Genomic DNA, 72,089 nt, shown 5'->3' with positions numbered 1-72,089 from the left:
ATATAGATAATTAAACCTACAAAAACCTAGTAAAAGGTCTAGTAATCTGAAAATGCCTTTTTGTCTCCCTAGAATTTATCTAGACACATTTGACTTTTCTTGTTCAATTTTCAATTTCATTTTTTTAATTTAGGTCAGATAGCAGACCTTTGAGAAATCAGGTATTAGCTGCATATTTCAGAGGGCTCTTTTATCGAGTGCCAGAGGCCATGTGGCCTAGAGATAAAAACTTGAAAACAGGCTCTGGTATCAAATCCAGGCTCTGCTATTTTCTGCCTGAGCAAGCCTGGTTGATTTACTTGACCTCTCTGAACATCGGTTCTCTTGTCTGTAAAATGGAGTAAATAATACTTAGTTCTCAGAGTGCTGCTCAGTGGTAAAGCACATAGCACAGTATTTAATAAATGAAAGCCATGATTATTACTATGTGCTTGAGAAATTCTTTCAACTTCTGGATCTGAACACTGTTCACTTCGAGTTGGAACTGAAGTAATTTTATTTTTGTCTGAACTGACTTAAATGGGAAACAAAAGAACATGTTTTAGCTACTTTCGTAATAACCACCTAAAGACCTCAGGGAGGCCTCTCAATTTTAGGCTTGAGAACTGGCATGAAAAATAACTTTTTTTTTTTTAATAATAGAAATTACATGAAAAGTTCCCCCTTCATGCAATCTCACAGGCTTTGGCAGACACTGCAATCCTGGGAATGAACACAAGCTAGCACCTGCAATTTTGCATTTGGATCCAGCCACCCTCCATCTCTCACTATCACAAAGGCTGGGGAGAATCCTGTAAGGTCATAATAAGATATACATGAGTGTCTCTTGGATACCGTATTTCCTTTGGATGGGACATTAAACATTGGAGTTTAGTATTCTTCTCATTGGAGACGTTGGAATGCTTTCGCAGGTGAAGATTTTAAATAATCATCTGTACAACTTTTGGTGAGAAAGCTGGGCAGATCTCTTTTTTGATTGATTTGAATATGGTCCCCTGACAAAGATACAGTAAAGACTCAGTTACTGTTTGTTGTCTTTTTCAAATATATTCCCCATGATTGTTATTCTATGATATTTCTGGGGTGTTTTGTGTTCCCTTAGACCCCATCCATATGTTCTCCTCCCAGGCTTTTACCTTAGAGGGCTGAGTGTATTTGACGTCCCCTCCTTCATGGTGCCTCTAATCATAAAATAATCGTGGAACAGGAACCAGCAGAATAGACTAGAAGAACGCTGGAAATCTTGGGGACTATTTAAAACACTGACTCATGACATACACCAATCTTGCAGTAAGTAAGTTGCCTTTAAGGTTGCATATAATCAAGGCATTATGGTAAGTTAGAGGGTTATAATGAGGAGCAAAATATTGATCTAGCACCTAAAGAGCAGTGAACACAGATTGTGTGCACAAGACTGGAGCACTATGTGCACAAGACTCTCACATGTAATTAGTGCAACACTTTGTTCTAATGACCCAATTCTTCATAACTGTGATAAACTATGGGAAATGACAAGAATGACAGTCCTAGGTTACCTGCCTCTGAAAGTGGAACAAAATTTTTTCAGAGTATTCATATTTCCATGGGGAAAAAAAAACTATTTTAAAAATAAAAAATTTCTGATCACCATGGATTCTGATTTATATAATCAGATACCTCCAGATTTGGTTTTTAAAAAAGCACCATTTTCCATTTCACTATAGAAAAATGGGGGATTTTTGCTCGACATTTATCAAAAATCTTCTTTAATAATTTTTACACTCTTACCTTAAAAAGCTTTCGGTAAACAAAACAAATAAAAAACAGAATTAGTGATTCCACTGGCTTTCTTCCCAGACTAAGTACTCAAAGCAAAATGAGATTTTTATATTTCTAAACATCTGCATTTCATTCACATCGTCTCCCAAGCAGAAAACTTGAGACAGGATAAAGGACCAACTCTTCATCTACGGGAAAAGGGTATCTTGGCTTGAATAAGCCGAATGTCTCAGAAAGCCCATCCAGTAAGAGAAGCACCCTTAAACCGTACCCCATTCTTGTGAATAAGTCCTATATGCTTCCTCTTACCCAGCAGATTATCCTGGGTAACTGCTTAAATTCTTTAGATTTGGTAATAAACAGTTGCCATTTTGACCATTTCCTTTTGTACACCCACCAACTACAGAATCCCTGAATAGCTCCTTTCCTTTGATGGCCTTGCCCAAGGGCTGTTTTAGCACCCCATAAATCCTGTAATTGTATAGGATCATCTGGCAGTGTGTGGGTTTTTCTGCTAAATCACAGTGAGAAGAAGATCAGGGGGAACCTGAAAAATAAAGCATTCTAGTGGCATTAGAAGATTTATAGTGGGAGCGAATAGCACTGGCAAAAACCCAGCCCGGCCTTTCTTACTGGAAAGAAGGCATGGCTGAGCATTAAGTATCTCTTGTATTAGCTGAGAAGAGAACTGAGTGTCAGATCCAGTTCTTTCTTCTCCTACATATTTCTGGTTTCAGAAATTCCAAAGGAGGCTTAGCTGTCAAGGATATCCACTGAGCAAGTTGATGTCCTTTTATTTAGATGTCCTGTAAATGGACTTATTACATGGGAGTGGGAAAAGACAGGCATGGGAAACAGACAAGTTTTAACTATTTGTGTATGTGTTGTTGTTGTTTTTGCTTTGTGTGTGTGTGTGTGTGCGTTCTTCAGTGGGTCTCTGTCAAATAAATATGGGTAAAAGCCTTGTAGGATTCTGCCAATTGGAGGGAGGGGGTACTCAAGACTGAACCCAGGGTCTCACATAAGCTGATCATGCATTCTCTCTCTGTGAGCTACACCTCCAACCCCCAAATGACTATCATTTCATCGTGACCTATGATCCTTTTCCATCCCCTCTCTCTTGGTGCTGGGTGCCAATTTTTTTTCTAAAGTGCGTTTTCAGGCCTTAACAAGAAGTCAGTACAATTGAAAAGGCTGGGGTTTAGCAGGCCATACCATACCAGCTGTGAGAGAGAGACTGGTAGTGGATTGGAAAGCCAAATTGTACCTCATTAAATAAAATCGGTGCTATTCCCTGGATAAGAAACCTTAGCTGCTATGTTTATAAATACTTTGAGAACAGAGAAGTATAAAAAGACATATGAAGATTTCCCCTAATGGTATCAAATTTAAACATTTTCTAACGAGTTGAAACCAGTATAAAGCTTCAGTAATTAACAGACTAAAATCTATTGACAGACTCTTCACATCAGAAATTAAAAGGAAAATTACAGGTCTCTTAAGAAGTTAAGGCTTCTCATAAAGCAAGGAATGACTGCACACCTTAACGGAATTTTTTTTTTTTTTGGCAAAATAAGCAGTACTAAATTATATAGAATGTGCAATTCTTTTGAACACTCTGAGACTGAGAATCCTATAAAGTAGAAGTTTCAGGTTTTTAAAAGTGATTTCTAAAGCAAAAGAAACATATTGGAAATAACTGATAATGAATGTCAATTGTATTGAAACCCAGAGCTTGGTTCAGTGAGCACCATCTCCTCTCAGTCTAGGATTCCTCCACAGATGACCTCAAACACCTTCTAATATTGTGTATGCTGCAGCAAATCAAAAATGCAATGTCCCACCTTTGAGTCTTTACCTGGGCTCCAAACTGATGAGCTCAGTTGCAAGCCTGATTTCTAAAGTTTAACTTATCATATATCTCAAAGTGAACATGTCCAAAAGACATATTTTGACTTCAAACTTCACTACACACACAAAAAAAATCAAAATAAAACAAAACTGTGACTTTCTTGGTCTTCCTCATCTTGCTAAATAGCATCGCTTTCCTTCCACTTATTCAGAGCAAACCTAGGAACTTCCAGTAATACTGTTTATCTCTGACTGCCCATTATAATTCTTCAGCAAAATCCATTTCTTTTACCTCTAAATATATGCCAAGTACTTCCATATCTCTTTTGCCTTTCATTTTGAATTCCCCGAAACTTGATATATCTCCCAGATCTGAAAAATTATGATTGCTTCAGCAAACTATGCCTTGCATCTAGATCATACCTACCACATGCAAGACACAGAGTAAAGCCCCTTGAGTAGTACATGATACATGACAGAGCCACTGTCCTCAGACCAGCCACAGTTTTCCAGAATAGCAACATAGATTAGAAAAGAGTCACACTTTTGTATCAGAAGTGAAAACACCATAGTTTTAGTGTGCATATTTAATTACAGTTTGGACTTTGAATGTTCTGCAAAGGCCTATGTGTTATAATCTTGGTCACCAGCCTATGGCATTACTGGGAGTGGGGTGGAACTTTTAAGAGGTAGAGCCTAGTGGAAGGAAAGTAGGTCACTGGGTACCCTTAAAGGAGATATTGAAACTCAGATCCCATCCTCTCTCTCTCTCTGCTTTTTAGCTGCCATGAGGTGAACAGACATCTTCTGCCACATGCCCCTGCCATAATGTACTGTGCCATCATGGACCAAAAACAACAGGGCCAAGCAACCATACTGTTAGCCAAAAAAAACCTTTTCCCTAATTAAGTTGGTTATCTCAGGTATTTTGTAACAGTGACAGCCAACACAAGACCTCACCTACTCAAATGGAGAACGCTGAAAAGAACCACCTAGGAAAAGAGGGTTCAGAGTAACAGTGTCCTGGAGTCCACAAACCACCTTTCCCCAAGTTTTGCATAACAGAAGCAAAGAAGCAGGTGCTTAAAATCATTCTATGTAGTCTTATCAATAGTGTTAGCATGGACTCATAAGGCAAGGCCTAATGTTTATGATACATTTACCTTGGTTATATCACTGTATTAGTTTTCTGTATCTGCTGTAACTGAGTTTGGTTTTGTGGATGTTCTCTGTTTTGTCTCTGCAGGGCTGAGGATTGAACCCAGGACCTCATGAATGCTAAGCAGGTGCTCTTACCCCTAGGCTGGTTGCTATAATATATTACTACAACTTGAAGTCTTTAAACAATGGAATACAAGTCTTTCACAGTTTTGGAGACCAGAAATACAAATTTCAGTGTTAGCAGGGAGGGCTACCCAGTCCACAAAATTACTATCCAGTACCTTTGTATTCAAAAGTAGTATCCAAAAGTACTCTGGAAGTTCCAGAGGTTCTTTGGCTTTCAATTTCAAACGTCTCTGCCTCTTCATATGATCTTCAGTTCTTCTGTATCTTCTCCTCTTCTTCTAAGGACACCTGTCATTGGAATTAAGCCAGGATGATCTCACCTGCAGATCTTTAACTGTATGACATTTGCAAAGACCTTCAAAGTCATAGAACTGGAGTATAGGGTATAGATAAGATGGTGGGAGCTGCTATTCAAAGAATGGAGCTAGTATTCATGAACGAAGGAGCCTATTTAGGGTCCTTGCTCTCCAAACCATTCCCAATACTTTGCTTCTCAGAGACAAAAACACGGAAGAGGGAGGCAAATTGGGGGAACCTCTCTGAATGTTCTGCATTAGGAAAGATTGCTAAAACCTTCATCTGGCTCTACCAGTATGGAAGAGTATCCCAGTAGTGAACAATATATAAATTCTTGTCAGTACATATTTAAAAGTAAGAGTGTATACCTTTTACCTGGGAGTGTGGAATAAAATTCATACCCACAAGTGCAGAGGACTAAAACCTAAGGCTAGGTCATTTTTCACTACTCCCTGAGAAACCAGGTAAGGATTTAAGGATCAAAATTCACCCTGTTTCCCAGGCAGACGAAACAGCTGAATGCTTTTGCCAATCTCAGTAAAGTAGCCTTTCTAGAATAATGGACGAAACCATTTAAGCTCGGGAGGAGTCTCAACTTCCTGAAGAACATGGAAGCTTAAATTAATTAAGCAAAAGACCTCTGGTCTGACAGACCAGGCCCTTGTTGTCCAGGTGGACTTTGCTCCATGACCTGAATAAATTTTTTAGCTTTTAGGGCCTCAGTTTGTCCGTCAATAAAGTATGATGGTTAGAATAAATAACCCTAAGAGTTTATAATCTGTTTTAAATTTTTTTTTACACAGAAAAGTTTTCATTCTTTGTCAAGCCTACTACTAAGCAATAAAATCTTGAAGAAAAACCCATTTTATTTAAATATTCATTTTTCCATTGTTATACCATCAGTCCACTTCATTTTTAACAATAGACTTCAAGAAGAAATTTCCTCTAGAAATCATCTGAAAACAAACTTGAGACTGATTTTTGGTTATGTTGGTTTTACTCTGCATTGAAAGTTCACCAGAGAATTTTCCTTATAAATTAATGATTTTAATATCTGCTGGGAAGCTTCAACCCTACTTTATCTCCTAAAATCACAATATAATTGGTAACTGTACCAATAAATTTGCTTTCACGGATAGCAACTCCCATTTCTGGGAAGTCTGGCTGTGTCATTGGTAATACAGTTGTAAGTTGCTAAATTATTTGCATGAGAAATTGCAGAGGATTTCTGGAACTATTTTAATGCATTCACATTCCCTCCATTTTGACCCAAGTTTTATATATATATATATATATATACACACACACACACACATAATATTTATATTTTAGGAGAGGACACACCTTGAATGGATCTGTATGCATATATCAACTTTTCATATCCAGGACTATAAATAATGATTTCACTGAAGCCAGGTGACTGGCTTTAGGAAATGGTTCCCATTCCTTTCCAATACTACTAGAAAGAGATGCTTAATAACATGGTCATGTTTCACAGATGAACTTCAAAACCACCACCATATTGGAGGCACCCGTAACATAGAGAATCAACAAAAATGGTCATTAAAGCAGAAAACGCAAAACACACTCAATCTACAAGTGTCATATTGGGACTAAAATTTCCCCCTTCCTCCATTTTCTCAATGTGTTCAGAACCTCGAAACAGCCTGAGAAAAACAAGAAAGTACAGGTCAGCAAGAGCTTGGAATACTTTCAATCCCAGAAAACACTTTGAGCAAGCCCCTTCCTTATTAATGTGAGGGGTCTGCCCAGCTGAGTCTGCTGCGAACATTCAAGTTGCTCAGTTAATCAACAAAATTCACCAAAATAAAAATAACTTCTTATTTCCCGGGAATCGATTTCCCTACTTATACCACCGGCAGTATTCGTAATTTTTCCACCCTCGTTTCCAATTTTTAATACTTTATTTGCTAAGGGTCTCACCCAGATCATCCTATGAACTAACTTCATGTTAAATTCACCTCCTATAACCTCACACCATCCCCAAAGCTCCATTACCTCTCCCAAAAGAAGGTGGTGAAACTTTAACTGTTCATTTCTATACTACCTTTGCTGTCTAGCTCTATCATTCCTACTTATATCTGGAAGAAGAAGAAGAAAAAAAAATGTCGTGTTATCATAAGTTATGGATTGGATCCATAATAAAACCCCTACGCACTGATACTTTTTCCTTTACAGAATATACATCCCCTGGGGTGAGATTTAGCTTTTTATATCTGAAGCAAAATCATGAAAAGAGATAGTGAGAAATTATGCTGTAACTCATGGCTTTGTACAGCTATACTTTGAAATGTAGTTCCCTGACTCTGAGAACTTACACTCTCACTGAGGGAGCACATGCCTCCATGCACCACAGATGTGCAATAGTAATGAAAGGAAGTGGAGTTGGGGGAAGAGAGTAGGTTGGGTCAGGAAGGGCACCCTGTAGAAAAGAAGCCCAGAAGAGTACCTGGAGCAAGTGAGACTTCCCAGGCATGGGAGAACAGGGCTGTCTACTTTCTGACACTTTCTTTGTGGTTTTTGCTAGATAATCACAATTCTGTTTCTTCATCTATAACTTAGACATCTATAACTTAGAGTTAACAAGGCCATTACCATTGTATTAAATTCCTATAGTATCACTTGGTCTTTTTGTGCCTTTTGGCATATTTTTAGATGATAACTCCTTCTTGTAAATATTTTTCCCCTTTGACTTTTGAAATTCCAATAATTTCATGGTTGCATCTTGATTTTAAGATAGTCCTTCCTCTTTTCTTTCACGATTGGGCTTCTCTGCAATTCTCTCTTTAACTATCCTTCCTTCTTATTCCCAGGACAATCTTATTCTTACAAATGTGTTTAAATAATATCTCTATAGTAAAGTTCCCAAATTCAGAGCTGTGGTTTATCCCTCTCTCCTCCATACCATGTTTACATGTACTTCTTACTGGATATCTCCGCTTCAATGCTTAGGAATAAGCACCTCAACTCAATATGTTCAAGACCCAATTCATCTTTTCCTCCAAATCCATTTTTTTCATCTATTCATTAATCCACAAATGACATCATCATTATCCAATTGGTTATTGGTGTTTGGGGATCCCCAAGGCTTCATCCTCAGTTTGAATGATTCTCTAGAAGGATTTAGACAATTCAGAAAAGCTGTTGTGTAACATCATATTTATTGTAGTGACAGGAAACAAGTTGAAATCAGCAAAGGTAAAAGAAACATGAGGCAGAGAACACATGAGAACAGACACAAGCTTCTAGTTGGTACTCTCCCAGTGATTTATTTTTATTTTTATTTTTTTAGTTGTAGATGGACACAATGCCTTTATTTTGTTCATTTATTTTATGTGGTGCTAAGGATCAAACCCAGTGCCTCACACATGCTAGGCCAGGGCTCTACCACTGAGCCACAATGCCAGCCCCATCTCCCATTGATTCTTAGAGATAGTGCATAACTCTCTTAATAACGATATATGACAGCACACACAAGGATTGCCAACCAGGGAGGTCCCCAAGTCTTGGAGTCAAGGGGTTTTATTGGGAGTTGGTCACATAGGCCTGGCTGGTTGCTCACGTGGCTGACATTAGTTATTTAATGTCCAGTCTGTCCAGAGTTCAATCTGATACTGCATGACCTAAGGGCCCCACCATAAATCACATTGTTATCATAGACTACCTGGCACAACCCAAGACCTAGGATAAACAAAGTCCATTTTAACAAGCAGGATAATCCCAGGGATCAGGGGTTATATCCCAGAAAGTGGGCAAGGGTCAAATTTTTCTTTGGCATTTGAAGACTTTAGAAAAATTCAGATCTACTGAGTTAAGCCTTCACTGAATACAATTCAAGTCTAAAATGTAATGGTTATAATAATAAAATCTTCTCTGCCCTTCAGTACCCACATCCAATTGTTTATTCTGATCTCTCCGTATAATCATACATTAATCTTCATCCACGATTCTTCTTTTCCCAAATTCAAACTAACCTGTCATGAGGACTTGTTCACTTCTGCATAAAGGTCACTCAGTTAACTTTTTCTTTTTCATTTCTGCTGCTTCAATTTTGATCCACATGATGTCTTACATTGCCTCTGCTCCACACCCTGCCATTTATCCTCCATTGCTTCCAAAGTGATTCTTATAAAATAGAAATTTGGACATATCACAGACACAGAGCCTATAAAGGACGTATGTATACTTGGCTTGGTTCAAACTCCTTAGAACAGTTCTAAGAACCTCTCCAGCCTCATCCCTAATTGCATTCCAGACTAGCCAAACTACATCTTCCTTTCCATGCCTTTGCATAACCTCTTCCTCTACCTGGATATCCTTTTCCTCTAATAATCACCCACATTCCCCAATAATTTCTGAGGCTAACTTCCACTTGTCTACATAAGTCAACTCAGATGACAGTTCCTTATGATTGTCTTATTACTTTCAAAGTTGGGTCCCATTCCCTTCTCTCTACTTTGTAAACATACTGTATATGACTCTCTCATTGCATGTCTTCCCCTTTTCCATGTGTCTATATACTTCGTTATGTCTTCCACTGGACTAAACGGCAGTGTCTGTGAATTGCACAATACCATTCCCAAGACACAGTGGAGTGGACAGCAGTCACAATGCATGAAAGGACATATCACTAACCCAGGACTGGCACAGCAGCACACCTGGTCTTAACAAAAGATGGCAGGTCCTTCTTTTCCCAATTAAAGTGGAGCCACACATAGCAATGAAATATTTACCAGCCACTCCACCTGCCCTTCTTTGTAAATATATAAGATTTTAATAAATTCCGAACTTGGGAAAGTTTGCATACATTCAATTTTTCCATGAAGTGAAATTTTAATGTATGATCATGTCCTTTCAATAGTATATAAATTCACAAGTGTGGTGTCCATGTCCCGTGCCTTATTTAGAGAAGGTACTTAGTGTGCATCTCTTTTCTAACCAGTCCCTCTATGGCTATTCTTACATATTTCTTCATGTTTATCACCAGAGTCATCATCATTAATATTTCCTAAGATCTTCAGAAAATGAAAGCCATATCTTTTCTTTCCTCTTTTCCAAATTGTTACACTTTTCCAAAAATATGCATGCAGAAATATGGCTAAAATGCTATAAATTTCACATTAACATGAACGAGGGTATTTATCTCACATTTATTCTGTATGGTATAGTGTGGAATAATCATTAGAAACCAAGCTTTTAAATTCCATCATGAGCCTAGTCTATCTAATATCAGAGATAATACCAAATATTATCTTCATTAGTGAATTCACATTGTTAAGTAATCAAATCCAGGTAAAATAGTATCTAAAAAAGAAGATTTAAAGAGTTTTCCAATTCCTACTGCTATTTGCATTTTTACTGGTTGTGGGGGTCTCCAGTTGTTGCAAAGTGTTTTAGTGATGGTAGTAATTTTGCAAATAATAATAAACTTTTATCATCAAGAATCTAAAAATGTATAGATCTCTTTACTCTAGGCATGAAATTTTTATTTGCCTTATACTCTCTTAAAAAGCACAAAGGATTCTGTTTTACTTTTATTGGCTGTCTGGCAGAGCAGCAATATAAAAATTGGAAAAAAGAAAAGGGGTTGCTTTTTTCTTTTTTCTTTTTTTTTTTTTAAGCATATAGATTAGTATTAATTACCATGTAATGAGCTGAAAATTCCTGCCAAGAAGCTGGGGTCTGTAGATCCTTTAATGAGTATTTTCTTCCTACTGGGTGAAATAAAAACTTAAAAGTGTTAGGGATTTGCACTTGGAAAACATCTCTAAGCTATTTATACAAGCAAGTCAATAGAAAAAGCACATTTTTTTTCCATTTATAGCCTTTGTAGTACATTTCTGGACCTGACATTTCGGGCAGGGTGCTCCTGCCAGTGTCCATTCCAAGTTGTGGCAGCGAGCAGGAGTGAAGCCAGTGTTCTCTGCCATCCACACTTGGGCTTCCCCAACCTGCCTTGTCTGACATCACCCCGTGTCTGTTGAGATTTCTCAGTTCCTCTTGACCATCCCAAACTGGGAGAAACCACTTAGGGGAAGTCACCCCCATGAAATGTGCATGGACCAGATCGGCACTGAAGCCATTGAGTGGGAAGATATGGTGTCTGAGAACTCACAGCAGCGCTGCTGTTGGTGAGATGGCCCAAAACAATGTGAACTCCCACCTAGCTCTGCCAAACAGTCCTGCAACACTGGAGATGGGCGTGATGCACTAAGAGCCAAACAGCCTGCCCACCCCCCACCTATATCTTGTTTTTTGTGAAGAAACAAGTAGGAGGCAAGACTCCTCCCACATTAAAACCTGACACCACCAACCCATCCCCTTTGATCTGTACCACTATAAATGAAGAAAGCACAGGCTCCATCTTTGTTAGAAGCTGCACCTCCCTGGTCAGCATGGTCCATCGCTGCCCCCACTCCGAAACTATATTTCTGTGTCCTGTGGTTATCTCTAGTACTATTTTCTTTACTTTTATTTATCAGCCCATCCCTCTGGAGGGGAACCCTTTCCCTGGCTCACACAGGATGTGTGAGAACCACTGAAGTGTGCCTTCTTGCTCTCACCTCTAGAATGGAAGCAGCCTAGAACAGGCACCTGAAGCATGAAGGAACAATTGTGACCAGAGGCACCAGGAACATAGTGCTTGGTTTTGTCCCAGTGGAAGTGTCTCGCACAATTTGTTCTCACCGCCATCTCTAAGAATATTTCTTTATTTATTTTTACTTTAATTAAAAGATTAGTTTCACATGACAGCAGAACACACTTTGATTCATTGTGCACAAATGTCTGAGAATATTTTTAAAAAGGGGAAATCAGAACACAACCAGACAGGAACAATATTGGGCTGCTAGGGAGGCCATGGAAATGCATTGGAACTCCTTGTCTTGCCATGAGACTGGGGCTGATGAATGGCCCCAGTTCCTGTGTTCTGAATCCACTATTGCGCTTGCTGCTAAGACTGGGACCCACAGCAGGTGCATGCCAGCAGGGAGACCTATGCCCAGCTTCCCAGCCAAAACCTTCATAAAAACTATACTCACACTGAGACTCTGCCTGTCTCACCCATCTTCTTTCCCTCTCTCCTTCCCAACACTCTCCTCACCTCCTCTGGGCTCCCTCCCCTTTTCTTTTCACCGTTTTTCCTCCTTATAAATCTCTTTCCTCCTTATAAATCTCATGTCTAATCCTGTCTTGATGTTTGTTTCCATGACAACTCAAACTAGTGCAACTATGGTACCAGTTGGGATTATGTTACCTTGAACATACAGAAAACCCACACTAACACTGTCCCAATGAATTCCATTTTTCTCTCAAGCACAGAGATAGAACATCCAGAACTGGTGTAACTAAGAAGTCCTATTTTTGCTCCCATCTTTTGTCCTCAAGGTCACCTCATGATATAAAATGGCTGCTAGAGCTTCTACTATCTCATCTGTCCCAGGCAGCAGGAAGAAGTAAGGGCAGAGAACCAAATGGTGTTCTTCCTGATGATCAAGCTTTCTCTTAGCTCCTAACCTTCCTGGAAGTCTCACACAACCTCCTCAGTTGTTTTGAAGACTAAATCATAATCATGTAGGCATACCTAGCTGCAAGGGGGTTATTAAAGAAGTATTTTCAATGGGAACACTGATATTCAGAATAGTATTAGGGTTCTATTACTAAAAAAAAATAAACTAAAACTTGGGCTAATGGGTGGCAGTTTCAGGGAGCTCACCTGCCAAAAGGTTCCGCAACACTGGAGATGAGCATGATACACTAAGAGCCAAACAGCCTGCCCACCCCACCTATATGTCTTATAGACATCTCTTATAGACATATTATAGATATGCTCTCCTACATCTCTTATAGACACCAAGGAACAGGATAATGCCTTGCTCTCTGAAAGAGAGGGAGCCCTGACTATGAGCCAATCACCTTTGCCTAGGAGTGTGAGCACCACCCTCTGATCCCTTCCTTACTTTTACAAAGGCTTCAACTCAGGATTTCAGGATGCACATGAAAATATTTAGTTATCCTGACCAAACAGACACAAGTATAGATTGTGGATATCTTCAAACTACCCTCAGTGTTAAAAACAACTGGTCCTGGGTGTCAGGAAGAACAAGAACCAAATCCCAGCTCTTTTCTTCAAAGAACAAAGTGAACTGGAAACCAAAAAATTTAAACTCTTTGCTCAACAAATGTTAAATTGGTTAACTATTTTCACGTGACATAAGAACTGAACCCTTTAAAAATGGAAACAGAGCATTAAAACATGACCTTGGAATTTTAATAGCTCATCCTAAACACTATAACCCCAAACATCAATTTTTTTTCTTTTTCTTAAGATGTCTTTTATTTTTCCAAAAACTGTTTTGAGTATTTCCAGTTTTGTCTCCTTTTTCTAGGTCTATTTTATCCCTCTTTCCTAGTGTTTTGTTTCTCTGAGCCTCTTTTTCTTTTAATAGGGGGGGGAGGGAGGAGAGAGAGAGAATTTCAATATTTATTTTTCAGTTTTCGGCAGACAGAACATCTCTGTTTGTATGTGGTGCTGAGGATCGAACCCGGGCCGCACGCATGCCAGGCGAGCGCACTACCGCTTGAGCCACATCTCCAGCCCTCTGAGCCTCTTTTCTGCCCTGTTTTTTTTTTTGTTTTGTTTTTTTTTTGCTTTCCAAGATTCCCTGACCTCAGCTGTTCCCAGGCCTCCTTTCTAACCTCCACTAATCTCACCATTTCTTTTGGATTCTCCTGGCAATCCCCACCTGGCACCCTAATATTGTAGCACAGACTCACAGGCCTGCAGACCTCTCTGCCATCTACAGGTTTATTATTTCCATCAAATGGTTATCAGTAAGCATCTATCCCCAGCATCTTTTTACATTCTGAGACCACAATGCGTATTTTCAGCCAATTTATTCAGATGATGTAAGCATACTGCAGTGCTTAGCTTACCTGAACTCCATTCTAGATCAGATAATGAAGAGATTAGAAGATCTCCTTATCTAAGCAGCAAAGGCTTTTGGAAACTCACTTAGGATAATCTTAATAATCTCTAAGTCTATAGATGAAATGTTGAGTCACACTGCACACTATCACGAAATGCCATCACTCAAAATAGTGTGCTCATTTCATGTCTATGTATAAAATATTTTTTTAATTTCTTATTTATAAATACCTATTTTATCTTCCTCTGTTGCTAAATGCTGCTGATATTCTCTTTCCCACATGCCAGAGTGTATCAAGTGTATCAAGGCAGAGAGGCACTATTTTTTTTATTTCTCCTCTTCCTCCTCCTCCTCCTCCTCCTCTTCCTCTTCCTCCTTCTTCTTCTCCTTATTCTTCTTCTTCTCTTTAGATCATTCATAAAAAAATTAACAATAAAGTATTATGACTTTTGCCTACCCACAAATTTGATATCCTTTCTTACCTAGAGATAGGTGGTCCTACACTTCCTATCTATGTAACCCACAAAAAAATTTGCTTACTTTTCTACAACTCAGTTACCTAGGTTGTCAGAAAGAGTTAATAGTACCCACATGGCAGAACTGTTGCAAAGAACTAATGGTTGAGGGCAGTGGGTGTGAAGCATCTAGCCCAGTGCTCCGATTGATAGGCACCCAGGGCAAGGGGACAATCTGGTGGTGATGGTGATGATGGCCACCATGGAGCAATGACCTTGATGAAGGCAATGGTGATGGTGACTTCAGGGAGGATATGAAGGTGGAGGAGAGGCAGGTGCAGCTACAGGGTACATACCTTGTCCTGTTACTACATTGACAAATTATGAGATCAGTTATTTGTGGTCTCTGTTTCTTTCCTTTGACTCTCACAAAGCCTACATTGTTTTTCTTCTGTAGGACCCAGCATACAGCACATTCCTTTCCTTTCCAAGCTTCTAAAGGCTCGCAGCATCCCTTGGCTCATGCCTTCCTTCTTCCATCTTCAAAGCCAACAATGGTGTGTCAGGTCCTTCTGGGACTTTGGATGTCTCCTTGTCTTCTTCCATCTCATCTTTCTGACTTACTGCTCTGCCCTTCTCTTCTACTCTTCAAGACTCATGTATTTATACTTTTCCTATAAATCTTCCTATATTAAGGTCCAAAATCTGAATTCCATCTGTAAAATTCATTTTATCATATAAAATATCATTCTCAAGTCTCATGGGAAAAGGCCATCTTTGGTGTCCATTATTTTGTTTACACAGAGGGAGAGGAAAACACAGTCATGATGGGAATAATTCATACATTTGGGCATAACTTCTAAAGAATTCAGCCTTTCTCAGGGTTCAATAAGAAATAAAAGCTGTATGATTGTCTTAATCCATTTTGTTGCTAGAAAAAAATACCTGGGGTTAGACACTTTTAAAAAAAGAGGTTTGTTTAGTTCTGGAAGTCCAAGAACATGGCATGAGCATCTGCTTGGCTCTGTTGAGGGTCAGATGGCATTGCATGGGAGGAACATGTGAAAGAGAGGATTGGTGGGGATAAAGAGAGATCACATGGTAAGTAAAGAACCAAGAGAGTAACCTGAGGAATATGAGCTCATAACCACCCATTCATATGGGAGACCTGACCCACTCCCAAAGAAACAGCATCATCACCCTCATGAGGGTGATGTGTTTACTTCTTCTAGAACCCCATCTCTTAAGAGGTTCCACCCTCTAAACACCCCCATACCAGAAATCAATTTTCCAGCACATGAACCATAAGGGAGAAACTATATCCAAATCAACTTGTTGTAGTAGAAAGATCACTGAGCTCAGTGCCATCTCTTTAACCTTGAGTCAGGAATGAAATGTCCGCAGATCTCTGGTTGCTCATCTATAAAACGAGGAAGTCTGTTTAGTGACATAAAAAGTTGTTTCCAGCTACAAAATCCTATCATGCAGCCAGAATACATTTAATAGCCACCATCTCCTGAATCCTTTCATGAATTAGAATGACATTGCTTCACCAAAATTAAAGACAAGCTTGAGATTGCACCTTATGGTCCATGACTCATGTGGAGAATTATAATGAGAATGAAGCCCTGGTTTATTTTTTAATGAATTAGAATCCCATTGAAAGATAAGCGGGTGTTGTCAGTTTCTCAGCATGGAATTCTCCTGCTGTGAGCAGTCTCCTCATGGAAAGAACAGAAAAGTCAAGCAAAGAGCTAAACCTGAGAAAATGAGAGCCATTATATGCACAAATCTATTACTTCTAGAAACAGGAAAGCATTGACATCTGTAAAAATATGAATACTATTCCCATTAAGCAGTCCCTGCATTTAAACATGTCCCATTTGGAAAATGAATTTTTAAATTCTATCTACTCTTTTATAACTTTCTATCCTCTATTTCTATCTTAGATATTTCTAAATTTTTCAGTAGGAGTTCCCAACAGTATATTCAGAACAAAGATAATAATTTGTTTACAACATGCAACAGCCAGTTTTCAATCAACTGGTTTTCTTTATGGCATTTTTTTAAATAATAATATTTATCAACTAATTCAGAGTGATTTCCATTCATTTCTGTGACCCTTGCCATCATGAGAATGTAACCCATCTTGACGTTTGCCACATAACAGAGATGGTTCCATTCACCATCTTTAAATAGACATATCCTTACTTAAGATTCTGCCAACACTTATGGATCATGTAATCTATGCTCCGCACTAGACTAGAAACTAGAAATACAAAGATGACAGGTGTGAAAATTTTCTTTTCAAGAATCTTAGGAAGAGACAAGTAAAACCATATTTGCATAATAATTATTATTATAATTCAAGAGGTAGCTGGCATCATAACAACATACACTCAGTGCAGAGATGGTGCAATAAATAAGAGCTGGGGACCTGGAGAGGTGTCAGGAAGCTTCAAGAAAGTAGTCATATATAAACTGGGTTTTATTTTGCCAGCTGCATAAAGTAAGGAAGAGAATTTTACGCAAAATTAACAGTGTGTGCACAAAGGAAAAAAAGAGCGTGCATGTGTTTTAAAAAAAATCCTTCTCCATGAAATACCAATGTACATTAATCTACTTTACATTTTTGACATTCACCAACAATTCTGATCCAGTACATGCAATTTGCCAAAATGGATGCATATCAACTGGTGATAATTCCGAAAAGAAGCAATCGATATTTGAAAAATGACAAATTATATTGTAGAGGAGCAGAGATTCTATATTAAAACCTAAGGATCTATAAAAGTAAAAAAAAAAAAAGTTAAAACATTGATATTTAACTCCAATAGCTAATGAGGTAAAGACAGAGTTGTGGAAGGCAAGTTGACCAAGGCAAAGCCCAGAAAGAGTGAAAGTTGTCCAAGGAACAGACAGTGGAGGATGTGGGAATATATGTGAACAACTCCATAATAATAAAACATTATGCTATCATCTAGGAAAAGGACTATGCCCAGGGAAAAATATGTCTTAATATATGTATGACTAGCAAAAGAAAAAATTTATAAGGATCTCTACAAAGTTGCGGAAAAGAATTTTTCAGTTACTCACTTCGACAGCACATACTCTACAATTGGAACAAGGCACACATTAGCATGGCTCCTGGACAAGGATGACATGCAAATTTGTGAAGCCGTCCATATTTTGTGCAGTTCTTAGAAGGTTATTTCACAATTGTACATTCTAAAAGGACAGTCTCAAAGTACAATAGATAATATCTAGTATTGAAATTGTAACTTTCATACAAAAAAAAAGAAAAAAATTGTTCAAAGTTTCTAATGAAGAAAGTATAACTGGAGCTGAGTCTATCGTTGCTTAAATTATATCTTTGATAGTATTTTTATTTAAACTTTTGTCTTTATAATAGTAAATATTGTTGGTAAGCACAGCTCAGTTACTGTTGCTATTCAATTGATTTGATTATTTATTCAAAGGAAACTGCCAGTTTCTCCTTTGCTTCTTTGCCTCTTCTTTCACACTTGAGGACCCTCATGGCTATGCTGATTTGAATAGAGTGGATCAGGATCACTGATGGCCTCATAGAGTTCATTTCTTCAAAACCTGTGGGGGTGCAGGTAGGTAAGCAAATCTTAATAAAATCCAAGGAACATTAAAAAGAAAGAGTTTTATACCGTGTTTGATTTTTTGTTTGGGTTTTTTGTGGGGGGTTTTGTTTGTTTTTTGTTTTTGCTTTGTTTTGTTTTGGTTTAGTTTTTGGTGATTTCATAGGTGAGACTCCTTTGAAGTGGATTTTTAAGGTCTTAAATAAGGTTTGGTCACAAAAATGGAAACTAGGAACCCCAAAGTAAAGCCCATTGTTTTAGTCAGCTTTTGTATTGCTGTTACCCAAATACTCAACAAGAGTAACATAGAGGAGAAAAAGTTAACTTGACTCACAGTCCTAGAAGTCTCAGTCTTTCATATTTCTCTGGGCCCAAAGTGAGACAGCATATCATGAATGAAGGGCCCAGCAGAGGAAAACTTCTCAACTCATGGTGTGATTAGGAAGCAGAGACAGAGTGAGGGAAGGAAAGATGCATCCTTGCAGGGCACAGCCCCAGTGACCCACCTGCCCCAGCGACCCACCTGCCCCAGCCTCCACACACCTGCCAACAGTCACCACCCAATCCATTCAAAGTAGAATGGCCAGAGTAGGTTACAGCTTGTATAATTTAATCATTTCACCTCTGAATATTGCGCATTAAGAGAAGATCTAGGGGGACACCTCATTTCCAAACCATAATACCCACCATAAATATTAAATAAATATATGCCCATAGTTTGGAGAAGAGCTGGTTTTGCACAGCATGTAATCAACTGGAGAACTTTTAATATACTATGCCAGAGAAGTGACTGTACATGAGGGTATATTTTTTTATACCCTGTACTCTTAGGAGCTCAAGAGTTAAACCCCACTGCACTGTGCATGTTAACTAGACCTAAAAGGATAGCTCTGGTCAACAAGAATGAATCACACCAAGTCAGACCAAGTTTACATCAGCAATACTGCAAGAAATGAGACCCTGAAACAAGATTTGGATGTAGCTGGGTTATTGGCTCACTATGTCTACTGGAAGGGAAGGAAATAGAACAGAAAAGGGACAGAAATGTGACACAATTTCAAAAAGGCCTAAGCCAAATCTGTAAAAAGCCCTGGAGCTGAGGGGACTCTTCAGAATTGTCCCTGGAAGGCAGACAGAGACCTTCCCTTCAGTGGATATGGGCTGTTGGGGAGAGTTAGATAGCAGAGAGGAAGGGCAAAACCCTGGTATGAGACCTCAGCTTAGGTGGCTCTTGGTGATCTAGGGCAAGTCCCACAGAGGGACTTAGGTGAGAATCCTCAGCCTCCAATGCTCCCATTAGCTACAGAAATAAGGGGCACCATCCTAGAAGGTAATGGAACAGTGCCCCCACAACAGCCACTACAAACAACTACCAAAGACCTGAACCTCATGAGAATATCCTCTAGCTCTTGGAGTAGGTCAGCAAGAAAAAAAATTAATTACATGATATAATTGAGGAAGGACACATTTTTAAATTTCATTTCCAACAAATACATGAAAGTGTGAATATGCAAGTAGTGATCTATGAAATTACTTACTGATTGCTTTCTATAGTTCTACTAAGGCTGAAACGTTAAAAGAATTTTCTGTAATTTTAAAATATCTCTCTCCAGATCCTGAGACATTGACCATAAACCATGACTTTTTTGTGGGGGCAGGGGTGTACCAGGGATTGAACTGAGGGGAACTAGGCCATTGAGCCACATCCCCAGCCCCATTTTGCATTTCATTTACAGACAGGGTCTCACTGAGTTGCTTAGTGCCTCACTTTTTTGCTGAGACTGGCTTTGAATTCATGATCTTCCCACATCAGCCTCCCAAAAGACTTTTTTAAGTTCTATGTGATTCTTTCTTTCTTTCTTTCTTTCTTTCTTTCTTTCTTTCGTACTGGGGATTGAATTCAGGGGCAGTCAACCACTGAGCCACATCTCCAACCCTATTTTGTATTTTATTTAGAGACAGGGTCTCACTGAGTTGCTTAGCACCTCACCATTGCTGAGGCTGGCTTTGAACTCAAGATCCTCCTGCCTCAGCCTCCTAAGCCACTGGGATTACAGGTGTGCACCACCACCCCCAGCTGTGATTCTTTTAAACAGGGCTTGAGATGGAAGCAGGGCCTCCCAGATGCTGAGTACTCTACCACTGGGCTACACCCCCAGGTTCTATGTGATTTTTTTTCTTCTATACACTGGCTCTATGCCTTCTCTCTACTATTTCTTTCCTTTTCAATGTCAGTTGAGATTCAGTTACCGTTCTCTGTCTCAGTTCTAACCAAAACTTATGGCTGGGAAGGCTGACAATGAAATGTTGTCAATAAAATAAAAAAGAAGACTGATAGGCAGGGTAATTTGTGAAATCCTGACTCATCTTATATGGCATCTCTTACCACAGATCCCACCAATGCTCTTTCCTCTGTTTTGGAGAAGCTAACAGGTATGGGCATGCACAGTGGTCACCTCAAATCTCAGGTGGATATTGACACTAAGTCACACTACCTTAACATGCAGCAGAATGGGAGATCGTGGCATGTACCCACATAAAGTTCTTCCTTTACTCCCCAGTCACCAGTACAAGTCATTTATGGTAACAATAGCCAAAACTATCAACAGAAGCATGACTGCATAGGCATCAGAGAGAATTTATAAAATAGAGCTAAGTAGCTCCTTGTTTTCCTCCACATTTGGAAATCATGGAATAAATGAGTGTTCTGTTGCATTTTGTACCATATATAGTCCTCAGAAGGTACTCTGCTTCTCCTAGAATCGCTATGGCTTTGTGCTCAACTAGGAAAATGAATCCTCAATTCAAAACTAGGAAAACACTTCAAATTCAAATTTTTTAATACAAAGCATAATTCTAACCAGGCTTTTTTTAATAAACAAAAAATATGCCCTAAAAAAGCATGCTGAACCAAATGAATTTATAAATGTAAATGCTGCAATATATTGAACACATTTAATCAGTTAAACTAATTCTGAGGAAAAGATACAGTACCTGATTTTGATGGTCAACATATGTCCAGATATTTTTATGATCATACTTTCATGAAGCAAATATGAATTACTAATCTTTTGCCTTGGAGCTGAATGGATGAATAGTTGCGTAAGTTATTTGACTTGACAGGGATCTGGACTAAGCATTCTATCAGATTAAGAACAAGATGGAAATAATTCCACATTGGAAGATCTGCTTTGTATTGGGTAGTGACATGAATTCTTTCTCTGCTTTATAAATCAGTTTCTTAATTACCATGCTCAAAACCTGGCAACCCAAGCCATTTTGTCTTTTTTTAGATTATCTAAAGCAAGAGCTATACTATGATATTTTACCTTTTTTTTTTTATGAACTATAACAGTGTGATTGAATGAAGTTAATCTGACCAGCCCATTTTTTTCTAGAATGTCCCTCTTCTTACTGACATCTTTTTGATAATCAAGTATCTGTTGAAGATTAAAATCCATCTTTCTAAAAGTTAAGCAATTAATGTTACTTTAGTCACATACACACACACACACACACACACACACACAAAGTCTTTAGGTATTTGAATTCAGAAGTATTTCATTTTGCTAATTGGATCAGTGTTTATAACATAAAATCTGCTCTAGTGACCATGAAAAAGGACAGACAAGTTAAGAATCATATCAATATTGACTAACAAAATGGGTCTTCCACTGTGATGGCCAACACATAACTTTATTTACTAAAAGAATGGATATCAAATGGGTAAAATATTTAGTCTTCTGTGAGAGAAAAAAAATGTTGTCTTTGTAAAATGACTTTTCATTTAAAGAATTAAAGAAAATAACACTTTCAAAAGTCACAGTTTATTGAGAGATCAATGCTGCCCTTAAAACTGGACAAGAGAATCCAGAGTGTTTTAGAGCGTTCTGCATATCAGCAACACATTCACAAAGAAATATATGAAAAGGAAGGCAGACATCTCAGTCATCAGAATTCAATACACAATGCAATCCCTGCTAGTGATATGCTATTCAAGAGGATGAGGAGGGACCCTCTTTGTAGTATGTACAGAGTATAAAAACTCCCACTATGCTGATTCAAACCTCCCAATGTGATGTTAGGATATCACAGCTGGAGGCTATTCCCTATCTCTTGCTCATCATCCACTAAACAAAAGGTGACTGTATCTAAACGCCATGAGGTTTTCAGTGTTAGATTTCTGACAATGTCAGAAACAGACCTGCTCCTAAGTCTGAGGAAGATTTGATCAGTAGAAACTTTAAGATAAATGACAGAATTAATTTGTCAATTCCTTCTAAAATAGCTCAAATGCAGTAGATTCTTGAATAAGTAAATTTCATAGTTTGAGCAGAAATAACATAAATGAGTAATTTTTCAAGATGAAAAGAAAAAGCAAACTTTGAGGGATATAATTATAATAATTTGTGAATTGTATATGTATTTATTTGATCACTCATTCGAACATGACTGGCCTATCAACAGAACATTTATGCAAGCACAAGAATAAATCCAATTATCTTTGCTATCTTGCCATACTTCAGTCATTTTAATAATATGATTTTGCACATGGGAAATTTTTTATGTTGGGAAATATTGTGGAAATATGTGATTATGCATTTGAATTGTTAAGGCAAGTTTAATTTTACCACAATTACTTAAATCATGTTTATTGACTATAAATGCAGCCATTTACATTGAGAACATATTAATTACTGGAACCAGATTAAGGACTTTGAAGACAATGAGAAATACTTGACATTTCCTTGAGAAATGCTGAATTTCCAACTGTTCCCTCTGGAAAAACATTTAACTCAAAACCTGTGAAATTTTGTAAGTGAACCTATGACTAAATCAGGGTTCTGCTGTATAACTCAAATCAAATAATCAAACTTTCCTGAGTCTACAATGTCCAATTGGAATTAAACTCAACACTATACAATAAGCTAATATCCCAGGGCTCATGATCAAGAGAAGGCTGCTTAATAAGAAGGTCTTTGCATAAAAACAGAAGAGATATCCATCCCACCAGCTGTGAAAATCTCAACATGTAAACATTTTAAAAAATGAAAAAAGGCAACATGACATCTCCTAGACTTCATAACTCTCTAATAATCGATTTCAAAGCTAGCAGTGTATGAAGTGCTAGTTGAAGAATTCAAAGGAATAATTGTTGAAAAGATTAATGAATTGCAAGAGGATACAATTAACCAGATAAATAAATTAAGGGAGACAATTCTGGATGTTAAAAAGCAATTAAATAAAGAGATAGAGATTCTGAAAAAGAATCAAATAGAAGTCTTGGAAATGATAGCTCAATAAGTCAGATCTATTTTAAGATCTGGGGCTGGGGATGTGGCTCAAGCGGTAGCGCGCTCACCTGGCATGTGTGCGGCCCGGGTTCGATCCTCAGCACCACATACAAACAAAGATGTTGTGTCCGCCGAAAACTGAAAAAAATAAATAAATATTTAAAAGATCTATTGGTGAAAGTCTCGCCAAAAAGAAAAAAAATGAAGAAGATTAAATAGAAGACAGAAGATCTCAGGGACATTATTAAAACACCAAACATAAGGATAAGTGGTTTAAATAAGGGTGGAGAGATGCAGGCTAAGGGAATAGAATATCTATTCAGAGAATAATAGCAGAAAATTTTTCCAAATCTCGAGAAAGTTATGAATACCCAGTTATAGGAGGCATTTAGAAGAACCTCAAATAAGCATGATCAGAAAAGACATTTCTCTGATATATTGCAATTAAACTTCCAAAAGTACACACATCAAAAAATATTAAGAATGAGAGCAAAGTGCCAAATTATTTAAAGACAAACCCATCAAAAGAACAGCATATTTCTCAACAGACACTCTAAAGGACAGAAGAACATGGAATGATGTATGTAAAGCCCTGAAAGACTGTAACTGCCAACCTAGGTTACTAAGTCCAGCAAAGTTATCCTTCAGAATCAGAACAGAAGCAAGGACTTCCAACTGAGAGAATTCATGACCACTAAACCAGTATTACAAAAGTTACTAAAAAAAAAAAAAAAAATCCTACATCCAGAGAGGAGGATAAACATGAGAACATGGGGAAAAAAAAAATTTCACTAGAAGAGTAGATAAGCAAATGAGAATTAGTAAAGAATCAACCATAATTAAAATAGAGTAAACCATCAAAACTCTAAGATGTATGAAAGAAGAAGAAATAGAATGTTCAAAACAACTAGAAGAAAAAACAACAAAACGACAGGAAAGTGTGTACCTCTCAATAATAATAAAAACCATGAATTAAGTGGTCTTAATTCTCTAATTAAATGACTCAGACTGGCTGCTTGAATTAAGAAAAAAAATTGCTCAACAATATGCTGCCTGCAAGAAACTCACCTCACCAGTAAAAACTTATGAAGACAAAGGAAAAGGATGGAAAGTGATATTCTATGCAAATGGAATCTGAAAACAAGCAAGAGAAACTATGTTTATATCTGACCACAAAAAAAGACTTTGAGCCAAAAATCAGAAAAAAAAACGGAAGAATGTCACTATACATTGATCAAGGGAACAATTACTCATGGAGAAATAACAATTATAAATACATATATACTTAATGTCAAAGCACCCAATTATATAAAACAAACATAACTGGACATTAAGGGAGAGAAATGTTCCAGTACAATAATAGTGATGACATCAGTGTCTCACTCTCCCCTATACATAGATCATCCAGACAAAACATAACAAGAATCACCACATTTGAAGTACACTAGAGATCAGATGGACTTAACAAACATCTATAGATTATTCTAACAGCTGCAAATTCACATTCTTTTCATCAGCACATCCAATTTTTTTCCAAATAGATCATATATTAGAGTGTAAAGCAAATCTTAACAAAACAATTCAAATATTTTTTCATTTTATCAGATTACAATGTAGTGAAACTAGAAATTCACAGCATGAGAAACTACAGAAACTATACAAACACTTGCACATTGAAAAATACTCTATTGAACAAATGCTGGGTGATTAAAGAAATCACAGGGAAAATAAAATTCCTGGATTAAAAAAAAAAAACTGGAAATAACATATCCAACTATGGGTAATACAGCTAAAGTGGAATAAAAAGGAAATTTAGAGCAATGGGCACATACATTAAAATAACAGAGATCTCAAAAAATAACCCAGTGATGCATCTAAAGGTCTTAGAAAAACAAGAACAAATTAAACCCATAATCAGTAGGAAGAAGAAAATAATAAAGATCAGAGCAGAAATAAATGAAATCAAGACTAAGAGAACAATACAAAAGATCAATGAAACAGAGTAGGTTCTTTGAAAAGATAAACAAAATTGACAATCCTTTCGCTATACTAACCAAAAGAAAGAGAAAGAACATTCAAATAAATAAAATTACACACGAAAAAGAGGATATTACAAGAGATGCCACTGGGATTCATGGGATCATTAGAGAATATTTGTAAAAAATATATAGATCAATAAATTGGAAACGGACAAATTTCTGCAAACATATGACCTACTAAAATTGAACCAAGTATATATAAAAAACTATGTTGGTCAATAACAAATAATGAGATTGAAGCAATAATAAAAAATCTTCTAACACAGAAAAGTCCAAGATGAGATGAATTTACTGGTAAATTTTACCAGATTTTAAAGGAGAACTAATACTAGTGCTCCTCGAACTATTCCATAAAATAAGAAAGGATGCAACCCTTCCAAACTCATTCTACAAAGCCAGCATTACTTTGTTACCAAAACCTAATAAGGACACAACAAAAAAGAAAAGCTACAGACTAATATCCTTGATGAACACAGATGCAAAAATCATCAATAAAATACATGTGAATCAAATGCAAAAGCGTATTAAAACATATACAACATAATTCAGTTGGTTTCATCTCAGGGATCCAAATATGTTTTAACCTATATAACTCAATAAATGAAATAGAGCACATAAATAGAATCATGGATAAAAATCACATGATCATACCAATAAATTTAGAAAAAGCCTTTAATAAGTTTCAATATCCCTGCCTGCCCTGGTTGCTCACACCTGTAATCCCAGTTCCCCGTTGCAGGGTGTAGGGGGCAGGGGAAATGAGCCAGGAGGATCACAAGTTTGAAGCCAGCTTGGGCAACTTAATGAGGCCCTGCTGGCAGCTGGAAGTTTGCTGGGGCCCCACAGCCAAAGGGGCCCCAGCAAACTTCCAGCTGCCAGCAAGGCCCGACTTGAAATAAAATTTAAAGTCTAGGAATATAGTTCAGTGTTAGAGTGCATGAGGGGATTGCATTCAATCCCCAGTATCTCAATAAAATAAACAAACATACCTTCATGATAAAACCCTGAATAAATTAGGTAGAAGGATCATACCTCAATATACTTGTTAAGGTTTGGGTGTGAGGAGACCCCCAAAAGCTCACACATGAGACAATGCAAAGAAGGTTCAGAGGAGAATTATTGGGTTGTGAGAAGTCTTAACCCAATCAGTGACTTCATCCCCTGATAGGGATTTAAGGGAGTGCTAACTGAAGTGGTAGGGAGGAGGTGGGAATTGGGGGTGTGGCTTTGGGGTATATATTTGTATCTGGCAAGAGGAGTCTCTCTCTCTCTGCTTTCTGATTGTCATGTGAGCCCTTTCCCCACCACCACCACCACGTTCATGTTCGGCCATGATGTCATGCCTCATCTGGAACCCTGAGGAATGGAGTCTGCTGTCTATGGGTTGAGACCTTAGAAACCATGAACCCTCACCCTCAAACTTTTCCTCCTTTACAGTTGTTCTGGTCAAATCTTTAAGTCACAGCAGTGAAATGGATGACTAAAACAATAATAAAGGCTGCTCATTACAAAGAGATAGACAATATCATGCTGAATGGGGAAAAACTGAAGACATTTCCTCCAAAATCAGGAACCAAGCCTGGAATGGTGACGTACAGCTGTGAACTCAGCTACTCAAGAGGCAGACTAAGAAGCATCACAAGTCCAAGGCCAGCCTGAGCATCTAAGCAAGACCCTTCCCCAAAATTTCAAAAAACTAAAAGGGCCAGGGATATAGCTTAGCAGTGGAGCATCTCCGGGGTTCAATCCTAAGTACCAAAAAATAAAATAAGGAACAAGTCAAGGTGGCCACTCCTTATCACTCTTATTCAACATAGCACTTGAAACTTCAGCTATAAAAACTAGACAAAAGGAAAAAAATAAAAGAGATACAAATGCAAAAGGAGGAAGTCGAATTATTCCTGTTTAAAAATGATATGATTCTATATTTAGAAAACCCAAAGGACTCTTAGAGCTTTCAATAAATTCAGCAAAGTAGCAGGATACAAAACCAGCCTACAAAAATCAATAGTCTTTCTATATACCAATAATGAACTTACTGAGAAAAAAAAAATCAGGAAAGCAATCCATTCATGATAGCTTCTCTAAATAAAGGAACATACTGTGGAACTTAGTAACAAAAGCAGCATGGTGTTGGACTAAAACCAGACACATAAACCAAAGGAATAGAATAAAGTACCCTGAAATAAATCCATGCAGCCAATTGATTCTTGACAAAGTTGTCAAAAAACATACGCTGAAAAAATGACAGCTGGGAAAACTGGGTATTCGCCTACTGACTCTAGACCCCTATCTTCTCATCCTGAGCAAAAATCAACTCAAAATGTGTCAGAAACTTTAATATAAGAGCTGAAACACTGAAATTATTGGAAGAGAACATAGAATAAACATTCCAAGATATTGACATAGCAATGATTTTTCTGCATAAACAAAAGCAAAAAAATGACAAATGGGATTACATAAAATAAAAAAACCTTCTCCACAGTGGAGAAAACAGCAGAGGGAAGACACAACCTACAGAATTGGGAAAAGTCTTTGCCAGCTATTCATCTAAGAAGGATTAACATCCAGAACATGTGAAGAACTCAAAAACAACCAAAGAACAAATAATGTAGTCAAATAACAGCAAATTATCTAAATGGACATTTCTCAAAAGCAATACAAATAGTCAACAAATATATGAGAAAATGCTCAATATTTTTAGACTTCATGGAAATGCAAATCAAAACTACATTGAGATGTTGTCTCTTCCCAGTCAGATTGGCAAATATGTGGCGAAAAAGGAACATTTGTATACCCTTGGTGGGAATGTAAATTAGTACAACCACTATGGAAGTTCCTCAAAAATTAGAAATAGATCCACCATATGACCAGCTATACTCTTCCTGGATATTTATCTAAAGGAAATAAAGTCAGCATGCAAACAAGATACCTGCATACCCATGTTTATTGTGGCACTATTCACAATAGCTAATATATGGAAATCAGCCTGGGTGCCCATCAACCGATAAGTAAACTATGATATGTATACACAGTGGAGTACTATTTATCCATAAGGAAGAATGAAATTATGTCGTTTGCAGGAATAATGGCTGGAACTGGAGAACATCATGTTGAGTGATACAAGCCAGGGGCAGAAAAACAAGTATCACATGTTTTCTCTCATATGTGAAACAAACAAAAGAAAGATGACTTGAAAGTAGAAGAGGGGCCATTAGCAAAGGGGAAGGAGACTGCAGGGAAGGGAGAGAGGGGAGAATACAAGAGGATTAAAAGGAGGGTTGGCATGACCAAAGTATAATATATGCATGCATGGAAATATCACAGTGAAAACCCTTTATTTGTTCAATTAACATGCCCTAATAGTTAGAGTTAAAAATATAACATCTTCCATCTTAGATATCTCATCTGAAAACGGAAAATAAGGCTTCTACATATCCACACTGTGGGTTTGTGAGGTGACATACTGTAGCATTACCATAGGCTGGACCTTCACTAAATGTTGCCTTCTTTTCTCTGATATAGTTTCTATGGCAATTACCTAGCACATTCTTCATAATCTAATATTGCTCTTTAATTAGATGTTGATCCATGGAAGACAGGAAATATGCCTCCTTCATTTTTAAATCTCTAACCCTGAAGATTAGAGTCTGGTACATTTTCCAGTGTTCTGCAATATCTATACTTTAAACATAAATCTGTTATGCTGTGTTTGTATTGCAGAAACCTAACACAGCAAGGCATGTGTAGGCAGTGTTAAGTGCTTACTTATGTGATGTGATGTGATTTGAATAGTCCAGGAAGTCTTATATTAAAAAAAGAAAATCCCAGTTACATAGCACCTCATGTTCTATCATCAGAATCTAATTACTTTGAGATTTCCTTTCTTGTTTTTTTTTTAAGAAAACAAAAGCAAACATCAAATCTAATTTTAAAAAACATCAAAACTTGTCTGCAAGAATAATGGAGGAGATTAACTCTTGAAAAAGCGTTCAACATTTTGGAAATGTTGGAGAAAAAAATGCATTGAGCTTAAGAAGTTGTAAATGCTTTGAAATCAACTCATCTCAAGGGTGGAAGAATCCTTGGGCCATTTCTTAATATTAGAACTTATGCAGGCTTCTCTTTTGAGTATCTTGTGCATTTTAAAGAGGCAATTGTACAAAGTCTCCTATTTTCTACACAGAATCAATTATTTGTTTCAACCAACTCTCAATAGAGGGGCAATGAGAACAACCCCATCTCCCCAGACAAAAAAGCATTAGAGTATTCGACTTTATTGACTTATATATCTCTTCATAAGTCTTTTTTCATTGATTTCTATAGTAGTCACATCTTTTTTCCACATAGCCCAGGATCATATTTAAATGTTATCATAAGCATGTAACCTGCCTCAAAACACCAATCATTTCTTATCTTCATGTAAATTTGCTCATCCAGGCTGAGGCTAATGAGATCTAGGGGCTCCTCTATGGTATTGGTAGTTTGTTGCTAGTCCATGTCATCCCCCATATTTCTCACCCTGAGGCCTTTCCCCTGGTTGTTTTTAAATAGGCAATAATTCTAAGAAATTTTTTTTAAAGAAATCAATCCCAAGCTGCTTGGAAAACTGAGGCAGGAGGTTCGTGAGTTCAAAGCCACCCACAGCAAGTTGCCGAGGGCCTGAGCAACTCAGCAGTATCATGTCTCTAAATAAAATATAAAAAAGGTTGGGGATGTGGCTCAGTAGTTAAGCACTCCTGGGTTCAATCTCCAGTAAAGAAGAAGAAGGAGGAGGAGGAGGAAATGGAAAATGGAAATATCTTATAATAGGACCATGGTGCTCATTTTCTCTGGGAAATCAGAGACAATAGAACCAAAGGCTGGTAGAGAACTAAAACTGAGTCAAAGGGGACTTTTTGCCAACATTTTGCCAAAACTCATTCTTGGTATTTGCACTTAATGATTATGAGTTACTAACTTTCACAGTTAGTAACTCTGGAATTTTAAAAGACAGATATGCTTTTAGAAGTTATAGTATTTTCCAGCATCTCAAACCAAAATGAGCACTCTATTTTTGTTCCCACACTGCAACCACTATATGCTGCTCTGTTCTTCCAGAGTTATAAAAACAAGTCGAAGGAAATAGCTCTCACTCATCACTCTGTCATTCTGTATAAAACTACACATCAACCAGGGAGAGGAAAAATGCAAGGTGCAGAATATCTGCCAGAGTCTGGAGAATCTCAAAAGTTCTGTAGAAGCAGGATATGGTCATGCCCACAATCCCACGTTCTTGAGAGGCAGAGGCAGGAGGATCCCAAGTCTAAGGCCAACCTCAGCTACTTAGCAAAACCCTGTCAAAATTTAAAAAATAAAAAGGAATGGATGAGGATGTAGCTCAGTAGAATGTCCGAGTTCAATTCCTAGTTCCAGAAAGGGGGAAAAAAAACAGGTAGAAAATGATAGAATAAATGAGGTTAATTTGAGGTACTGTCATGGTGGAGAATATGTGGGTGGATTGGGAATCCAGGTGGAGCTGGAAAAGGCTGTCTACTAGACACATTACAGAAAAGATAAAAATGTTTAAAATCAATTACTTGAAACCCGTATATTAAATTGTGTTTGACTCTCTATTTCTTAAGTAACTACTGATGTTGTTTATTAAGTAGTTCAGGCAAAGTCAATAGAGACAGCTGTAAGTGTGCTCTACACAATGGATGACAGTGTTTTGGCCAGGAATGGGCTCATTAATGCGACTGGGAGTGGAAATATCTTATAATAGGATCATATTAAGTGCTCAGAATGGAGCTGTCCTCTCATATGAAATAAGGTGTTGGCTGAATGGACTGTGACTGGCCTGTGCACACAGCCTAAGTGTCATTTTAGTGTCTGCACAGGGAACTCTTCCCCTCACTCTGCTTCCCTGGGACAGCCTAGATTAAGAAGATGGTTTCAAGCACTTAGGCAGAGAAAGTTTTTTGAAAGTCCCTCATTGGGGGCAACAAAGAACACAAATGTGAAATTTGGTCTAAGACTCAGTTGTTTTTTTTTTTGTTGTTGTTGTTGTTGTTGTTTGTTTGTTTTTTTCCTTCAGAAGAGCAAGAGCATCTAGAAGACCAGGGGCTAGGAAATCTTTGAGGTATCACTGTTGCTTAGCGTAAAAATCTAGGTAAAGGCACAACTGACGTAGCATCTTTGTGATTTTCAGTGCATTTGCCTGGACACTGCCCCATTCAGCAATCACAACAACCCTGTAAGTATCAAGACATGTTCCAGGGCTGGGGCTGTAGCTGAGTGGTAGAGTGTGTGCTTAGCACACATGAGGTCTGGGTTCCATCTCCCACACTGAAAGCTAGAGAGAGTCCATCTTGAGAAGAAAAGAATGGAACTCTGAAGAAATGAATTGGCTAAAGTTATTCAACTAATATCTTTCAAACCAGTTTCTGTTTTTCTAAATCTGAATTCTTTTCACCTTACCAGATGTTGTGTAGAAATTGTAGATTGTCCTTTAACTTAGGCTCTCTTAGGAACTTTATTTCTTGAACTTCCTTTTTCCTTTTAAAAATCAATTTTAGACCCTAAATTTTACTGTTTCAATAGTTTTACATCTTTTAATTTCCCTGTTTCTTTTTCCCTTTTCTCCCCCTTCTCCTCCCCCTCCTCCCCCCCCCCCACGCTCCACCTCTCCTCCCCCTTCCCTCTCCCCCTCCTTCTTTTTATTCGTTTTGTTTTGTTGCTTGGTGTGCTTCATTTAAATTCTTCATCTAAAATAGTTGTCACCATATGTGATAGCTAAACATTTTGTGTTGCTGTGACTGAACTTAGGGATGCCCAGATAACTGGTAAACATTATTTCTGGATGTATCTGTAAGCGTGTTTCTAGAAAAGATTACATTTGAATCAGTGGACTGAATTAAGAGGCTCTGCCTGCATCTCTGTGGACATCATGCAATCCTCCGAAGGCCTAAACAGAACAAAGAAACAGAACTAGGAAACTCTACTTAACCTGGAATATCCATCTTCCCCTGCCTGCAGACACTGGAGCTCCTGGGTTTAGGGATTGTACCACTAGCTTCCCTGGTTTTCCTGCCTAGATGGCATATTGTGGAACTTCTCACCCTTTTTAATGATGTGTGCTAATTGCCATAATAAATGTCCTCAGATATCTGTGTGTGTCTGTGTGTGTTTTCATTTTGAATATATTCTTCATTTCCTGAGGAGACCAGGAAAGCAACAGTTATAAGCATTCCCAAACAGACCTGTATGGCCCAGTATGTACACAGAGGGAGTGTGGCCAGGCTTTTCAATCTGCAGAAGGCATTCCCAGTCCTACAGATTTAGGAACAGTGCTTCTTTCACTCTAAAAACTGCCCTGATTTAGTCAATAAATTGTTCTCTCAGAACCAAGAAAGCAAATCTCCTTTCTGCATTGGGAGAGGATAAGGAAAGGAGTCCTTTCTCCCTTTACAAAACCCTCAGAGAACTCACCTCCACAGGGCTTTGCTGGCTTCCTTATCATAAGAAGCCTTACAAGTTGTTCTGAAGTGGCAGCTCTGATATTCTGAAATATATTTATGACAATTTAATTAATTGTGGCCCAGAAGGGAAAGGGGTGCCCATAAACTAAAATGGCATGTTTTTCAAAGTTCATTCATGAGCAATTTTGAAATGTATCTTATTATTCTGTATTTATCTTGCTATTTTCATACTGTTTTTCTTTGGCAAGAATATACCAGATGCTAGTCCACAAAATTTCAGAGTCTCATAACATATTAATAGCTGTTCTTTGAAAGTTCTTTCTTTATTAAGTTTGAACAACCCCATGGTGAACAGGTTTTCTAAACAAATACTTTAAAAAGTATTTGATATTTTAATGGGTGTTATGTATTTTGAGGGTTGGAGAAGTAGAGTATATGAATGTTTACCAAATTGACTTGACTATGGAGCTTAGTTTGAAAAACAGTGGCTTAGGTTAAGGTTTTAGCTAACATAAAATGATTTTGAGAGTTTTTCACATTATATTTATTAACAAACATTTAAATTTCCCAACTGCAAACTAGCCTAGTGATGAATGATTTTAAAAAATATAGGTTGAGTAAGAGAGTGTTATTGTTGTTGTTTTCTTTTTTTGTTTTGGTTTGGTTTGGGTACTAGGGATTGAACCCAAGGGCACTTAACCACTGAGCCACATCCCCAACCCTTTTTATTTTTTACTTTGAGACAGGGTCTCCATAAGTTACTTAGGGCCTCACTAAATTGCTGAGGCTGGCTTTGAACTTGGAATCCTCCTGACTCAGGCTTCAAAGCAGCTTGGATTACAGGCGTGCACTACCAGACCTAGCAAGTGTTTTGAACTAAAGTGGAAAATCTAACCTAGTAAATTCACCTAGGAAATCTTTCTAAGAAGAGAGTTAACTTGAAGTTTCCACATGAAGATGAGTTGTTCAGCTTTTTATTCAAAGGCATACTCATCATTAATTATTCTGCTAATATTTACTGCTCTGTGTAAGACAACCATTGATTAAAATGATTGTGAGGTAAATTCCTATTTCCTTACCTTCAGAGTTGCAAATGCAGTTTCCAAACCATTATATTCTATTTGTACATATATGCACATTTATCTGTGCACATATATGTGTGGTAACACTTCATACACACAGTAATTCTTTTGTACTTACCAACTTTGTTGTAATTGGCTGTTGTTGTTAGGGTTGTTATTTCCAACAAATCTAGAGTAGATTATGTATTTTCTTCATTTTGGCATTCTTCAAAACCTACAACACTGTCTTCCACAAAAGTATATGTATATATATATATATATATATATATATATATATATATATATATATATATATCATGTGCATATGCCAAGAATCTCAAAAGAATTTTTAGGAAAATCAAGGCCACTGGTCATTTTTGTTTGTTGGTTTGCTTGCTTACACTTAAAAAAATAGTTCTGTCTGGTCACAGTAGAAGATAGTATAAATTGATAATACATGTACAACTAAGATCTTGTTGGGTCTGTTTGTAAAGAAAACCTATCTCATAAATATTTATCACATTGAGTCACTTATCTCAGGATCATGGCTCTCATGTACCATAGAGAGGGGTATTTTGGTGCTTCAATAACTGAATTTCCTTGGGACCCAGAAGAACAGTCTTGTTCTAAGTTACACACTATAGTTACAAAGTTAAGAGAGCTTCATGAAGACAAATATTCCCTCAATTTATGTTTTATTTTTTCCATTAAGTAATAATATATTTCATCCCAAGTGAATTAAAACTCTTCATACATTTTTAATATATTTTTCCTATACCACCTCTTGTTTTTTATAGCAAATTATTTCTATTTTCATCAGTTATTAAGTTTAACTAGCCAAGCTTTAATCTTCTAATTACCACCTGGCATTATTTTTAGAATGAGGCTAAACATAAATAGATATATAAATAAACAGAAGAAAAGGTAAATATTCTTAAATATTTTTCCTGTTAAAACATTTTCTACCCAATTGTACAACTGACTTCACTCTCTCTGTCCCAGTTACAGGATAGTATCTTGTCAAACATTCTCTAGACATCCATAAAAGTACAATGACAAATATAAGAAAAAAATCTACCTGTGAAACATATTTATTTTGGGTTCATTCCAGATATTTTATCAGAAAAAAATGTGACTGGCTTATGTTCAGTTTAGCTTAAAGAGATTAATTTGAGCATTGATTCTCTATTTAATAATTTTCCCTTTTAATTTTCTGCTTACTTAAAATAATAACAATAAATTGTGAAAACAGCATCAATTATATTATTTTTGTGCTGATTGCATTGCATATATTCTCTCAGAATTCTCAAAAAAAGGCTACAAGATAATTATTTTCATATTATACATAAGAAACATGAAGCTCTGAGAATTCACATACTGTCCCAAAGTTAACTGACTTGAAAATTATAGGACTAGAATTTGAATTTCCAGCTCCAGAGCATATAAGCATAATCCTAACAAATAATATTTTGATATTTATTTGGGTACCAATGGTTACACTTTTAAAATAATCTGTTAAAGGAGGATTTGTTGGGTTTAAATTTTACTAGTTCAAAAACTGGATTCTTGTCTCCTAATTAAAAAGGCATTTAATACCTATAAATTGTGAGAGAAACATTTGTTTTAATTATTGAGGTCTTTTTACTAAAAAGAGGAACCAATGTCAAATCTTTTTCCCTAATAAAAAAGTAATTAAATTGAAAAATTATCCTTCTATAAAAGATTAAGAATAAAACAGCTCATAAGAACTTTATTAATGCACAGTTAAATTGGTTGCTATCAAGACTTTTTTTAAATTTAGCTGAGAACAATTTAATTTTCCATCCAACATTAGTGCTGGCTGGGGTTGGATTTCTTCCCTCTGGTGAGGGAATTAGATTAATGTGTTAGAATTCTATGATTTGGCAGTAGGTTGATACAATTTGAGGTTTACACACTATGTCCTTTAATTTCATTTAGGAAAAACAAAACACAACAGAAAACAAGGCACTATGATCTGGAAAACTCTTGCAAATAGAGCTTAGCAAAGTAAACATATTCACATGAAAAGAAGATCCTCTATAATTAAAAGATTATATTTTAAATTCTCAAAGTTACCATTGTATCAAACCTATGGTCTTCTGTCTCCAAATGGACAGAATGCCATATACAGAAAACAGTTTCCCAATTTATTTTTGCGTTTGGAATATAATATAATATTTTTGGATTTAGGAAGAAAATGAAAGAAATGAAAATTTATCAGACAATAGAATTTAACAAATCCACATTCTTATCAATATTTCTTTTGAGTTACTAGAATTTTGAAGCATGGTGGCAAAGTTGGGAGCCGAGTGAGGGGATGAGTGGAGAGTCACTGTATCATATAATTTTTACTAGCGTTTCATTAATGAAACTCTCTCATAATTTCTAGCTGGAACATAAACTCTCCCCACTCTAAAGAAACTTAGAGTCATCATCTCTAACCCCCTGTACTTATGAGAAAACTTAACTTCCAGTATTTCTCTCAATTGGCCCAAATTTAAACAGTTAGGAAACGACAAAATCAGGATTAATTTCATTGCCAATATTTCTACTTTGCAGTCTTCCTGATTACTCTGCCTCTGTTTCCATGGCTGGCTTCTTTTCATCTTTGTAATGCCCACCTGAAACTAGCCTGAAAATTTGGTTTTCAAGTCTTTTCTTCAAAGATGATTAGATATAACATAGAGATAGTCTGGATCTTGAATCCATCAAGTGTTGGATTCACTCCAAGTCTGTACTTCTCCTCCCTTTTCATACCTGACTTATACTTCACATGAGTGGTATATATCTCTCTTAGTCTGTTTTGTGTTGCTATTACAGAATACCACTAATAGGGTAATATACAATGGCATGATATTTATTTCTTACAGTTTGGGATGCCGTGTAGACCAAGACAGAGAGGCTGACATCTGATAGAGGCTTCTTGCTGCATCATCCCATGGTGGAATGCAGCAGGACAAAGATAGGGTAAAAGAGAGCTGGAGGGGCCAAATTTGACCTTCTATAATATATACATTCCAATAATAGTGGCATTAAATCATTCATGAAGGTACTGCCTTCATAATCCAAACAGCTTTCATTAGGCTTCATCTTCCAACACTGCCACATTGGGGACCAAGTTTCCAACCCAAGAACCTAGGAGGAAACATTTAAATCATAGCTATGTCAGTACACAGAAACTAACATGTGAAAAACTCAAAACATAATGAGATATGTTACTTATAAATCAGCATTCTTTCCTACCACTTTTTTTTTTACTGCTAATTTTATCAATATTTCCTTAGTCTCTTAAATTCATAACTTGGAGCTCTTAAAAAGGAATGCTATTTAGGGAATCATAGCATGAGTTAAGTTTTCAATAGCAGCAGTTTATTCTTCAAAATGTTTTGCTATAGATAATTGTGCAGCAATAAAATTGAAATTGGTTTCCCACACACCACAAAATAAATCCATAATAAATTCTTTCCAAAAAATTTTCCATAATGTCACTCAGATTCAACACTTTCTTTCCACTCCCACAGTTACTGTCCTTCCTTGCTTTTCCAGATTTTCATACTAGCTTTGGACAAAAGTTAGTTGGTCTTTTATTTAGACTAATGTCTAATTGATAAAAAAGTGTTAAGGACAATCATCTTATTACATCACTCCTTCATTCAAGAACTTCCCCTAGGGTTGAGGGTGCAACTCTGTGATAGAACACTAGCCTAGCATGCATAAGGCCCTAGGTTCAATCCCCAGCTCTCGGAACAGGGACAGAGTGGTGTGAGACTTCCCCTGCCTATGAAATAAAATCAGATTTTTTTCGAGCCTCCAACACATAACTGTCCTTTCATTTCTTATGCAACCATTTTTTTTTTCATTTCTCTGTAATACAATCCCTCTGGGACAGAAATAACTTAAAAAGAAAGACTTCTGGGTGAGTATGAGCAAAGGGAGGTGAACTTAATTGCAGAGTAAAAACAACACAGCATACTAGAAAGAGCATACAGTTTAGAGGTGGACAGACCTAGATCTCCAATTATGTCATTTATGTGTATGTGTAATTGTGTGTGTGTGTGTGTGTGTGTAAGCACACACCCTCTGTACAATACAGATAATGATATTCACTGCACAGGGTTGTTCTGAGAATTTTAATATGTACCAGGCACACAGTAGGCGTTTCATGATAACTACTGGCACAAACATTGAAAACATTTTCTTTGTAGCAAATACTATGCTAAGTGTGTTAAGTATATTAGCTCAATTAATAAAACAATCATCCAAATTAGTATAGCAGACACAATTCATTGTTCCCTTGCAGTTATTGTCCCTTACTGTATTTGGTAAAAATTCTCCTACCTAAGATTTACATAAGCACATCAATGCCCAGGTTCAGAACATGTTTCTCAGCCTCCCTGCTGCTAGATATGGGCATGCAACAGAATTCCAGCCACTGGGACTTCAGGGGAAGTGACATGTGCAGCTCCCTGGTCATATCCTCTATAAAGAAATACTCTATTTCCTCTCCTCTTACCTCCAGTGACCTGGAGTATGACATGGTCATGGTTGGTTAAATGAAAACAACAATCATGACAATGGCAAAGCAATAAGAAACAAGAAACCTGGTTCCCTGGGATGATGTTGGAGAACAGAGCTGCCTGCCCCTCCTGGATGACCTCCTACCTCTATCCTGAGAAATATGAAAGAAGTAAACATTATCGTGTTGGATTCTGAGTGGTCTCTGTTATAGCAGCTTAGCCTGTGACTTCACTAATCAAACCAAGTACTATTATTATCTGTATTTTACAAGTAAGAAATCTGAAACCAATACAAGGAACTTTGGGATAGAAAAAGACAAAATGAAGTACATCCTGGTCTCAGAAGAACACTCATGGATTTGTGAGTAGGAAGAACACAGAGTTTGCCCAAGAAGGTTGGGAGGGTCAAGTCATTGCTCAGATACTTAAAAAGTTAACAAAAGGACAATTTAGTAAGGAAGGAAAACTGAGAACTACCTTTGGGTGCAAGACTCTCTCAGTGAATTGCCTACTACATAAAGCACAAGCTTCTAGACATGTCCATATTAAGCTTCCAGGTTGGTTTGAGTTTCTGAAGCTGACACTGTACTGTGGTTTGGTTATCAGGTGTTCCTTAAAGGCTCCTGTGTTAATGCAGAAATGTAAGAGGTAAAATGATTGGGTTGTGAGAGTTGTAACCCAATCGTCCATCCTAGTTTGAACAGACTAACTAGGTAGGTAACTGTGTGGGGCATGGCTGGAGTAAGTGGGTCACCAGAGCCATGCCCTGGAAGGGTGCATCTTCCCTGTGGCCCCTTCCTTACCTCCTCTCTCTGCCTCTTGGACAGCCAGGAAGGGAGCAGGATACTTCCACCAGACCCTTCTGCCATAATGTTCTCCCTTATCTCTGTCCCAGAACTATGGCATCATCCAATCATGGACTGAACCTCTGATACCATGAGCCAAAATAAATTTTCCCCCTTCTAAATTGTTCTTATCAGGTATTTTGGTCACCGCAAAGCAAAGCTGACTAAAATTCATGGTGAGATTCAATAGGAGAATTGAATATCACTTTTTATCTGGTAGCCAAATTCTTTCCTCACCTAGTTTTTGGTTTTGCTTTTTTCTCTTATGCTCTATTGAATTTGTTTCACCAACCTGGGTCTCCAGGCTCACCTGTTCCAGCAAGCCAGATTCGCTTACATTCTGTGCCATCATCAGGAGATTTGCTTTGATGGAGATATCAGCAAATATTATGATAAAACCTTAGAAAATTGTCGTGCAAAGGTTTCTAATAGAAAATGGACTTTACTATTCCAAACAGGCCTTCCAGGCTACTCGTTGTGTGCCTGACAAACCTTTATTGACTGGCCATATCAAAGCATGATTGAGAGCAGAGACTCAAATAAAGCTGCATCTTTAGCTAAATCAGGTGGGACAGTAATTTAACCCCCTTGCTAAGTTTCCTCACCTATTTGAGGAGTATATTTACAGTTATAATTGAGGAGTATATTTACAGTTATAGGATATATGCAAGGACTGAATTAAAGCACTTAAAACAGTGCATAGCACATATGAAGCCCTTTGTGAATGTTAGCTGCTGCTTTTATTTATTTATTGTTTGCCTGACTCCACAGCTCTGGGCCCAAGGTGAGGCAGAACATGGCAAAGGAAAGCAGTTCAGGACATGATAACTATGAAACAGACAGAGTCTGTTCACCATGCACAAAATATAAGCCCCTAAGGCACATCCCACTGACCTATTTACTCCAGCTACACCCTATCTGTGGTTATCACCCAGTTAATCCCTATAAGTGAATTAATCCACCGATTAGTTTACAGTTCTCATAATCTCATCATTTCATATCTGAAAATGCTTGCACTATCTCACACATGAGCTTTTGAAGGACACCTCATATCTAAACCATAATAACCTTTAACCCACAATGACTGTATTTAAAGACAGAGTTCTTAAGAGGTAATTAAGGTAAAATGAAATATCGGATAGAAGTAGTGTTCTCATGAGAATAGACACAAGAGAGCTTGCTCTTCCTCTAAAGGCTCTCAGAGGAAGGGTCATGTGAGGACAAAGTATCTGCCATCTACAGGTCAAGAGGAACCATGAGAAACCATATCAAATAGAACCTTCATCTTTTACTTTCCAGCTTCCAGAACTGTGGAAAAAAAAATCATTTCTATTGTGTAAACCACCTGACCCAAAACATTTTGTTGTAGCAGCCCTGGTAGACTAATACACCTGATAGTATTCAAAATTACCAGGAGATATGCTTGTTACCAGGACAGTGTGCGACATTCTTAACCATGATGGTCTCATTGGCTATAGCATTACTCCAGTATATGGTGGTCTCTGGAGTAGGACAATTGGAAAGAAGTCAATAATAGAAAAACCAGGCATTATTAAGGATGTGGAAGCTAGAATACATCTAGTTATCCAAGAATTAAGAACAAGAGACAAAGTTATCTCCAGTGTTCAGGAGTCAAGAAGTGAATAGTCAGCAGGCCTAAGCAGCAAAAACCATCATATGCTTGGAGTGAATGAGGGTGGAGTACAGGTCCCAGCAGGAGTGATGTGAACCTGGAAAGGGCTGTTTTATTGGTCTTCCATGCTCTCTGCCAGAGAATGGAGAGTATGAGAGGAAAGCGTAAAATCGGGCAGAAGTCGCCATTTATAAAAGTTGGAGAAGAGTGCTTAAAGGTAGATCCAAATATTTCATGAAGAGAAGAGAGTGACCTAAAACTATGAGCAGATAAGTTCCAACCCATAATTTGCAGTTTTGAAAGTAGAGGAATGTGCCATTATATACACAACACTGTGTTTGTTTGTGACACACTGAGCATGACTTTAGCATGCCTGCATGCTCTCATTAAGCATGACCTTTTCTGTGATAGAGCCCCCTGGGGTGTGAGTAATGACACCTCAGAGCAATTTGAAATATGTTTACTCACATACGTTGGGACAGGAAAGGAACATTAAAATAGCATCCCCTTGGTTACCAAGAGGAGCCATATGACCTTTTTCTGGGGAGCTCTTCAAATACAGAGTTCCAGCTGCTCCACGAGTCAGGTGTGGTCCTGTGGGGATGGCTTTTTAGTTTCCTCTCTTGCTCCTAAAATTATATGCATATATTACATTCTCTGGAAGTGATTTGCATAACATCTGTTCTCTTCATGTTTTTTCCCCCTCTTCTGCAGGACACTATCTAATTAGAAAATAAAATAAAGAATTAAAACAGTCCTGTTTATGTTGACCACTCAAGTCCCCTGGAAGGAAATTTTTCTCTCAATTTTCAAGAGACTCCAGGTGAACATTGAAACCTCTGGATAAATACCTCAATTTAACACTTCCCTTTATACGTATTATCAGAATATGAGATACAAGAAAGAGAAAAATCTTCCACAAAATCATGGTTTTATACAAGGAGAGAACATCCGTCTTCCTAAAGTGGTCATCTGTGGAATGCACGCGAAAATAAAATGGTAGTTTTACATCGTGAAAAGTTGAACATCGAGTCTGGGAATGTTTCCCAGCAAATATTAGCATTCTCCAATCTAGGTGGTATGTGTTTCCTATTGCTCTGATCACAAAATACCACATACTTAGTGGTTTGAAACAACAAAAAAGTATATATTATTATTTAACCATTCTGAAGGCGAGAGGTCCCACACAGCTTTCCCTGGGCTGAACTCAAAGTGTTGGCAAGCCTCCTTTCTCTCCTCCTGAAGGCTCCAGGGAAGAATCCGTTTCCTTGCCTGTTTTAACCTCTAGCGCTCACCCACATAGCTTGGCTTTGGCCCCTCGTCCAGCTTCAAGCTAGCAACAAACAACAGATTGAGTTATTCCCACAGCCCATCACTGTGATGTTCTTTTGTAGTCACTTTGGCCTCTTCCTGTCTCCTCTTCTCTCTTCCTCTTCCATTTGCAATGACTCTTCTTATATCCACTGGGCTCACCCAGGTAATCCAGAGTAATCTCCCTATTTTATGGTCAATTGAATAATAAATCCCCTTTGCCATCTAACCTAACACAGCCACAGCATCTGGGATTAAGATAGGGATATTTTGGAGGGATAGGGTGTGGGCATTAGTTTGCCTATCACTCCTTCCACCGTGGGAACTAAAAACACCTTCTTTTCCTCGGATGGTGTTCCTACATAGAGATCAAAGATTGTCTGGTTTTGAGATGGGTGCCATCTCCTAACCACAGATCTAGTAGAGGACAAAAACTGAAACCCCTAACCCAAGTGTGAGCAAAGACTCACAGGTCCTGTTGAGTTAGAAAGAGTGTAAGGGAGGGAGAAGCTGACCCCTGAAGGATGATAGGTGGTTCCACCTGTTATGTAAGGGATTGGTAGAAACAGCCCCGAGAATATGAGCAGAAGCACTGTCTTAATTTCTGCTGTTCTTCAGATGTGGCCTGACTGTGTCGCCTAGAAGTGCATGTGCTGGAAACTGGGTTCCCAGGGTGGTGATGTTGAAAGTGGTGTTACCTGGAAGAGGTGGGACCTAGTAGAAGGTGATTAGGTCATTGGGGACACTGCCTTCAAAAAGGACTAATAGAATTCTCCAAGCACCTTGGTTAGTTCCTGATAGAACAAGTTGTTATAAAAAGGCAAAGCCCAGCCCCTGAATCCCTCTGGCTTTTGTCTTCCCATACAGTCATTGTTACATGCATTCCCACCATGTTGTGATGTCTCCAGAAGGTCCTCCACAGGACCAATCACTAGGGCCACCTGACCTTGAACTTTCAGCCTCCAAACCTAGAAGCTGAGTAAGCCTCTTTTCTCCTTAAAAAAGATAACGCTAAGTGAAGTTACCAATCCTGAAAAACCAAATGCCAAATGTTTTCTTTGATATAAGGAGGCTGATTCATAGTGGAATAGGGAGTGGGAGCATGGGAGGAATAGATGAACTCTAGATAGGGCAGAGGGTGGGAGGGGAAGGGAGGGGGCATGGGGTCATTAATGATGGTGGAATGGGATAATCATTATTATCCAAAGTACAGGTATGAAGACACAATTGATGTGAATATACTTTGTATACAACCAGAGATATGAAAAATTGTGCTCTATATGTGTAATAAGAATTGTAATGCATTCCACTGTCATATATAAACAAAAATAAATAAAGTAAAATAAAATAAATACCCAGTATCATTTATTTTGTTGTAGCAACAGAAAACAAACTAAGACATTTTCTCAAACTTTTCACCTGAGCCATGGTTTTGATGTTGATGGGAGGTTCCTCATATCCAGGAAAGGGGATGGGCTGCCCATTCACAAGCAGCTACTATACCTTTAAAATTATATACATAAAATCCAGTCTCATCTTTGAGTTAAAAATATATTTGAGTCTAAATTTAAACTTCCTATAGCTTACATGCTTAAAGCCCAGTGTCTTCTAATACTTTAGATATAGTTTGATAGCAAATAAAGAAACTTCTGTGATGATATTTATTTGGAGGGTATAATCCCAAAGAGGAATTTTTTTCTTTGGATCATTTCTAAATGCCTTCCAAATGAAACCTTATAATTTGAATAAAAGGAAATAATCAGACATATCATTAGTTTTATACACATCTCTTATAATCAAAATACAACTGAAATGGGTAATCCCCGCCATTCAGGAAGCTGAGCCGGGGTGGGGGTGGGGGACAAGTTGAGGCCAGCCCGGCAACTTAGCAAGACCCTGTCTCAAATTTTTAAAAAATAAAATAAAAAATGCTGGGGATGTAGATCAGTGGAAAAGTTCAATCCCAAGTATTGCAAGGGAAAAGAGAAAGAGAGAGAGAGGGGGAGGGAGGGAGGGAGGGAAGGAGAGAGGGGAGGGAGGGAGAGGGGAAGAAGAAGGAGGAGGAAGAGGAGGAAAGAGAGGAGGGGAAGGGGGAGGGGAGGGGGATGGGGAAGAGGAGGTGGAGGGGAAAGAGGAGGAGGAGAAGAAGGAGAAGAAAGAAAGGAGAAAAAAGAAAATTAAGCAATTTAATATATTTTTGGTCACTGTGATTACTAATATGTTCAATTACAAATGTGTCAGATTTTTATGTTTTCTTTTTATTCTCACTTGTCCTTTATTCCCTGTAATTAACTATGTGTTTCCCTTGTCTTCTGAAATTTTTCTCTAGTGAACTAGTATGTACACCTACCTCTTTTTTTTTTTTTTTTTTTTTTTTACATTTCATTAACTACTAGCAGTGTGTAGCAGTGTGGTTTTGGAATCCACATATTAATTATGTTTCTCGATTTTATATTCAATACCAGGTTGAAGGCACAAGAGGGAACAAAACAAAATTCTTCTGGAAGGAACTTTCTAGAAGAGATACACACATATCTTTCTAGGAAAGGACGTACACCTCAGAAACAAGGGGGAAAGTAAACAAGAGGCTCACTGTACTCACTGTCATGGGCACTAAACAGCCACAAGCCTAGAGGGTGAGCAGGGGAAGTCCTGTCGTGATGCTTGCCAAAAGAAGTCCTCTTGGAAAAGGGGACTTTCAAACTGGGAACCAAAAAATTTAAAAAATTCCAGGGGACAAGAGTATTTCATGTAGGAAAATGACCCAGAAGACAAAAGTCTCAGTATATATATTTAAAAAAAAATCAGAAAGGGTAAAAGATGAGGCTAAAAATGATGCATGATGAGGTTTTGGAGAAGACAGGAGCCATATCATAGGTTGGCCATATAATTTATCAACCAAACAGGGGATGCGTTGGATCAAAATGGGGAGATGCTGAGAATTTCACTGGGACCACAGGCACAAACCAGCACTACCCTGGGCAGTTGGGATATAGGTCACCCTACTCATATGCCAGGATAAATGGTTTGGATATTTCAGTGTGTTATGAGAAGGTACCAAAGACCATGAAGTAAAATGTCTCATGTTTTAAAAGTTTTCCTTGCTGAGCTTGGAATGTAGGTGATCAGTAGGGTGCTTGTCTAGCATGGGCAAGGCCCTGGGTTCTGTTCCTAGTACCACACACAAAAAAAAATAATAATAAATAAATAGATAAAATCTTTTTTCCTTGCTGTGTGGAATGGGAAGGGTCAAGAATGAAAAAGGAGGGCCAGATTTGAGACATGCAGGCAGGTGATGATAGTAGCTTTGATTAAATGTTGACAGTGAACTTGGAAAGGAAGAGAGGATTTTCAATATGGCAGATTCAAGGGAAAAGAGAGGAGGGTGAAACCTCCGTTTGGACCTGGGCATTAGAAGCATAGTGGTGCCATTGGTTACTACGAAGACTACTGGACAAGGAGGCAGCAAGGCTAGATTAAACATTTACCCTCAACACCCCACGAGACACTCCAGTGGGGTCAGCCGTCTTCATAAGTCATCAGACCTTAATCCAGGGCAAAAGTCTACATACACCACATGGAGAGAACTTGGGAAGCATCAGAATATTAGGTGGCATTTAATGCCTGAAATCATCTAGGGAGATAAAACAGAAAGGGGGAGGATGGGAGGAGAGAAAGAGAGAGGGAAGATAAGAGCACTCAGGACCAGAGGATGAGATCTCCCAAACTTTAAAAATTGGTGGAGATGGAGCCATCTAAAGGAAACTGTAAAGACGCTGGGTCTTTTATTGGTTTTGTTTCTGTGGCTTGTCCTTCAGCACAAAGGCACTATGATGTGTTTGCTTCCTAAAATAAATGATGAAGTAGAGAAAGCACCATTTATGATTGAAGAGAAAAGTAGGAGGAGTAATACTTGGAAAGACAACAAGAGATAGACCCAGAGCAAAAAAAAATGTAAAATTCTCTTTTTATCTGAACCAAGCCTGAAAAAGTATCTTTGATAGTTCCAACACAGAGACCTATCCTTAACTTTGCAATATTCACTAATATGATATAGAATTTTAACCTAACATTGCATCACCTAACATTGTATATATACATTTATATGTGTGCTGCTCTTAAGAGAGTCATTTTATTTTTTTTGATTCGTTTTTGTTGATCACAACCAACCCCAGATTTTAAAATCCTCTCAGTCTTCAGCAGTTTTGAGTAGACACCAAAGGAATTACTTGGCACTCATTGCAGCATTCAGTGCTTAAAAATCAACAAGCCAATGAATGCTTATGCATTGTTTTATCAGAATAATGGAAACACTGACACATTAAACTCAGCAGTTTCTATTTTCCTTGATTCACACACACTGTTAACATCACTCTGAACCTTCAGCTTACTGCTGAGTGAAAAAAGACGGAGAGAAAAAGAAACCATGGGTTGCCCTATATTTCCCTTTCCTCTATGCTATAGTTGAGATGTATTTTATCTACCAAGGGTTCAAATGTTGGAAGCCTGGATCTCGGTGTGGTCATGTTGAGAGAGTGGTTCAAACCTTTAAGAAGTGGGGCTGAGTGGGAGGTTGTTAGATCATTATGGATATCCCTTGGAAGGGATTATTAACACAGTTCTCATGAGACTTTGCTCTCTTTCTGGCCTCCTATCTTTCCATATGATAATTCCCTCATGCGTGTACTCCCACCATGGTGATATCATCCTCTATAAGGTTCTTACCAATATCAAGCCAATGCTGGCACCATGCCCTTGAGCCTCCAAAACTGTGAGCTTAAATAAACCTCTTTTCTTTATAAAGCACCCAGTCCCAAGTGTTTTATTATGGTAACAGAAAAAAAAGACTAGTAATATTATGACATCATTTGTACAACATGTGTCTGGTTAATATAGGGAAATAACCTACTAAATATATCAGTTTACTATGGCTGCCATAACAAAGCACCAAAGATTAGATGGCATAAATGATAGAAATTTATATTCTCAATTTTGAAAGCTGCAAGTTCAAGACCAAGGTATCAAGAAAATTGGTGTTTTAGTCAGCATTTTCGCTGCCATGACTATAGGATCTGACCAGAAAAACTGTAGCGGAGGAAGAATTTATCTGAAGGCTCACGGTTTCAGAGGTCTTAGTCCATAGAAGGCTGGCTCCATTCCTCAGGGCTCGAGGTGAGGCTGAACATCATGACCAGAGAGGGTGGTGGAGAGAGGCAGCTCACATGATGGTGATCAGGAAACAGAGAGACCCCCCCTTTCCAGATACAAAATATATACCCCATAGCCACGCCTCAATTAACCACTTCCTCCAGCCACACCTCACCTGCCTCCAGTTTCCTGGCTAATCCCACCAGGGAATAATTCATTGATTAGGTTAAGGCTCTTCTCTGAACCTTCTTGCATTGTCTCACACGTGAGCTTTGGGGAACACCTCACACCCAAACCATAACAGTTTGTTTCTTCTAAAGCTTCTCTCTTTGCCTTTTAGATAACTGACTTCTCCTTGGACCTTCAATAATCTACAGTTTATATGTGTCCAAATTTTCTCTTCTTACAAGGATAGCAATCACTTTATTAGGACCTACCCAAGTAAACTCATTTAACATAATTATCATTCTAAAGACCCTATCTTCATAACCTGAAGTATTTAAGTTTTGCAAGGACATTATTTAATCCATAGCAGTAAGAAAGGATATGATAGTGTTCCCTGGTTTGCTTCTTAATGGCATAGCTCTCTTTCTGCATTTGAAGCAAGTTCTGGTTCTAACAGAAAGCATGACCTCTTGCAACTGTCATCTTCTCTACTCAATCAGCTAAGTGCAAAACACTTGCTTGGATCCTCTTTCAGTCCCAATGACTCACACACAATGTGGGTCCACTGGAGCTCTGTGCTCATGGGAGCATTAAGAAGGCTATGAGAATGGTGTGGCAATAGACAGCAGACACATTGCAGGCATCTTCTCTGCTCACACACATGCTCCATGTGCAACAGACCTCACCCAACAAATGCTGCTATAAATATAAAATTAAGAACTTCAGGATTGTGATGGCAGAATATTAAAAGAAATGAGAGCCCTTCTTAGAGCAAGGCCCCAGATACAAGGTAAGTATGTTCAAGAACTCACCAGAATCACAAACTCTATATGAGAAAGAGGCATCAGTCGGCAGTGGACATTCATGCCGCATGCATCTCCTTTATTCACATATATGCCCTACTGTCCTACCAGGCTTGATTTCAAAACATAAGCTCAAAAGTAAAATTATGAAGAATTTCAAGAGGAAAACAGCAAAGCACAAAACCAAGAGCTTCTCTGTATGAAGCCCCCTGTAACTGCTCAGGTTGCATGCTCTTGCTTGAAGACAGAAGTGGCCACCCACAAAAATACTGGCCACATGGACAGGAAGCCTTCTCTGTTTAGCCTCCCTTCTGAATTGGCCCATAGTTATGGCATAGTTGGAAATCTCTTCATCTTTCTGAAGATTGCCATGTGGTTTCAGCAAAAAAAAAAAATAATAATATCAGACACACCTGATAAAAGCATGTAGAGCATAAGACAGCTGAAAAATATAAGGATCAAAACTACACAATCTACAATGTATGTTAATAGCACCCCTATTTTGGCTTCTACATAAAATACTATGTATTACAAATACATCTTCTAGAAAAAGATATTAGATAAAATAAAACAATATGTTAGCTGGCACAGGATGTAAGTCCTGTAATAACATAATAAAATGATCTTAAATTTTTTAAATGTTCATTTTTATGTCTCATCTTTATTTCATTAGCAGAAAGCACATATAGACAGCTTCCAAGCTGGACACCTGGATGACCTAACCTTTTCCTGTCTGGCCCTCCTGTTAGGTTTCAGCAATTTCAGAGTATGTGTCAGCCACGAATGGTTTGTCAGTCTGGCCCCATCTGTGTTGTGGTTAGTGAGATGCTTCCCAGTGTCTGGCAATCCATTATTTGATATTCCTATTTTCCAGTGTAGTTGGAACTCGGCATCAATTTTCATGCTTCCAAGGGTTTTCAATGGGAGTGGCAGGGAGGGCAAATCAGTTAGCTGCCTTCAGAGCCAACAAATCCACCTGCTGTATTGTCATTGAACAACAAAGAAAGAGCTGGGTTTTCTGAGGTAAGAGACCCCCAAAATATACCAACTTAAACTACTGGAGTGCCTGTGTGCATACACACACACATACACACACACACACATACACACACACACTGTGGTGTTCATAGGATGTGGATACAATGATATAACTGAGAGTATACTCTATTCACCTGCAAATCCCTCTACTATTGTTAAGTTAGGCTCTGCTGTCGTGTGACAAGACATACAGCAAATATATAAATATGTAACATGTTCAGGAGATTGATGTGTAATTTAAAAAATTAAACAATACTGGGGATGAAAGAATTTGGTAGGAGGAGACATAAGAAGTGAGTCGTATTTTAGGTAGGGATACCTACCTAAATTCTGTTGATGGGGTGACAAGAATACACCTCCAGGAACCTACAGGAAGTAAGGGAGAAAGCATACAGATACAGGGAGGAAGAGCCCAGAGGGAATGAGACCAAAGCAGAAGCGTCATGGGTCTGAGGGAGAACAAGGAAGCCAATTTTCCAGAGCACAGTGGGAGAGGGTGATGCTTGAGAGTTGTTTTAATTATAGGATAAGAGCCTATGGTGTGTTGGCAGCAAGAACTGGCGTGATTTTTCCCTCTCACTGTTGTATGGTGAAGAGATCTAAGAAGATCAAGGAGATCAGGGCGATTGCTTGGGAGGAGACTATGGTAACAAGTCGGAAGAAAGATGGTGGTAGCTTGCACAGGGCAGAAGTGAGACAGATAGGGAGGTGCAGTCATTCATGGGATATGACCCCATGGAGTGTCTAATGACATAGATTTAGGTGCAGAAGAAAAACTGCTGTCAAGGATGACTCCAAGGTTTTTTAGCTCAAGAAATTGGAAGAATAGAATTGCCAGCAAATTTGCTGATGAATTCCTCTCTGTCCTTTTTTGTGTGTTTTAAAATATTTTATAATACAAACTTTGATTGCCCTCTGATCATAGGTTTTGACAGTTTATTATTTCATAGGACTTAACTGATGTCTTGTTATTTCTTTTCTTTTACATCAATGTAGGTGGCAAGTAATTCTACATTTTTCTTACTTGTATCAAGAAAGTACATTGTAGGGTCTGGAAATGTAGTTCAATGGTAGGGTGCCCAAGGTCCTGGGTTCAATCCCCACCACTACAATAAAAAAGGAGAAAGAAAGAAAGAAAGGGAGGGAGGGAGGGAGGGAGGGAAATTTAAAAGAAGAAAGTACATTGTAATGAAAAATGAAAGTCAGCATTTGATGTGATGATAAAGGACAACTTGCAATTTATTCTAGTTTATAAAATAATGTAAAATTTTGAAATGTTGTTTTCCTTGACTATTAAATAATGAACCACATCTGTCATACCTCACAATTAGCAGTTGTGATTCTGCATTTAAAAAACCACCACATGTAGAATCTCTGCATGTTCATTCTTTGGAAATCTGAGAGGAAGAAAGATTTATTTTGGATCATGGTTTCAAAGGATTCAATCCATGATGTCCAGCTACAAAGAAGAAATATCATGATGGAAAAACAGGGCAGAATAAAGCTCTTCACCTTCATCAGCCAGGAAAAAGCAGAGAGAGAGAGAGAAAGATATAGTCCCCAAGGCCAGGTTCCCTCAGTGACCTGCTTTCTCCAGCCATACCCCACCTCTCCATGGATTTCAGCACCTTCCCAACAAGTCCATTCAAATTAATAATCCCTTGAATGGATTAATCCACAGATGAGGTCAAAGCCCTCATAACCCAATCTTTTCACCTGTGAACATCTCTGCATCACTTTTTGTGAGACATTCCAGATACAAACCATAACATGAGCTTTCTGTGTTCTCCAAATGCAAAATCACCTTGGGCTATGATTTTAAGTGGAAACTATTTTGGAGAAGACTGAATATAACCACCCTTTTGTAAAGATGTCTAATCAGATATGAATAATGAATAAGATGAGCATAAAATTCACCATCCACACTAAGATAGGTTTAACTATGAAAAGAGGTGTTATAATTATTTCACTGTGATCATGGGCACACACAGGGTTGTCCCTGACTCCCTATAGTTGTGGTACATGTTGGCAACAGACACAGAAGCTAACCTAACAATAATTGATTTCCAAAGGCATCATCTGCTGCAGAAGCCTGAGGGGCATGACAAACGCAAGCCTGATCCAAGCTGAGTTTGCAGCACAGGATGCTCTAATTTAATGGTGGGTCATGGGAACAGTAGTTTCTAGGCAGAAGCAATGAAGATTGTTTGGTTCTAGGAGAGCCATCTGAGTTGATGCAGCATCAAGTTCAGCACTGAGAAAAGAAATGGAAACATCAGGATCAGGCCAAGAAAGCAAAGATCTGGGCCAAGGCTATCCTCCAAGCAAACAGGGAATCAGAAAGTCCAGCCCCAGCCCCTGGCCCTCAGTCCCATGAGTATCCCTCATAGAACTTAGAACAGCTGAGATGACCCAATCTTTCCTTGTTCTTGGGAGCAACAGGATTCTGATGGCTCTATTGGCTTTGTCTAAATGAGCCTAAATCAGACTAAACCCTCAACAAGAAATAATGCCTGAAAGAGATTTGCCATCTACATCATTTTACATGAATAGAAATAATAAGAAATGCAATGTGTCTTTTTTTTTTTTTTTTTTTTTTTTTACTAGCGATTGAACTCAATGGTACTTAATCACTGAGCTACATCTCCAGGGCTTTTTATTCTGAAACAGGGTCTCCCTAAGTTGCTGAGGTAGTTTTGAACTTGCAAACCTCCTGCTTCAGCCTCCAGAGCAGATGGGATTACAAGTGTGTGCCACTGTGCCCAGCAAGTCTTATGAAATAACAAAATGTTAGAGGTTATCATCACAGGGCAAAGTTTATTTATTTTTTTCTTTTTTTAATTTTTATTTATTTTTTATTTATATAAGACAGCGGAACACGCATTACAACTCTTATTACACATACAGAGCACAATTTTTCATATCTCTGGTTGTATGTACAGTATATTCACACCAATTCGTGTCTTCATACCTATATTTTGGGTAATAATGATCATCACATTTCAAATACACAAAAAGTACAGAGAAAAAAAATAACCACCTGTGATTTGCCAATCAGATTTTCCAAACCCTAATATTTTGCAATATTTGCTTCAAAGCTTTTGTTCTCCTGAGTAAAACATTACAGAAGATAGCTAAACTCCACTGTCTATCCTTCTCCCACCTCATCCCATTTCTTTTCCTCCCACCTCAGATGTAACCACTTGGATGAATTGGGTATTTCTCATTCCCATGCACATTCTTTATGCTTTGACTAAATATGGATGTATACATTTAAATACACTAATGTCAGGAAGATTTTAAACCTGTGTTTAAATGATGTCATAATACTTGTAGCACTCTGCAACTTTGTTTTTCTTACCACATTACATTTTTAGTTATATCCTTTTGGGTACTTATAACTGCAGTTCATTACTTCAGTAGATGAAATTTTATTATTTGTATATGTATATAGTGGTATACATCCACACAAAGATAATTGGTGATCAAGATAGATATAAAGAGGTCAGTTACCATGGCACATGTGTGTAATCCCAGCAGCTGAGGCAGGAGGATTGCCAAGTTCAAAGTCAACCTGAGCAACTTAGCAAGGCCCTCAGCAACTTAGAGAGACCCTGTCTCAATCCCGAGTACAAAAGGCGGGGGGGGGGGGAGATAAACATAAAGAAAAGATGAACAGACACAGATAGAAACCCTCTTTTAATGAATGGTTAAGTTGTTTCCAATTATTTGCTATTGCAAATGACACCAGCAATGGTAGAATTTTGATTGTTCCACATGCATGCCAACTCCTGAATTCTTACTTTTTTAAAAAAATTACTCCCTCTCTAATGGGTATGATACAAGATCTGATTGTTGTTGAATTTCCACTTCCCAATACTAGTGAGATTGAGAATCAATTTCATGTGTTTGCGGGCCTTTCAGGGTCCTTCTGTGAGTTTCTGGTTCACATCATTCACCCACTTTTCTCCAATTGTTTTTATATATTCCAGGCCTAACCACTTTTTCATTTTATGCTTTACTAATGTCCACCACTCCCTGGAATGCATTTTCACTTTGATTCTGGGGTCTTTTATTCTGTGAAAGTTTTTCATTTTAATGAAAACAGATTCACCAAAATATTTCCTTTTTTTTTTTTTTTGCCAATGCCTTCCGTGTCTTACTTTTTAAATTTTTTCCACTTCAAGTTTACATTTCTCTCCAAAGTATTAATGTTTTACCTGTATACATAATTTTTATATGCTTATCTTTAAAGCACCTGGAGTTTAGTTTTGTGAATGGAATGAGGTAGGAATCAAATTTTTCCCCCAATGAAGTAACTCATTCTCCACAGCAATATGTATTGAACCATCCACCTCCCCCCATGTGTAACACCTCCCCTCTCACCTACTCACAGATCTTTTCTCAAACCTTCTCTTTTGTTAAATTGATTCATTCTTCTAGGCCAGAACTAGCATCACAGTTCAGCTTTATAACAAGTATCAATATTTGGTGGGACAAGTTCCCTGGTATTTTCATTATCCATCTTCAAATCTATCTGAAATGTTCTTAATCTTTTTTATCACCCACCCCCGCCAACCCACCCAACACACACATATGAATTTTAAGTTCAGCTACTCAAGTTCCATGGAAAAGTCTGCAGGAATTTTCATTAAAATCACATGGAATTTGTGGATTCATTTGGAGAAAAATTGTGTCTTTAACGTAGATTCTGCTTCTTGCCTTTCCAACAAGCTGCTTTACTTTCTTCTTTGATAATAAAATATTACTAACTTTTGGACATGGCACTGTGACTAGCTTCAGGTGAAGAATACAGAGTAGGTGTCCAATAAGTAGCTGCTACTCAACTATCATGACCCCATGGTATACTGTTTTGGCAACCACAGCCAAATAAAGAGTAAAGTCCATGGGTAAAATATGATCCACTTCCTATTTATAGCCATATCCATTGCTTGCACGCTGTTGGTATCTACTTCAACACTGTGGCAGCAACATTGTGTAGCTTCAATAGAGACTGACTATATCTGGCCTCCAAAGCCTACCTGGCCCTTTCACAGAACAGGTTTGCCAATCCCTGGATTAAACAGTATTATTTGCCAGATATTGGCATGGATAATTCTATTCCTGTTTGCCAGATGCTCACTGTTCCATTCTTTTATTATTATTATTATTGGTTGTTCAAAACATTACAGAGCTCTTGACATATCATATTTCATACATTAGATTCAAGTGGGTTATGAACTCCCATTTTTATTTTCAGCTACAAGGGTTCATGAATCTAGAGTTGGCTGACCACTTATAGAAGGACTTTTGAATTCCTGATAAAGGCAATGTCTATTCAAAAAAAAAAAAAAGGTTGCCATCAACTCTTCCTGACATCACCTTTTTCCTGACTCAAGTATAGACTTGATGCCTACAGCTTTAAAAGATATCTTGTAATTATGAAGAAGGGCTGGAGGGAAGTAATAATCTAGGGTAGCAAAGAGAGTCAGCTACATAATTTGCAGTATTCCCTTTAAAAAGAAATGGAATTGGAGGGCCTTTGTTCAAAAAGCAAGAAAAAAATTTGTCATTAAGGTACTAAGAGTTGGGCATGGTAACTCATGACTTTAATCCCAGCTACTGGGGAGGCTGAGGCAGAAGGATCCCAGGATTAAGACCGGCCTTAGCAATTTAGCAAGACTTTGTCTCAAAATAAAAATTGGCTGAGGATATAGCTCAGTGGTAGAACACATTTTTAGCAAACACAAGGCCCAGAATTAAATCCCCAGTGCCAGAAAAACCAATAAGTAAAAAGATATAAATTTTTTTCCCTTCCTTTCTTCCTTGGTCTTTTTCTCAGTAAGCCGTAGTATTTTAATTCACCATCAAATGTTCTCAGTAAGGAAGAATTAAAGTCTACTTTAATTCTTTATCTACTTTAATTCTTTAAAGTGTAACTCCACATCATTTTCAACCACAAGAATGGGATCCTAATTAGAATAAGTTATACTTTGTGTATGTATAATATGTCAAAATACATTCTACTTTCATGTATAGCTAAAAAAAACAATAAAAGAAAAAAGTAAACATCACAGTTCTCAAAAAAGAATTAAAATCTCAAATCATTGCATTCTATTTTATCATTTTCTTTATATTGTGCAATGTCAGTTTTAAATGCAACATAAAAGCATTTGATTCACATGCAGAATCACCAGAATTGCACTATTTGTATTTCATAGTCGCTCATACATGCAAGCGTCTATACCTCATTCTTAATAAACAAGAGAAACACAGCATTACATGAACTTAATTTCATGTTTTGATTGACACACATCCTACCAACACTGCCTTCAATTTACTTATGGGTAAAAAAGACTGAAAAGTAACACATCAGAGTTTATATTTCTATTGTAAAATATAATATTTCAAATTATATTCTTTCTAATTTTAGCTTTGCCTTTCCTCTATGCCATCATTGTTCATAAAGATAAGATGGCTAATAAAGACGACATAAGTAAGAAAAGACATAAGGCTCCTTGGTGGCCCATGTTTCTTAGAATGGCCCTGTCCCCCTTCTGTGTTCAAAGTTCTCCTGAGATATAACACATGTAACTTATGCTCACTTGGAGTCTCCCCAGGCTCTGAGTCCACCAGACGTCCATGTTTAGGATACATCACAAAGATTACATATGAAAGGAGCAGAGAAGACTAACAGACACCCATATTGCATGTGTCACACCTGCATGTTCCATTGTCTGCTAAACACAGGTTCAAAGATAAAATGATCAAGACTTTCAAAACAGTAACAGCAGAGCATTATACTAAGCGAAACCACTTCATGTCCTTTTTTAGGTTTATTTCTAGGCACATTAGAGTTTATATTGCTATTGTAAAATATAATATTTCAAATTATATTCTTTCTAATTATTTGTTGTTTTAGTATATGAGTACAATAGGCTTTTATAATAATATTTTATTCAGAGTCTACTGAATTCTCTAATTGGTCCTAACAAGAGTCTCTTGGATTCTCTTAAATCCTCTTGGGTTTTAATCACAAATTTATACATATTATACATAAATATTGAAAATGATTTTCCTTTTTTTACCGAATCTTTCTTTTTCCTGGTCTTACTTCAACTATCCTGTACCTCCAGTATAATGACAAGTGAACTCCCTGCTCTTGTTCCTAACTTCAAAGAGAATTTTTCTGTTCATGATTAAGTATGCTATTTGCTATAGAATTTTGATGAATTCCTTTTGTCAAGTAAAAGAAATTCACTGGTATTTCTACTTTGCTGAGAGGTTTTATAATAAGAGAACACAGAGCCTTATTAGATGATTTTTCTGCATCTATTGAGATGATCAAATATTTTGTGTCATTTTCTATATACAGAACTACATCAAGAGATTCTTTAAAGATGCTTCATGCTTCCAAGCTATCCCCAACTTGATTATGATGTATTGTACTATACACATACACCCACATCTACACGCATACACAATACACCCATATACATGAATTCAATATGAGCAACTATTTCATAAATATTTTTAAATCATAACCTTCCTTTCTTGTGATGTGGTCTGGTTTTGTTATCAATGTCATATTACCTTTAGAAAGGAGATGGAAGCATTTCCTCCTCACTTAGTCTTGGTAATTTATTTATTTAACAAATATTGATGTAGAACACCCCATAAAAGCAGCTCGGGAGCCTTAGGCAGGAGGATGACAAGTTCAAAGCCAGCAGCCTCAGCCACTTAATGAGGCCTTAAGCAACTCAGTGAGAATTTATCTCTACATAAAATACAGAAAAAGGGAGGCTGGAAATGAGGCTTGGGGGTTAAGTGCCCCTGAGTTCAATCTCTGGTACCCGCCCTCACCCCCAAAAAAGAATACATCATAAAATACCAGGATTATTTGTTCCTTAAATGCTTGGGAGAATATGCCTAGAAACTGAATGGACCTTATGTGTATCTTCTCCTTATTCGCTTTTGGCTAGTGTTGTGTTAATATTTTTAAATTGCAGATACCATATTCTCACTGTTTTTTCCTTCTTGATTCAATATTAATAGGTTATGATTTTCCCCTACAAATTTTTTCATTTTACTTATTTATTTATTACATGCATTTATTTTTATTATTTTTAAATTTATAAATAAACACTGTATATTTTTGGCATATAGTATACAATTTTAATACAGAGACTTAAGTTTTCAAATGTGTGGATAAAGTTCATCAAACTCCATCATAACAATGATTATGTTTCTTACACTTAGAAGCTTATAAATCCGAATTTCCACCAGATTATAAACTTCCTTAAGCCAGGCATTAGATCTGTTCTTCTGTATGTGTCTAGAATCAAGTAAATGGCAGAAACTATTGTACAATTTGTTCAGTGAGCAAATGAATGAATGAACAACTGTATATCTACTTTAAAAAAACCTATGTGGAGCTTATTTTTTAATCTCCAACTCATAAATCATTTGGTATACTTTTCAACTTCTATTATTTACTACCTTTTATTACAATGCAAGAATTAAAGCATCTAATTTGAGAAGTAGGTTTAGGAAGGATTTACAGCATTTGAAGAAGGCTTCAAGATCATTTTAAACCATCATTTCATCATTCATAGAATATTTTATATTTTATTGACCTAATATCCAAAACAAAATTTCACTGCAACATGTTCAGAAAGTTTTCTTTATTTCGTGAAAATGAAACCTTTCTAACTAAGTAACAGTTGCTAAGGGATTTGGAATGGAGATTAGCATAGATTTGGGTAGCACAAATGATCCTTTGTGCATCGTAAACAGTCTACTTTTCATTTAAAAAATTAATATCCGTGTCTGTGATGCTCGCTAAGACTAGTTTGAAAATAAGCTAAATATAATCCTCTTCTCTTTAATTTCCATGAAGCCAGCACCATTTGATATGATTATGTAATGTCCAAAAACTCGAGTTCTATTGGTTAAGTGCACAGCACCTCTAGAAGCTGGTGCTAATAGAAGTTTTGGGAGATTAATAAGATTTCTATATCTTTAAGGAGGTTTTGGAAATGCACTCAAGGTCAAAAGTCCAAGGAATCTAAAAGGAGAATTATTTTAGTTTTGCTGTCTCTGAATTTTGAAAATCACCCAGATTTATTTTCTTACAAAGTTTCTAGCATTCTTTTTTCATTGGACCCCAGGGTTCCCACCAATCTTATTCACTTTAGATTCTTATATTTTTCCCAGGGAAGTATTCCAATACCCTCATTTTCAATGGTTACAATCTATTGATCCAGAGCCCAGGCCCAGATCTGCCAGTAGGGAGTTGTTCCTGCCTCATCTCCAAGTCCAGGAGGAAATCATGGTGGACAACCGTCTCTACACTGGGACCACCTTCCAAGGGCTCAATGAATACCTCCCACTATTTGCATGTTTGAGAGATTTCCAGGCTCATCACCAATCTCCATTAACCCCACCTTATCAATAAACTTTTTTTTTCTAAGAATACTCCACAAAGATTATTTTATCATAGCCACAAAAGACAATCATGTAAGCCATGGAGTGTCCACCAAGAGACAATAGAGTTATCCAAGAGGCACACTGAGAATCAACAATCCACAGAAAAAATAGTACTCAAAACTGATTGTTAATCAGCCAGTGGCTAATGTTTCATGTGAGTGCCTATAAATGTGAGAGGAGTAAATTTAGATATTAAAACACTACATCTTTGCAAACTTTGTGATTAATTCAGCAATATGTATGGAGCATCTACTGTATTCTTTGCATACTACTAGTTCCTGGAAAAAACAAAATTCACAACTCTTTGGGGTTTATAATCCATTGATAATGGTACTATATATTCTATAATCATATTTTAAAATATAATCTGAATTATTTTAAGTTCTATCACTCATTCTTATATCAGAAGAAAAATTATGTATGATTCTATATTTTTCACACCTTCTTGATTTCTAGTCTTCTTCCAAACAAATAAAAATAAAGAGTTACATTTATTTTAAAATAAACCACAAGCAACTGAAATACAATGAAGCACAAAAACTTTGGAGACCAACTAAAGAGAAGAAAGATTAACCTATAATGTAAGGTAAGGATTGGACTAGTGATTCTGAAACTTGATTGCATTGGCAGAGATGGCTACCCAAATTGTAGGGCTAACACACTATAAAATGTGGGGTCCCTTGTTCTAACACAGGAAAAATGCTACTAAGGCATGAAGTTATTTTTTTTCTTCAAAATTTTGGCTAGCATTAGTAGTTTTTTAAAATATTTATTTTTTTAGTTATAAGTGGACACAATAACTTTATTTTATCTTTATATGGTGCTGAGGATCAAACCCAATGCCTCACACATGCTGGGCAAGCGTTCTACCACTGAGCCATAACCCCAGTCCTCAATAGTGTTTTTATTTGCTACTTAATAATATTCTAAGTAAATAAAAATTAAAATCTCAAATAATTACTGTGAATTATATCATTTTCTCCATGTTGTACAATGTCAGCTTTAAATGCAAATAGAAAAGCTTTTAACTCATGTGCAGAGTCACCAGAATTATCCAATTTGCATTTCAGAGCTTGTGCATGAATATGTATTCACTTTTTACCAAAACAGTGGAAATACTACATAAAACTAAATTGTTTTAGTTGCACATTTAAATTCATGCACATTCTATTCCCACTTTCCATCTTCAGTTTATGGATAATTAAGGCAGGGTTAAGGGAATAAGGGACTATAGTTTGCCCTATCTTTCCCTTTACTTCTATGTAAGTGAAAGTGCATACATGACATGGTTAATGTAGGGAAATGATTTAAGTAAGAAAGGATTTGAGAGGGCTGTTTGGTCATTTGTAGTTCTTAAAACATCACTGTCTGTTTTTGAAGCAAGTTCTGGTTTGAATGGGCAGGGTAGCCTCTCTGGGCTGTCTTTTCCCTCACCCACTCAAGCATAGATCCAACACACCTGGCTCAAATTCACTTCAGTCTGGCTGATCGCCCAGGTGTTGAGAGTCCACCAGAACTCACTGCCCAGAACATCATGAAGGCTACATGGAAATGGTGCAGCAAGGAACAGTGGACATACAGATTGCACACATTTCTGCTCAGTTTTTCCATCAGCTTCACACAGTTGATGCCACAGTTTCAAAGATAAAAATCCATATTAATTTTAAGGCAGTGACAGCAGAACCTTAAACTAAGCATCAGTTCCTCTTTAGCATCCGTTCAAGAAGCCACTCATGCACAATGGACTCGTGAAAAGAGTTTTACAAAGTATGGTTGCCTGAGATTCACCTCCAGAGGTATTGATGCAACTGTAGTGTTGGCCAGAACATCAGAAATTATGTAAATCCTCCACAGATCCTATATGCAAGCAAGATTGGCAACCACTGGGGTTAGAAGATTCTTGCATTATTTTTCAAAGTAAATCACAGAACTCAGTAATAATGAAAGGGGTTACACATTGGGACCATGTGTTATTACTTTTCACTATACCATTAGAATTTTTTTTATAAAAACCATCCAATGGTGGTTATCAGCATATTGAGAAAGAGCCTTTCTTTTTTCTTTCTCTTTCTTTCTTTCTTTCTTTCTTTCCTTCCTTCCTTCCTTCCTTCCTTCCTTCCTTCTTTCTTTCTTTCTTTCTTTCTTTCTTTCTTTCTTTCTTTCTTTCTTTCTTTCAGAATGAGCCATTTCACAAGTTTCAATGCAATGAAACCTCTTACCTCCTGGTAAGAGGATATATTGCTATTACTTACCAAGCTTCTAACTATAGTTGATTACAGCAGCAGCATAGCTTGAGAAGGAAAATGAAGAGAATGAGAAGAAAAGAACAAAGAGGGAGAAGAAGAGGAGAGAAAATAGAGAACTAAAATAAGAAATGATTAAACAAATTATTGTACATCCATGTAATGAATTAGGCAGCTGTTTTTAAAAAAAGGTGGACCTAGATGAGCTAAGGCTGGGCGGCGGGGAGCTACACTATATAGTCAAGAAAAAAAAAGTAATTTTCAGTACTATAAGATTTATTTTATTCTTCTGAAATATAAATAAATAAGTTACCCATTGATCTCTCTGTGTATATACACAGGCTAAGAAAAAAATTCTGAAAGCAAATCAACTAATGAAATAACTGTTAGCTTGGGAAGTGAAATTTGTATGACTTTTGCTTTTTGCTTTAAATATTCCTATTTAATTCAAATGTGTTGCAGTTATGTATTAGCAAAGAAAAATATAGATGGGAGTACATATGCAGGAAAAGTCACTAAATTGGGGTTTGAAAAACATTATTTGTATTCACACATTCATTTTCCACAATGATGGAAAACCCACTTGAGTTTCTGTATTGGAAAAACAAGAATAATGGGGATATCTTTTTGTTTTTCTCAGACATAAGTGCAAGTATTATGTATTGTCCAGAGGTTAAATATGAATTCAGGCTAACATCATCACGTATATTTAGTGCATATCTGAACTCTAGAAAATTATAATTATATGCAAGATATTCTGAAACACAACTAAAACTAATATGGGTTTCCTGATTTTATTCTCTGACAAGATCAAAATCATACCCTTTAGGCAAAGGCCACCTTCAGATAACTTATGATTTACACTGCTGAAAACACAAGGTTCATGTTTGAGGAAATTTAACATGGAACAGTTTCACTCAAGTTCTCCCTATTATTCCCAAAGATGTCCTTATTCTTTCAGAAAAAGATAAATGGTTGCAATTGTCCCTATTAGCATGGAGAGTAATCAAAAGGAAAGCACTTCCTCACTAATTCCCATCTCCATAGAAACCGCTCAACTCCCCAAGCCTCTTGTCCACATGCATCCGTCAACAGAGTTTTCTGATATTAGGCAGTCTCTGCCAGAAGCCTGCCTTCTCTCACATTGTGATACCTTGAAGGGTGATTTGAAAGAACAAAAAGACTTGTGCCAAATTTTTAAAGACCCCACTGCATCAAATTTAAATCCTTCCTGTTTTTTTTTTTTTTTCCATCTTTCTAAGCAACTGTGCTTAACATGATTTTAAAAGGCCATTTAAAATGTTGCCTGTTATCAGAGGGCTCTCAATCCTTAATATCCTAAATATCCCTTTCTGTTATTTACACTCAATTGGTGCACTGATAAGAATTTCCTCTTCCTTTTTTTTTTAATATGTATATTCTCATCTGAGGGAGACCAGGCTGTGGAAATATTTACCTGCTGTATAAATATTTTCCTGCTGTGTGAATAAGTCACTAATGTGAATTTATTCACACATTCACTAAGGTGAAAGTGATAGATGTCTTTTACTCTCTTCCTATGTTCCTTTTTTCCTATTCAGATCACAGGTCAGGGAATGTTACATTTAATAGCCTAAGTCTGATTGAAAATAATTTAACTCAGTCGCTAATTGGATTTAATAATTACACTTAAATGCATGAAGATTCTTGGAACTGAAAAAGAATTATCAAACTACAAATCTAGAGTTAGTTGAAATGATAAAACTTTGAAACCATAATTTTAGAGATCATGTAAATTGAAATTCTAACCCTAGCTTTTTGCTAAATAAACTGTGGAACTTAAAAAACATGTAGCCCCCACATCACCCTATATCTAATGAATCAGAATCCACATGAATGGAAGTTCAAGAATTTATATTTTTTGATATGCTAAATTATTTTTATAATTAATTAAACTTGGAAACTACTTTTCTAATATTGCCTGTCACCATCCCCACAATCTTTTTTTTTTATTATTTTTTACAAATAATAAGGTTGATGTGTGGTTGTCTTGCTTAGAGATTGCAGAAGTCGTGCCTTCAGGGACAGAAGATAAAGGGGAGGCCTGGATCAGATACCACTCCAAAGTTTGGGAGAGGACAGTAGCCCCCAGGACAGCATATATTCAGCTCAAGGGGACATTATTACTCAACTCTAGTCAAATGTCCTTGTGAAAAGTCCAAGTCCAATATCAACCAATGTTCACCCCCCGCCATTGTTTTTTCTTGTTCCCAAGAGAAATTAAAAGTCATGATTTTTAAGTGAAATTTTCCAATTTTCTAAATACTACAGGAAAAACAAAACATATGATTGGAGTGAAACTTGGCCAATGGCTGCCAGTTTTCTATCCCCTAAATAAATGACTTACCTATCATCAGGCACACAGCATGTGGTCAAATTTTAAAAAATAACATAGATGGTTTGAATCCCAAGACAAAATTACTTTGTCTACTTTGTACCCTCATTTCTTCAAGCAAGAGCAACTTGTAGAAGGCAACACTGGATCTACAGTTTCATGTTAGTCCACATCTAGGGCTCTTTTTTATAGGGATTTTGCATCCTTCTTTTACAACTTGGCATTTAAAATGGCACAATTTACTCTCTGGTTAAAGTGAAAGGTGCTGGCTTAATGAAAGCACAGGACTGTCCTGTGATTAGGTCCTGTACTTCAGAGTTATGATCAAAGGCCAACTGATCTGTGAGCATATTTTTGTTACACCTGTCTTTGAAAAATACGTATTTTAAAGTACATATTAGCAACCTTAATGTTGGGCTTCAGAGAATATTATTCACAATCGAAAGCAAAATGCTTAGATGCATACACCAAGCGAGTTAAGGGCCACTGCAACCCTCACTTGCATCTGCCTATTTGCTGCCCTCACTTGCCCCACCGGCGCCAGCAACATTTCCTTCCATCCTTTCAATTTCCATGAGTGACAGGAAACCCAGAGGCAACAATCCATGGCTGAGAAGTGCCTGGGTAACAAGGTAGTGAATAGGCTTCCAAGGCTAATATTATCCTCTAGAGGCATGAAATTCCACACTTCATTTTCTCACATCCCTTGAAATTCTATCCCTTAGAAATGCATCTTGGTTAATTTACTGACCCCTTTTCAAATGTGAAACCCCCTGGGAGGGCAGCACCCTAGGGTGGATTTGTTTAACAATTTGCCTTCATGGAGAGTTGCTGAAAAGCCACATGGTTTTTCAGAAGAAAATGCAAAGGAAGAGGGTCATAGGGGACCGGGTCATTTTGGAGGGTCACAAGCCAGTACAGACTTGGAAAGAATTGGAGAACCTAACAGAGCAAAAATATTTGGAACTGTTGATCATGAGGATGAGATAAGAAAGGAAACTAGGAATAGACCCAAAGCAAACTGATCTTACTCCAAAATTTTGTTTGAGGATGTATGTCTTGAGAAGGAGTCAGAAAGGCCTAGACCTGATTGCCCACCATATTGGGAAAGTCTCAAAGTCCTAAATTTTTGATCTTTATCATATCTATTTTTCTCACCTCCCACAAGTTGTTTTTTTTTTTTTTTTTACTTTCAATTAGCAATTACTTCTTGATCACCTATATTGCAATTTTCTGAGAGCTGACCAGGATTTGATTTCAAGTCATTACGAAGTTCAGTTATGGTTTTTCCATTAAGACTCAAACCAAGAAAAATCCTTAAATTGATTACCCAGGCACACTTAATTCATTTTTTAATTAGTTAATGATTTTTTCCTCAGGAATATCTTTGTGTTATTGATATGTACTAAAAGAAAGAAAAGGTTCATTACTTTGTTATTTTAATACCAGTAAATATTGAAATTGCAGTTGTTGAAAGTATCTGACTTCAGAGAACTTTTCTGACCTGGGGTATGGTATCATCTCATCCCAGACAGAACCATTGGAGCAATGTGTTCCAAGTAATTGTGGTTTTTTTTTTTTTTAATTAAGCAAATATACTATTTTGTCTGTAAAAGTTTAAAATCGAATAAAACAATGCTAATAACTGTAATGCTTTCTTTCATTTTTTAAAATAATTTAATTTATTGGCATACCAGGCATTGTTCTAGTCTCTTGGGATTCGAAGATGAATAAAACTCTATTCTTGTTCTTGTCATTTATTATTATTGTTATTATTATTATTATTTGCTGTGCTGGGAATCTATTCTTATTCTTAAATGAATATACATACTGATACAAGTCACATGTTCATTCCAAAATGAAGGCATCTTCAAATTGTTCTATTAGAGCAAAGGGGACAGGGATGATCTCATTCTCCTTTAAATGGTCAGGAAAAGCTGAGACTACAAACAGCCATGACAAGTGTGAGAGTTTGATAAGTCAAAAAAAAAAAAAAAAAAGGAAGAAAAGGGACTAAGGGTGTAGCTCAGTGGTAGAGCATTTGCCTAGTGTATATGAGGCCATTAGTTTGATCCTCAGCATCAGGAAAAGGGAGAAGGAGGAGGAGAAAGAGGAGAAAGAGGAAGAGGAGGAGGAGGAAGAGGAGGAGGAAGAGGAGGAGGAGGAAGAGGAGGAGGAAGAGGAGGAGGAGGAGGAGGAGGAAGAGGAGGAAAGGGCACTTAGGCAGTAGGAACAGGTTTTGCAAAGGCAAAGATGTGTGATCAAGGAAATGTGTGTTGGCTCCATGTGCCTGTAAATCAGATGGAGGTAAGGTTGTAATAGCAACCTTAACCCAAGAGGGACTGGGGTTCACAGTTGAGTATGCTATACTAGTGAATCTGGACTTGTTTCTGAAGAAAACCGGGAGTGTTTGACAAATGTGAAGCAAGACCCAAATCATATTCCCCATCAGTCCATAGCATTCTCTGTAGAACTGTGGGGGTCAGGATCGGGGGAGATAGAAAGACAATGTTTTCACATATATCTGTATTAATCTACTGAAGAATTCTGAGGAAGGTGAGACTTATCTTCTTGGTACAGACATGGAAAAGTTAAATTGCTTGTCCAAGACCACGTGGTAGATTGCAGACTCAAATCAGATCCTCTGATGCTCATTCCAATGAGAATCCACTGTCCCCTGGGCTCTCCGAATCAATGATAGCAGCAGCTATTACTAGAGGACATTGATAGTTGGCCAATAACTGTACTAAGTACATTGTCTTTGTTATCTCCTTAAGATCTCATTTAAATCTGTAAAATAAAAGTCGTTATCCTTGTTTTATAAATAGGCAACTGAGGCTTGAGGAGGGTGCAAAAAATATGTATAAACATATTAATTAGCCACAAAGTCGGGATATACCACCAGCTCTCTGTGATTCTAGAGACCCGCTTCTAGCTACTATGCTAAAGTTCTTCCCCACATTTAAAAAGAAAACCAACAGCGCTCCATCCATGTGTCACATGAGAGGCATTCACAAATGTTGGCTAAGTACTGAATGAATGTTTGAGTCACGTAGCAAATTAGTGGCGGAGCTGCACCTAGAAAGAAACCAGGTCTCCCACCAGCATTCTTCCCATGACCACACTTGGCAACAATCTACTTTGGACCTAATTTAGACAGACGAAGTTGTCAAACTCACCCTGAGAAAAGTTACAGAATGTCTGGCCTTACACTGAAATCTCTGGCCTCTGAGTTCAATCTTTCCAAACCTCATCTCCTTTCCCGTGTACTGTCAACGCAGTGGGATGGCTCAGGAGGGAGCTGACCCTTGAACTGACCTAATAATCAGACCTAGAAAAGCCCAACAGTAGCCTCGGAGAGCTAGATGAGATGAGAAGAGGGATCTTTGACATGAAAATAAAGAGCCTTCACCAATGCTGGATTGTTCCTAGAACATGGGCTCAGCAAAATAATAAAAAATCAAAAACACTTGGTAAAGAGTTCTTATTTCATACAGCACTTTGAACATTACCTAAAACACAATTTCTCATGGAAAAAAAAAAGTCTGGAAAAATGTGATTACCCTGCAAAGAAAATGAAGGTATATAATGAGGAGACATTGTCTTCTAGGAATTTAACTATGAGATAATGAAATTCAATGGAGTGTGTAATTACACAAAAACGAAATCCAACCTTCTTAGAAATTTCCTCTCCACTACCTCAGGGGAATGAGCTAGACCCTGTATTTTTTTCTTGTTGGTGTTTTCTGTATTAATCTAGTCATGATTTGTAACAGAACAGCTCACTATTAACCTTCAGGTTGGTTTCACATCTGGAATCCCCACACAGCAGAAGAGTTAATTCCATTGCTAGATGGAGCTTTCAGGAACCTTCTGGTAAGCAGAGGTGGCCGGAAGGCAAGTAGCCCTTAGACTGAGACTGGACCTCCCTGGAGAACAAAGGACTTACTCATTATAGGTGCTGGCCTGATAAGAATGACCTTTTTAAGCTCAGGGAAATCACTTTAAAATGTTCCTAGGCTAAACTGTTTAACTGATAAAACATATTTTTGGAGAAGCATATTTTGTGATAACCTTGTTTTATTAACATTTAGTGGCTTATTAAAACTGCAAAGAGATAAGGGAATGCATTTTTCAGATTCCAGTTGGATTTTTTTACCCTCCTATAAACTGTGTGATCCACATACACATTTTTTGTTAAAAATAATAAAACTCGATCATTTCTCATCATCTTGTAATCAGTGCTTTGAGAAAGACATTCACTATATGATGTCAATAATTTTCCTGAATTTAGTTTATTACTCCAGAATTGACAATATGCTGGTTGTTTGCCAGTTGACTTCTCAATCATACAAGAAAGTGTTCGGCATTCAGGAAGCGTGCATCTCACAATGTGCCATTGTTGGTTAAGTGACTTTTGTAGCAGATTTCAAAGAGCAGACAGACCTCTTCTACCTGCCAGTTTCTTTTGCTGTCAGACCCCACCCCTTCATGGGGTTTCTGAACACAGAGAACTACAAATTATTACACTCGCTATTATAGGAGGAGAAATGTGGATACCAGTTTTCTTGCCTTGAATCACATTTTTTGTTTTTTCCAGGTGAGAAGATTGGTAAGATAGTTGAAGAGGCATCACAAGAGCTTACTGTGTTTTCTTGGTTTTTCGTTTGTTTGTAGTGCTGGGACTGAAATCCAGGGTTTCAAGCATGCCAGGGAAGTGTTTTACCTCCAAGCTACAACCCCTGTCCAACTTCCTGGGTTTTTTTTAATGAGTCACATTATGGAAATTTTTGGATTCTCTGGGTATCTACTCTCAAGCACAATCTCCAGAGAGCTCAGATGCCCTTCCACCAGAACTTCCTCCTCCAGTCACTGCACAATCTGCTTCTCAAGTCCACACTTGGCAATCAAACCCTGATCCAGAGATTATAAATCCAGAGTGCAATAGCAACACTCCACTTTCTTTTTCTCCCTAAAATAAAGCACTATCATTGATCAGTGGGATAATCCCAGACTAGTTGCTTCCAGACATCTTGGTTCCTGATTTATTTTATCATTTATTTATTTATTATTTATTTATTTGTTAAAGGCTTCTTTGTTATGAACTTTAAGGCAAGGATTAGGAGGTCTCTGGTTCTCTGTAGTGAATGCTCACCTGGATGTTAAATCCAATGAAAAGACAGACTGACCTGTACCCCTTGGGAATATGCTGCCATAATTAACATTCAAGTCAGGTTCCTTTTCCTGCCTTTCTCCAGGAATCCTGTGGGTTTTACAGATTAATTCAAGTGCAGAGTTAGGATCCTTACTGTGATCCTGTTTCAGGAAATAAAAAAGGCAGGAGTCTTTAGGATTAGCTTGTCACAGTAAGAACAATAGGTCTCCATGACGTTTTATGTTTTTTTTTTTTTTTATCTTTTTCTTTTAGAATAATGACTTCAATGCAGGAAGGTTTCATGAAAGATAAAGAAAAAGATTTCTTGTTTTGTTGTATACTACTATTTAAAGATTGCGGATCACAATATATCACAAGTTTGGTCTTTGAGGAAAAGGCTGGATTGCAACAAAAGGATAATTAAGAGTCTTCAAGAGAAGTGATCTGAGAATATTATCTGACTCAATTTTAGGTTTTTTAATCAACTCCCTCTTCTCATGAGTTTGCACCCCCTGTCTTTGCTAATCTAAGCATGATCTGTTCTCTCAGATTTTTGCAGAAAAAAAAGGTGGTTTGTTTTCTTTATACATACGTGTGTGTGTGTGTGTGTGTGTGTGTGTGTATGTGAAAATAATAAGCCAGGTTACAAGCATACAGTGTTTGTTGAACAGATATCAACTGACTCTTTCTGAATACAGGATGTCTGTGGGTTCCAAGCAATTTACATTTCACTTGCTCCTGCATGGCCCCTCCATTACAGGGTCTACATTTACCAGGCTGGACAGAGAATTCCTTATGTAGTATATGGTTTTCATATCTACAAATGTATCTACTAACTGATTTTCACTTGTGAGCATCTCCAGCTAGAAACAGAATTTCTATACAGAGTTTGAAGAAGTTGAACATAATTTAGATGATTTAAAACCAGATGACCAAAATCAGTAAAAATTCATTTTAAATCATTACATTTCTGAACCCTCTTCTAACCATAGTAGTTTTGTTCTTCGATGTTTTCAGATTCCTAAAATACTATTTTTTTTTATTTTTTCCAACTATATTTACAAATTTGTAAAACTTATGGTCAGAAAATGAGCCTCTCCAGTGGTAAACCACCCTTGGGTTCAGTCATAGTATCTAAAAAAAAAAAAGAAAGAAAGAAAAAAAACAAGCCTAGAAAAATAAGAAAAGAAAATGAGTTGCTGGTTCTTCTAAACTTTAAAAAAAAAATCAGCTCTAGATTTTTTTTCAATAGAAAGTATTAACATAAAAAAATAGAATCTGCATTTTCCTTTTCTTTTTACTTGTGTGATTTAATCCCTTATGCGGCTAAACAGGAATTTTGTTAAGTCTGATTTAACCTTGTTTTTGGTGTAACTTCAAGTTTTTGCTGATGTTGATTAAACCAAGGAGGAAAAGGGAAGAGGCTGATTTTAGGAACTAGCAATGCGCCACTGGAACAAGGACTTCCCAATGCCCACAGGATGAAGGCTCAGCAGTTCTTCCATCTTGAGCGCCTCACTCTCTTCCACACAGCCCCTGGGAAGTGCATCTGCCCTGTTCCCTGTGCCCTGATACACATTCTGCCTTCCCCACTCCAAGCTTTTGCTCCTATCAAGGACAGAAACATAATATTTTGCTGAGCTTTCATGCATACCTTAGCCAAATTACTTAATGCACATCACTGTATTTAACTTTCTAACCAACCCTAGGGAGTAGGAATGTCTATTTTACAAATGAAGTAACTGAGGTCCAGAGCAAACATAAAAGTGGCACAATGGAAAACTTTTCATGTAATCCAGCATTTTAGTTATTGAATATGTAGCATATGGTCGGAGTGCAAAGGGGTGGTCCATACTACCAGGTGGGAGGGGTGAGGGAAGTTCTATAGACTAGAGTCCAGAATGTTCACTCTCATGGTCTCCTCCTCCTCTGTGTCTATCCAAATGTTACCTGTCCTTCAAGTTCAGATTCTACTTCCTTCATGAAAACTTGCCAACCACTGCTGTTCTTGGAACTACTACAGCAATTATATATTGAGCAATTTAACTGATGAATGATAATATATTGCTTTATGAGATCCCTTTGTCACTGAAAGGTGTTATAAATTTTTATATGTGTCTGTATGTGTGGCTTATGACAGCAAGTCTTCTTTCTCATACTATTTTTGTTATTTTTTTACATACCTTGGTGAATGCCTCACAAAGATTAGATGTTTAATAGATTTTTTTTCATATTATTTTAAGTTTCTATGATCTCAATTAAAGTTCTTCTAAACTTAAAAAAAAGCTGTAGATTTTTTTCAATAGAAAATATTAACATAAAGAAATAGAATCTGCATTTTCCTTTTCTTTTTACTTGTGTGATTTAATCTCTTATGTGGCTAAACAGGAATTTTGTTAAAATTTTGAACTGTTAAAAACAGTTTCAAAAGTCCTAACTGCATACCCCTACTACTATACAAATATCAACCCCCAAAAATTAGCAATTCAGAAAACAGAAAAGAGACAATTAATCAAATTGCAGAAACATCTGAGTTAAAAAAAAACATTTTATATAAAAAATATTTATATTTTGGCAGCCCTTTCCCAATAGACATACAGCATTGGGAGTAAAGATGTGACCTCTCATTTTTGTGTCTCCAGCACCCAAGCAGGACTTGACTGGTGCACAGCAGATGCATCTCATTGAGTGGGTCAAAGAAGGAGTGGGACATACATCTAAATATGAGGCTTGAACTTATTCATAAAGGATCGGTAAGAATTTAAAAGTAGGATAGGACAGAAAGGCATTCTAAGTAGAAGGTCCACTCGCAAAAAGTACAGAATGAAGAAAGTCAGTTACATTCAGTGAATGGCGAACAGAATGGCTATCAAACCTTTCAGGAAGAACAAACTGCAACCCCATTGGGTTCTTAGCACCCCCTGAAACCACCAGTGAAATTCTTCCTTCTCAAAAGAACACAGGACATCAATAGTCAGCATCTCTTAACCTTAAGCAAATGAGTCCATGATCTCTTTCTCTCTCTTCTCAAAGGCAACCTTTTTATGAACTAAAAAAAGAGGAAGTCTACCCTGTTGATATGCTTTGGATCTGGAATGTTCCCCCAAAGGCTCATGTGTTGAAGACTTGGTCCCCAATCCAGCAGTGTTCAGAGATGGGGCTCTTGGGAAGTGTTTGGATCATGAGGGCTCTGACCGCAACGGGATTAATCCATTGATAGATTAATGATTTGTTGGCATTATTGGGAGGTGGTGGAAACTTAAGGAGGTGGAGCTTAGTTGGAGAAGTA

At 37.4% G+C, this 72,089-nt stretch overlaps 1 non-coding gene and 1 pseudogene across 1 annotated transcript; one reads left to right on the top strand and one right to left on the bottom strand.

Moving 5' to 3' along the window:
• Window positions 1–17,684: 17,684 nt before the first annotated feature.
• On the top strand, window positions 17,685–17,788 carry LOC124082177 (U6 spliceosomal RNA). The gene has a single exon (XR_006848290.1). It is a non-coding gene; the product is annotated as a U6 spliceosomal RNA (small nuclear RNA).
• Window positions 17,789–29,738: 11,950 nt separating this feature from the next.
• On the bottom strand, window positions 29,739–30,049 carry LOC124082054 (U6 snRNA-associated Sm-like protein LSm3; annotated as a pseudogene).
• Between the last annotated feature and the right edge of the window lie 42,040 nt (window positions 30,050–72,089).

This window comes from Marmota monax, unplaced genomic scaffold, assembly GCF_021218885.2.
Source record: "Marmota monax isolate L192 unplaced genomic scaffold, Marmota_monax_Labrador192_F-V1.1 WCK01_AAM20220418_F8-fsc00044, whole genome shotgun sequence".
In the NCBI taxonomy this organism is placed as follows: Eukaryota; Metazoa; Chordata; class Mammalia; order Rodentia; family Sciuridae; genus Marmota; species Marmota monax.
The sequence above is the reverse complement of the archived record's forward strand: the minus strand, read 5'-3'. Positions and strand labels throughout refer to the sequence as shown.